A 72089-nucleotide genomic window follows, 5' to 3' on the forward strand; every position below is an offset into this window, starting at 1 on the left:
GTAACAATAAAAATGTACAATGAAGTGCATTAAATACACACAGAAGATTGTATTACTACAAACCTGTCCTTTTCCAGAAGTTTTTCAGCAACTCAAACAAAAATTCCTTATTCATTTGAACTTCTCATTCATCCCTCTCTATGCTCCAGTTATCTCTATTCTCCTTTCTGTCTCCAAGAATTTTCCTACTCTATATTTTAATGCAATAAAAACATTTTTCCCAAAATATGCTCACTCATCATTGAATGACCAGAAGCAGGAAACAAGTAAAGTAATTGGGACCTTAACAAAAAGTAGTGAATCTGTCTCCCCAGCTGCACCCAGAAGGTGCAGAATCTTGGCTGTTGACTGTTCCACAGATCGAGCACAGAGCTCCCTGTGAGCACTGCCTTTATGCTTTTCCTATTTGTATCATTATTAGTATTGGTTACATAATTGAGATAAGGAACTTCACACCACTGGAAAAATGCATGTCATTTATAAATCAAATTATACAAATTGAGAGGGAGCTAGTCTATTTTAACTAAAAGCTATTGCTTGCCAAGGCTATATGCAAAAAGCTTTCTCTTGTGTGTGCATTTTTTTAAAGCTTAATCAAGATTTATGTGGTGTTGAAGATTGCTACCAGGTTGAGATTTCCTTTTTCCTGGACTCGGGAAGAATTGCCAATGATTATTTAACTCTGCACCTATAGACCACAAAGACCATTTCAAGCAGCACTGGCACTAATTGGACAACATTTGGGGCAGCACTATTTTTCATGCATGCTTCACAATTTTAGTTATACTCTCCCTGTGTCAAGTCCTAAATTTAATATTTTAATTTATTTACTGAGATAGTGAGAGGCATCTTTAAATATTTTTTGTTTTAGAATCATATTTCTGAAATCATTTACTTATTCACAAGGAAAAGTGCTCAGGTGTTAAGATCAATGGAGATTATTTGAACTAACTAAGGTATAAAGCTTCAAAAAAAAAAGGAAAAGAAAATGTTAATTCATTTTGAATAATTCAAGATCCAGTGATCTTTAAGTACTGGGGGGAAATTATCAGAGTAATAAAGCATGCTTCATTTGAATGGATTAAAGTTCAAATCACTGCAAGCAGCTAATTTTTTTCAGCCATCACCATGGAGACAAAAGGACAGCCAAGTGTAAGCACCTGACATCACAAGCAGGCCCAAACAGGCCCAGCAAAGAGAGCCAGGGCAGCGCTACAAAGACCAGAAGAAAAGAGGCCCAAGGAGGAGGGGCACAGGGGCTCATTGCTAAGAAGATGAGTCAGAAGTTCAGTTGGGAGGATTCAATGCAACGTGACGCGGGGCCAATGCAGAATCCTGGAAACCTGCAGTTGTTTATACTGACCTTTTCATACCTTTTAGCCAGAAATAGATGCAGAGTGAGATCAAGAGCTAAGGGGTCTGAGATCATGTGCTACTCAAGTGGCAGTTTCCACAGTTTATGTTCTTTGTGGCTTAGGTGTTTAGGCTTTAATTTTAGCTAATATTCTAAAGTTTGTATCTGCCTGTCTCACCTAATACTGCAGATCAATTCTTAGAGTAGCTGAAAACTCCAAAGAACTGCTTGAAATGATCAAGAGATTGATCCAGTCTCCACCAGACAGTAGGAAATGGTAAATATTGGGCAAAAAAATTTCTATTTTATTTGTTTTTTGGGGAGTTATACCTGGTGTTGCTCAGGGCTTACTCCTGGCTCTGTGTTCAGGGGTCATTTCTGGAGAGTCTCAGAGGACCACATCAAGTGTTGAGAACGGAATCACAATCCACTGCATGCAAGGCTCACACAAGGCTAGCTCCTCATCCTTTCTACTCATTCTTGATTCCCACACCAACTATTTTAGATTTTTTTTAATGTTTCTCTACGTAGACACACTTACTGGAGTTAATTTAAATTTTTTAAATTTACTCAAAACTTCGAACCTATCGAAAGGCATTTCATCTGTTCAGACAGCTACTCATTGTATACAGACTCAGAAACTCTGGGTTCAATTGTGAGCTTGTCAAGGCTTTTGTTAAGGTTTAGCAATCTGTTCTGTGTAGGAAAGTCCTGAAAGGTAGCAAGTTTTGATGTTTGTGGCGTAAACATTTTCACTGTGGCAGGTTTCCAGCTACCCATGTGTAGTGTGAAGTGAACTGACTTGAAAATTTTCTGAGGCTCTAACATTTGTCTCCTAAACCCAAAACAGGAAGCTCTAGCGTATCAGCTACAAAGTTCTAAGCTAACTCTTATACTGACTGAACTTAACTGGGCATTGACTCCCTCATCTGATGAAGAAATTAAGCTGGGTTTGAACTTTCATTGTTAAAAAAATGTCTGGTTTGGTTTACAATGATGGCTTACGAGAGGATTCTTAGGAGACACTTCTGGAAAATATTTGAAACATAAAAAGTTGTTAGGGTTGCATCTCCTCATGTCTACTTCAACTTTTCAGGGCAGTTCTGCCTCTATTAGAGGATTAGATTTTTTGTGTAAGGAACCGTTTTGAGTAGAAGCTTCTACTCCTACTGTAAAATCTCAGAACACTGCTAAAATAAATACTGATGTCAAACTGATGTGAGTTAAATACCATTGTACTTATGTCAAACTCAGTGCTACTTTCTATAGGGGAAATCTTAGCCAACTAAACATTGGCTAATATTTAGTCAAAGCTTAGTCAAGTACAATTTTTTCCACAACTTTTTAAATGAAAAGTATCTTAGGGATGATTTCTTCCATGGTTTTTAAGATATACCTGAAGGATACATCAGAAGATACCTGGATATGTGTGGCATTAATATGTGTTTACACTAAACAAGTTATAATCTACAAGCTCCTCTTATTACCTTCAACAGAGATATAACTGTTTTATCTGTTATAACTATTATAAATCAAATGGGTAATCTTTGTGAAAAGTTCTTCAAAATGGTTCATAAATTTAAAGTCATACAAGACTGTGTGTCCATACAAAATGGTCCACAAATTTAAGATTATACAAAACTGTAATGATTATTTGGTCTCCTATTGTGTTAGTTGTTTCCTGGAAGGTAACGATTTTTGGAGCTTTTTCTTTTTCTTCTGTTTTTATAATTTTCAGGAGTGTCATAGAAAGGAGGTAAAGTAATAGTGTAGGTTATAAAACTGAAAGAGCACATTCATTCAGTCATTTTTATAGTCTGTATGTGCTCTGAATCCATATCTAATTAGCCTCAATGTTTAGCCACAAACATTGCAGCTATGTTATTTATATGCATCAGGGATATATTGAGCCAGAAACTCAGACTCCTGGTAAATACCGAGGAGAAGATAGATTTATCAAGTATATTTGTTTTGAAGGACTGTCGGAGAAGGTAGTATTTGAATATAACATAGCTGCTGTTACTCAAATACATCCCTAGACATCTCTACTATATGTGTCATATGACAAGAGAAATGAAGCATGGTTTTCCTAAATTAAATAAAAGATCTGGGGCATATTATTTATCTTAGTTCAGTCTACTACAACAAAAATAACATGAACTAAAGTTAGATGGGACCACCACAGATATGGGAGCAGTCATCCTGCTGTCTTTCCTAGAAGGAATTATAAATGAAGGTAGATGCGTTTGTTAGCACGAGTCGCTCTCTGGAAAGTCTCCCAAATTCATGAAAGTCTTTTAATTGTGGGTGTATTATAAAGCAAGGGTGGGGGTGGGGTCAAAAGGTCAACATTTAATTGATCTTATCTGAATTTGCAGAGTGGAAAATTTAGAATTATATGTGTTTTTCTTTTCCTTTCTTTTTTTTTTTTTTAGCTTTTTGGGTCACACTCGGTGATGCTTAGGGGTTCCTCCTGGCTCTGCATTCAGGAGTTAATCCTGGCGGTGCTTGGGGGACCATATGGGATGCCATGGATCATACCCGGGTCGACCTCATGCAAGGTAAACACCCTACCCACTGTACTATTGCTCCGGCTATATGTGTTTTTCTGAAATGAATTAAAAAAAAAAAACAAGGTCACCATAGTTGATTTGTGAACTTGATCACTTGATCACTTGACTTCCCGTTAATCATCGATTTGCTCAAGTGGGCGCCAGTAACGTCTCCATTTGTCCCTGCTAGTGTAGCGTGCTAGTGTAGCTCAATGGCGTCTGTTCGCTCTAGGAACACAAAGAGCCTCAAACCGATCATTCATGATCTTGATCAAGAAGTCTGACCATCTGGTAGGTGGACGGCCACACGGTCTTTTGACATCCCGTGGAATCCAGTCTGTAACAGCTCTAGTCCAGCGGTCGTCTTTAAATCTCATTACGTGACCAGCCCATCTGATTTTCGACACCTTGGCAAACGAGACAGTGTCCCTGATTCTTGATCGTCAACGGATGTCAGAACTCCGGATTCTCTCTCTCATTTGAGTGAAACGTGATATTCCAAGCATAGCTCTTTCTATTCTTCTTTGGGAGACCTGAATAGCGTTCTCATCTTGTTTGTGTAGGACCCAGGTCTCTGAGGCACATGTTAATGCAGGAAGAACAGTGGAATCAAAGATGTGCCCAGAGCCAGAGGTTCTTCGACCTCTTAGCTATTTCTTCGACGTTCTTGAAGGTGTTCCAAGCCGCTCTCTTCCTCCTGCGCAGCTTGGGTGCCAGGTCATTTGTCATGTTGACCTCTCGACCTAGGTACACATAGCTGTTGCATTTGGAGATAGTCGTTCCATTGAGAGCGAATGGGGCGTCAGGAACGAGGCTGTTTCTCATAAACATTGTCTTCGTAAGATTCAGCTCTAGTCCTACCTTTCCACACTCTCGGTCAAAGTCGGCCAGCATTTGTGCTGCTTGGCTGATGTTTGGTGTTATTAAAACAATGTCTTCAGCAAAGCGGAGGTGGTGTAGTTGCCGACCATCTATCTTCACTCCCATTCCTTCCCATTCCAGTCGAGCAAGCCGGATTCCGCAAAGGATTCAGCACCATCGACCATATCCACACAATAACCAAGCTCATTGAGGTTTCTCGGGAGTTCAAGATGCTACTCTGTTTAACGTTCATTGATTTAAAGAAGGCCTTTGATTCTGTTGAGACGGAAGCGGTCATTGAAGCCCTAGCCAATCAGGGTTCAAGCCCAATACATCAGGATCCTCCGTGAGCTGTATTGCGGATTCACTACCAGGATCTCACCATTCTACAAAGAAGTGATCGTTGATGTCAAGAGAGGGGTGCGGCAGGGTGATACCATTTCACTGAAACTCTTCAGTGCCACCCTCGAGAACATCATGCGATTTGTGAACATGTTTTAATAACACCATTGCTTTGTGGAATATTGGTCAGCTTTATCTATTCCTTCTTTTCAGCATCAATACCCCACGTTCCTTTAAGAACCACCACATTCTGTGAGAGTATGAAAATTCAGGCAATTTGAACATATATCCTCTACTTTTCCCTCACCCAGTCACCAATTGACTACAGTGATTAGTCAATGCTCCGCAACCACATAATTGTAGGATTTCTGCTGGTCCAGCTAGAAAAGTGTTCTTTTTCCAATGAGGATGCAAGGGGAATACAATGTAAGTTGGAGTTTTGGTAATTCTATGTGGCAGTGAAAGCTTGCTGACTTTCCAAAAAGGCAACACATAGTAAAGTACATTTGAGTGATAGGCTGCATTCAGATAACACTGATGCTTGGATTCAACCACACTTGGAATCAACTTTAGTTTTACATTCTTCAATAACATAAATTAATACAATCTTTTTGTTTAATTGAGCTACTTTTAAAAGTTGAGGTGAAGTTCATACATATGAATTTTCTTAATGGTAGATTCAGATAAGTTTTGGTAAAGGGAACACTTTACCATCTTAGTCAAGATTTATGTCTCTCAACAAAAGGGAATGCCCTGCCACAGAGGCAGGGTGTGATGGGGGGATGGGTGTGGGAGGGATACTGGGATCCATGGTGGTGGAAAATGGGCACTGGTGGAGGGATGGGTATTTGATCATTGTATAATCGAAACCCAAGCACAAAAACGTGTAAGTCTGCAACTGTAGCTCATGGTGTTTCACTAATAAAAATAAATAAAAAAACAAGATTTATGTCTCTCTAAAAATGTCTTCTAGCTATTCCTACCCTTATGCCCATGGTTGAAAGTTCTGATCTTTATATTTGACTGATTTTGAACTAATTATTAATGGACATACACAGAAAATACCTTTTGTGTTTGCCTTTTTGTTGTTTGACATTATGCCTTTGAAATCCATCCATGCTGAGCAGTAGCTCATTTCATAGATACCAGTTTTATGTTAAAAGGATAAACCATAGTTAAGACAGTTTATTCTTTTTATTATTTTTTTTTATTTTGGGGTCATACCTGGCAATGCTCAGGGATTACTCCTGGCTCTGCACTCAGGAGTTACCCCTGCCGATGCTTGGGGGACCCTATGGGATGCTGGGAATCGAACCTGGATCAGCAAATGCCCTACCCACTGTACTATCGCTCCAGCCCCAACAATTTACACTTATGTTGATGAATACTTAAGTTATTTTCTTAATATGAGTCACTTGATCACTTGATCACTTGACATCCCATTACTTATCGATTTGCTCAAGCCAGTGCCAGTAACGTCTTCATTCATCTCTGTCGTGTGCTAGTGTGGCCCAATGGCGTTTGCTTATTCCAGGAATACGAAGAGCCTCAAACCATTCGTTCAGGGTCTTGACGAAGAAACCTGACCATCTTGCAGGTAGGCAGCCACGTGATCTTTCGACGTCCTGTGGAATCCAGTCAGTAACAGCTCTAGTCCAGTGGTCGTCTCTCAATCTCATTACGTGACCAGCCCATCTGATTTTCGACACCTTGGCAAACGAGACAGCGTCCCTGATTCTTGATCATCGATGGATGTCGGAACTCCGGATTCTTTCTCTCATTTGAGTGAAACGTGATATTCCAAGCATAGCTCTTTCTATTCTTCTTTGGGAGACCTGAATAGCGTTCTCATCCTGTTTGCGTAGGGCCCAGGTCTCTGAGGCATATGTTAATGCAGGAAGAACAGTGGAATCAAAGAGATGTGCCCAGAGCCGGAGGTTCTTCGTCCTCTTAGCTATTTCTTCGACGTTCTTGAAGGTGTTCCAAGCCGCTCTCTTCCTCCTGCGCAGCTCGGGTGCCAGGTCATTTGTCATGTTGACTTCTCGACCTAGGTACACAAAACTGCTGCATTTGGAGATGTTCATTCCGTTCCATTGAAAGCCAAAGGAACGTCAGGAATGAGTTCGTTTCTCGTAAACATTGAATTCGTGAAATTTAACTGCAGTCTGACATTTCCACACTCACGGTCGGCCAGCATTTGTGCCTCTTGGTTAATGTTTGGTGTTATTAGAATGATGTCATCAGCAAAGCGGAGGTGGTATAGATGCCGACTGTCTATCTTCACACCCATTCCTTCCCATTCCAATCGTCGCATAACATTCTCGAGGGTGGCACTGAAGAGTTTCAGTGACATTGTATCACTCTGCCTAAACCCCTCTCTTGACGTCAATGATCACTTCCTTGTAGAATGAGGAGATTCTGGTGGTGAATCTGTAATACAACTCACAGTGGATGCTGATGTATTTGAGTTTGAATGCCCAGTTTGGCCAGGGCTTTGATGACCGCTTCGGTCTCAACAGAATCAAAGGCCTTAAACACTTACTTAATAAGAGTAAGACTGACATATACACTGCTGGTTCAGTATTTTTAAATGCATACTTTGGTTTATTTTAAATAAAATCCTTTTTATTTCTCCTGCAACAATAACATTTTACTGTATCGTGTTACAAATGTGTTTTATTTTGTAAGAAGTACCATCTGAATCGTTACAAGGATGTTCCTTAGATATCTCAAACACAGTTCCCAAACTACTTATTGCTGTCCTTTACTACAACTTAAACTTTCCCTCTTCGATCACCCTTACACACAGTCAGTCACCCAATCTTGTATCACAGGTTAGTACATAACTGTCTTCTTTCTCTCCTTAGTACGGTGGCAGTAAAACAAAGAATACTAATTTTCATGTTTAAAATTTTGAGTCATTCTGGGTCACAGTAATAATACAGTGTAATACAGAGTAATAATGCAGTGGGTAAGGCATTTACCTTGCGTGCGGCCAACTTGCATGAGGCCAACTTGGATTCGCATATGGTCCTCTGAGTATCACCAGGAGTAATTCCTGAGTACAGAGTCAGAATAACAACTGAGCATCGCTGGACACAACCCTCAAATAAACAGAAACAAAATAAAATGAAAAAATGAAAAACAACCAAAATATTTTAGTCATTGTAAAAAATCATGTACATAACAAAGAATAGCACTGTACCACTGTCCTCCTGCTGTTCATAGATTTGCCTGAGCGGGCACCAGTAACATCTCCATTGTGAGACTTGTTGTTACTGTTTTTGGCATATTGAATACTCTATGGGGAGCTTTCCAGGCTTTGCTGTGCAGGATACTCTCAGTAGCTTGCCAGGCTCTCCAAGAGGGGCAGAGGAATCGAACCCGGGTTGGTCGTCTACAAGGCAAACACCCTACCTGCTGTGCTATCGCTCAAGCCCATAATAAAGAATCACTGTATCGCTGTCATCCCGTTGTTCGTCGATTTACTCAAGTGGGACCAGTAATGTCTCTATTCCTCCCATCCCTGAGATTTTAGCAGCCTCTTATTACTTGTATTTTCCCATTGATTCGAGGCTCTTTCAGGGTCAGGAGAATGAGACCTGTTGTTGTTACTGTATTTGTCATATCAAATATGCCGCAGGGAGCTTGTCAGGCTCTGCCTGTGTGGATGGGATACTCTTGGTAGCTTGTTGGGCTCTCTGAGAGGCATTTATTTATACACTTTTCTTTATGATTTGCTGCCTACTGTCTGAACCCCATCAGATATGGTGTAGTAATTGTGGAAAATGGGTAGGAAGTGTCTTATAATGTGTTCACAGCTGTGAGGTCCAGAAAGCAGCCTGGAGTGTGGCGATGGTAGTGGAGGTTGGCTGCCGGGGCTCGGTCCCTTGGGGTGGGGAAGGCTCTCACCCACCCCACTGCCTGGCGTGGAGTCCCATAATAAAGAAAATGCATATATAATCAAGACATGCATATATCAATATATATTACATATACAATATAAAGCATTTTATAAGACTTACTCTTCCTGTTTATAGTATACTGTAGGAAAACATTGGTTTGACCTTTCTGCCTTGCCACAAGGACCTTAGATTTACTCTGTTACTCCCATCACAGTGCTCCCATTCCTCTGTGTTTACTTGTAACTTCTTTCTTTGTTCTCTGCTTCCCCAACCGATCAATCACCTTTATCTCCTAATCAGACTGTGTTAACTTGTAAATATTGCTTTTCTCTTCTCCTTAAGTCCTTGGCATAGTTCACTCAGAGCAATGTCCTTTTTATGTAGACTCAGGAAGACAGTTAATGCTATGCTTTTGAAACTTGGACGTTAACTGACTCCAAATGATACTCACTTTTGGGCATCTGTTATCTGGACTTAAGCCTCAGTTACCCTTACTTCCTAGCAACTTAAAAGCAGGGTCCTGATGAGGGACTGGATGGACCCGGGGCAAAGCTATGAGCTACCCTGGCATTGAAATGGGCCAGGCCAAAGTGCCATAATACTTAACTGTAAGTTAAGAATGGACAAATTCTATCATGATCCAAAAAGTCACAGCTGGATTAGGACCCTGCTAGGGTTAGGAAAGATTAATATGGCTTGTGCACTGTAGTCTGAGATCTACAGAGAGATGTCCCCAGGAGAGCCATCCTACAAGCTTAATGTATCTCTTCCTGTATTCATAAAAAATAACTAATATTAAGAAGTAATTAAGAATTAGAATTACGATGTTTACTGTATCACTGTATCACTGTCATCCTGCTGTTCATCGACTTCCTCGAGCAGGCACCAGTAACGTCTCCTTCATCCTAGCACTGAAATTTTAGAAAGTGCCACTTTCGAGGTTCTTTCAGGGTCAGGAGAATGAGACACATCATTGTTATTGGTTTCTGGCATATTGAATATGCCACGGGGAGTTTGCCAGACTCTGCCGTGTGGGCAGGATACTCTTGGTAGCCTGCCAGGTTCTCCAGAGTAAGAACTAGATAATAAGATGTCGAGCGGCCGCTAATGTGGCCGCGCACTTCCGGGAGCTGGGTTTTATAGTCTCTGGGTCTTGGCCATTGATGGGATTACACGGCGCTGGGGGCAGTTGGTGGGTGTAACGCCTACATAGTGGAAGATGGGGGATCTGGGTGGAGGAGTCCCCAGTCCCAATCTGAGCAGGCTTGGTGATGTACGCCCTGGGTCCTGCACACCTGGGTTCCTCTGCTGGTTCCTTCATGCGTGAGGCTAGTCTGAACATGTGGAGAGTGGTCTTAAGCATGGCTGTGGCTGGAGCCGGAGGTCTTCAGCAGAATTAAGATGTTAAGTTAATTGACTAAGGAGAGGAGAAACACTAAGTGGTATTTTGCCCAAGTAGAAGAAGGGCTTTCATTTGTTGATTGTGCTATCAGATGGGGTGTGGTGGCTACCCCCATTGTGGGGAGTTGGATAAAGACTAGAGAGAGACCAAGACAGCGAGTTGGAGCACTGAGGGACGAGCGAGGGAGAAAGGAGGAGACAGAATGAGGGACTTGGTGAGATTGTCACAGGCTCGTGAGGAGAATGGAATAAACGGCACTGATCACCAACCGGCCTGGCTCTTGTTTCCTCCTTCGTCCACCCATGGCCTCGGCCATCCTGAGTGGGGAAGTGGCTCGAGACCACTGAACCAGGCCGTGAGAGAGCCAGGGAATTTCTAGTTGCCTCATAATTACACAATATACTATGTTATTTTCTGTTCTATATTCACTTTTTACTTGTTTATTTTCCCTTAAAGTTTAAAAAATTAATTGTAATTAAAAACACTGTGGTTTATAAAGTTGTTTATTGTACAGTTGTTTCAAGCATTTAGGGTTCCAACACCGTCTGTCTGACTTTCTCTCCACCAATTTCCCCAGTTTCCCTCCCAATCCTAACCTACTCCCCTAGGCACACAACAAATTTACTTTATATTGCAATGAAATGTGGAGTAGAATGATCAAGAAATAAATCTGTAAGAGCCAATTTGTGATTACTGTCTGATTTTGACCTATGTAACTTAGAAAATTAAAACCATTTAATACAATATAATAAATTTATATTATTCTCATTTGCATATAGTTTTATATTTATACTATTTGTACTATTCCAATTTACTATTTTTACTATTTATAATTTATACTATTCCTATTTACATGCATACATTTTTAACTCTGGAATCTAAAGTATATTACATTAAATTTTATTTTATATTTGGATCTCATTATAGTAATAATCATGTTTCACCTGTCATTAATAAAACTTTTAAAACAATTTTGTGTTAATATATTGTGTAGTTTACATGAAGTAGGTAAGAACTACATATGCAAATTTCCCCCCTAAACTTTATATAAACCCTGTAGTTTACAAAGTTGTTCATGATGATTTGTTACAGGCATTCATATTTCAAAACCAATCCCACCAGCCCCATCACCTTCCCTCCACTGTTGCCTCCAATTTTCCCACCCACTTCTTAACCTACCCCCATAGCAGGTCCTCAACAATTTATTTTATATTGCTTGTTATCAATATTTTGCTAACAATATTATTCAAAAATGTTTTCTTGGAAGAAAATTAGTGTAAACTGTTGTATTTCACCATGGAGATATTAAGTTATCGTATGAGAAATTACTAAGATGTTGTTACAGTTTAAGCCTTCTGTGTTATGTTTTGTTAATCAAGATTGGTTACCTTCTGTGTTATATCCCATCCAATCCAGTCTGCCACTACTGGTCCCATCTCCAAACTCTACAACACTGATAAACCAGTAGTAGTAGAGTTTGGAGACTTCATTCTAGGAAGTTCAGAATTTTTAATGGGGTCATACAACTGGAGTGAAATGTTTAACTGGGTGGCAGCTTTGAGGTGTGGGCATGACTTCTGGGACTTTGAGACGTTCAAGGAGGTGCGGGGAAGTAATCCACCTAGACTCTGAGGAAGTCTGGAGATTTCAGTCACAAAATTCACACATCTGAGTTTTCAGCAGGTTACTTTCTCAGTGAGGTTTGTCTGAGACAGTGAAATCTGGCTGGGGGCATGGCAGTGATTTTGGAATGTGGGAGCAAGTAGGCTGCTTGGGCTTTGGGCAGGCACTATATAGCCACGTTTTATTTAAAATTTTTATTATTATTATTATTATTTATTAGTGAAACACCACGAGGTACAGTTGTAGATTTACAAACTTTCATGCTTGGGTTTCAGTTATACAATGATCGAGTACCCATCCCTCCACCAGTGCCCATTCTCCACCAATGATCCCAGTAGCCCTCCCCCCCTCACTACATCTCCCCCACCCCACCTTTGTGGCAGGGCATTCCCTTTTGCTCTCTCTTTCCTTTTAGGGTGTTGTGGTTTGCAATAGAGGTATTGAGTGGCCATCGTGTTTGGGCTATACTCTACTTTCAGCACGCATCTTGCATCCAGGGCGAATCCTCCAAACATTCTTTACTTGGTGTTCCTTTCTCTATCTGAGCTTCCTTTCCCCCCAACATGTGCTGCCAACATCCAAGCCCTGGAGCAGAGCTCTGGTATTTATTTCAACTATCCTTGGGTGTTCGTCTCCCATATTTATAGCCACTTTTTAAAACGTGATCAAGAACTATAAATTTATTAGCCAAATCATCAATGAGTCACAACCAGAATTTTAAAAGCAGGTAGTTAAAAGTTCAGCTCCTAGAATGACAAGGGTTTAATTTCCACTGTATTTTTTAGCTATAATCTTAGACAGAGATAGTACTTAGCCTCTTTCAGCCTTAGGATTTATATGAAATAATAATGAAACATATTACACATTTGTAGGAAGGGTTTTTGGGGGGGGTGGGATTGGGGGATTTGTGCCACACCTGGCAGTGCTCAGGGTTTACTCTTGATTCTTTGATCAGGAATCACCCCTGGAGGTGTTCAAGAAAACATATGTGGTACGAGGAAGCAAACCTGGGCCACTTACTTGCAATGCAGATAACTTACCTGCTCTACTGTTTCTCCAGCCCCAACATGTAGTTAGGTTTAATATGAATTGAAGTATGGATTAAATAAATGGAAGTATAACTTCAGGGTCATTCTCAATTTTATTCAGACCTTCCTAATTTCTTACTTATGTTACTAATTCCTTTCTTTTCTCTTCTTTTTTTAAATATTTTTTGTTGAGTTATTGTAATTTACAAAGTTATTCATAGCACCCAACTTTACAATCAGCCATGATCAAATTCCATGTGCACAGTTTTCCTGACCTCAGATCTCAACCCCATCACGCCAGTATCAGAGATCACTCCTGCCTGGGCTCTGGTGCCATAGGGGGTGCCAAGGACCGAACCCAGATCAGTCACACTGCAAGGTAACCTCTGTCCTATCACTCTGGATCCACTAGTTCCTTTCTGAAGTTTTAAATGTTTAAACCAGTTACTCCCCAGCTGGAATGATCAAGGCAGGATGATAGTACCCTTGGGTGTAACTGGGAGGGGGTTCCTTTTGTTAGTTCACTTAAAATAGGTAGATTTCCTGGGGGGACACAGAAGAATACTTTTTTTGAAAAGAAGGTGGTCAGCTGATGATATCCTTTCTACTTCTAGTCTCTGGCTGAATGAAGCCACTGGTCTAAGTTTTCTAAAATACAAATGGAACTGGATCTAAACTTTGTGGCTTTGGGCATTAAATATTAGGTTTTTAATAAGGCATTTGAACATCTATGCTTTGTCTCCTCTCTAGCTACTCTCTCTAGTCACTCACTTTGCCTATGTACCTATACTATCCACGTCATATTTCCGCTCATCAAGTTTTGTAGTACAACGTCCCCTACTTTCCTAGTGCCTGAGTGTATCTTTTTATCTCCACTCATTTCCTTTTAGTGAGCTTTCAAATAACAGAAAGCCCAATCCAAGAGATACTACTTGTGAGAAACATATCTGGAATACCTGGATGAGTTAAAAGTCCCTTTTCTCAGTCCTATTAGCATCTAAGGTCTCCAAGTCCTATTAGCATCTAAGGTCTCTAAGTCCTATTAGCATCTAAGGTCCTCCCTTTGACAGTACTTGCAATCAAGGAAACTTATTTTCTTTGTTCCTTAGGGAATGAGCAGCTGAAAGATAAAGATTTCATTTTTCATCTTTTACTCAAGATTCAATTCCTCTGCCCCTCTCGGAGAGCCCGGCAAGCTACTGAGAGTATCTCGCCCACACGGCAAAGCCTGGCAAGCTACCCTTGTCCTATTCAATATGCCAAAAACAGTAACAAGTCTCACAATTTGTTGTGAGACGTTACTGGTTCCTGCTCGAGCAAATCGATGAACAACGGGAAGACAGTGCTACAGTACTACTCAAGATTAACAGGAATATGTATTTGATTAATGCAGTTTTATAAATCAGAAATTTCAAATCCAATTCCACACTTTTATTTTTCTGTTTTCACTCGACAACTAGAGTTGGCTATTTTATTACTGTAAAACTTCAAACTAGTAAAAGCACTTTATTTACCATGCATATTTGTTGTCAAAAAGTCAGTTACTGTTTTTAGCGGATTTTTAAAAAAAGTGGAGCCACTTTAAATGTGAAGCTAATGTAAATGTACATCATTTTCAAATGCAAATGAAGAATTGCTTGCTAAGAGAATTATAATGATACTCTCTTTCTCAGAACTAACAATGGGACTACAAGTTTATTTATGGTTTCCTTCCATGTAATTTCCACTGCTTTGGAGAGAACATTCAATCTTTTTCTTGTGGTAGTGGTGGTGGAAATTCTTATCCTAAGGTATTCAGGACTTCTTGTTGTGTGCTCAGGGGCCAGCCGTGCTGTGTTCAGGGAATCACATATGGTACCAAGAATCCAAACAGCATAAGCTTCCTACAAGGTTAAGTGTCATAAGCCATGTACTATCTCTCCAAACATAAAGCTTTTGATCTACCAGTCAATTTTGCTTAAGGATAGAATTGAGGAGTAGCAAACCAACCTCTGAGTCGCTCTTTTTATGCAAAATAAAAGTTCCTTAAAATAATAAAAACTATGCAAAAAAAAGTCATTTTCTCTTAATAAATCCCTAGCAAGCAATGTGTGGACTTTTTCTGAAATTGCTCACATCCCAGTTTGGTGTGTAAAATTTTAGTTTAGTTTCTATTAAATTCCTTCTCTCTCTCTCTCTCTCTCTCTCTCTCTCTCTCCTCTCTTATTTCCTAAATAGTTTTTTTTTTTTTGCTTCACAAAAATAAAACACCATTGTTGGCTAACCTTGGGTTATTCTTGACCCTCCCACAGGGACCTTAAGTTTATTGAGCTATTCCCACAACAGTGCCCCTGAGGCACACCCGATTCCAACAAGCACTAATAATCCTATATTGCTTTTCTCTTTCCTTTATGTCTTTTGCATGGTTTAGCAATGTTCTTTTTATATAGACACAGGGAGACAGTTGATGCTATGCTTTTGTAACATGGGAGTTAATTTTCTCTGAAATAATATTTACTCTTGGGCATCCATCCTTATTTACTTGACTTAAGCCTCAGTTGCCCTTAGTCCCTAGCTCTCCAAAAGCAGGGTACCGACAAAGAAACCGGATAGACCCAGGGCCAGCTGTAAGCTACTTGGCATCAAAAGGGGACAAGCTAAGCACCATAAGTAGAATAAGATAAGAGCATGGTCATGGAACAAACTCTCATGAGCCAAAAGGAAGTAACTGAATAAGGAGTCTGCTGGGGCTAGGACAGAGTAATCTGGCTTAAGGACTGTAGTCTGGGATATATAGCAGATGTCCCCAGGAAGAGCCAACCTTTAAGCTTAACATATGTCTTACTGTGTTCATTCAAAACGACTAGAAATATTATAAGAAGTAAATTTACTATGATTGTTTAAATGGATTACTAGCTGAGGAAAGGAGAAAGCAATACATCCTAGATAGAATCCTGCCCTTGAGTGGATCTCCTAGTAATCTGGAGTGCTGAACCTTCCGATGAGATTTTTGTCCTTGAGTTAATCTCCTAGAATTTACCCTGAAGGAGTGGCTTTACCTCTGTTGTATTGACAGTATTCAATCTCACCTATGTGTACCCCACCCTTCATGATTTCTATATAACTATGCACACATGAAGATACTGGCAGAGGGACAAAGTCATGTGGGTTCCGGGGCCGAGATCTCCAAGCCTACTCGGATTGGGGCCGAGCACCCTCCACCCAGGTCCTCCAAATTCCAGTAGGCGGAGGTCACACCCACCAACTGGCCCTCTGGCGCCGTATAATCCCATCAGCGGCCAAGACTCAGAGACTATAAAAACCAGCTCCCGGAACCTTATTATAACATCTTATTATAACATCTTATTGTCTCATTCCTACTTTGGACAAACTGGCAGGCTACCGAATGTAGCCTGCCCACATGGCAGAGTCTGGCAAACTCCCCGTGGCGTACCCAATATGCCAAATACTAGTAACAATGATGGGTCTCATTCTCCTAAAGAGCCTTGAATATAATCTCAGGGCTAGGATGAAGGAGGCGTTACTGGGGCCTGCTTGAGGCAATCGACGAATAACAGGATGATTTGTGATTTGTGATGTTGGAAGGGGAAAGAGGGAGAGAAGAAGTAGAGGACTTTGAGGTCTATGAGGAGACTAGGATGATGGAACTATGATGACTGGGACTATGACCAAAACTACCACTAGGATTGTGCTGTTAAGGCAAGAGATCAAACTACGCTGGGGAGGAGAGAGAGAGAAATAATCTGACTACCAACCAGCCTGGGGTCCTGTTTCTCTGTTCTCCAGTCCTTTGACTGGCTGTCACTGAGTCCACGCATGCCCCTGACTCTTCTTTGGCTTTTCTGTTGCTCACACACCATGAAGTTCAGAAGTCATTACAGAGTCATTAATTATAAAAACAAAAAAATTATTAATAAACAATCTCAGTGATTTTCTTTCTCCACTAACAAAATATCTTATAAATTTCAAGTGATCAGAAACATTTACCTGTTAGTTATCTGTTAACTAAACAGTCATAATTAAACGATATTATTGCAATGTGGAAAGTAGCAGTTGGATTTTGGGGTTTGTTGCTTTGGGGGGGACCCTTTCTGGAGGTGCTCAGGGGCCTGGTAAGTTGTTCAGGGGTTGTTCTAGTGGTGTAACACCTTTCTTTGTGAGTTTCACTAGTGGTTTGTTGATCTTATTCTTTCAAAGAACCAGCTCTTGGTTTCATTGATCATTTGTATTTTTTGTTTGTTTGTTTTGTTTTTGGATTCCAATTCATTAATTTCTACTCTAAGTTTTATTTCCATTCTTCTGCTTTCTTCTGGCCAGGGAGTTTCACTTGATGAATCTATGAATCTTAAAGAAGCTCCTTTTATAGTAATTTCTTTCTTTGATCTTGCTGCTTTCAACACTTTTCTTTGTCCCTGGCTTTTGTCATTTTGATTATGATGTGTGTTAGAGTGTTTTTATTTGGATCTCTTATGGCTAGACCCTGTGGGCCTCTTGAATCTGGGTGCATGCACCTCTCAACTCTGGGAATTTCTGAACAATAATTTTTTGACTAATGACAATTATACTGTTGTGCTTTCCAAGAAACGACTATTTATTTATATCTTAATTAAAATATAGTCGCGATAATTTCTGGTTTGTTTATAGTTGGAAAATCTGCTTGTTATTTTGCCATTACTATCATGAAATGTTTAACAAATAGTCCAAATTCTTTAGCTTTATTATAAGGAAAGAGGGAATAATTGGAGTGGCAAGCATTTCTAAGAAAATTGTAACTAATAATATGTGTATCATTGCATGAGGCAGAGGAAAGTTCTGTAAAATCTGAACATTCAGATAGTAATACACAAAATGTTGGGGTATTGGAAAATTAATCTAAATATAAGAATACTTAAGAAATTTTCAAAAGGCTTAATGATCATTAATATTACTTATTTCATAAATTTTAAAAATTAGAAATATTGCTCCTGTTAAATATAATTTCAAAAGGCAGACTCTAAATGAAGCCTTAAATTTTTCTTACTTTTTCCTTGAAATGTAGTATTCTCTGCAGTATATAGTGAAATGAAATGGAAAATGGTATGCTTTTAGAAAATTCTAATGCTATCAAAATATTCAAGCAGATGAAGGCTTATGAAATTCTCATCTCAAATTTTGGGGTAAACTTTTAAAATCAGTTTGACAACAAACTGGATTTTACTTATACAGGTGTGTAAATTCATGCCCCTCAATCCCCACAGTCAATACATCTATAGTCAAACTGTTATGCCAAGATGAAGAATGCATATAAACTACACAGTCAAGATTTTGAAAAACCGTTGCATGCAAACCATTCAATACTTCCTTGCTCTGTGTTAGCTGTTGGTTTTAAACCTTCACATTCAAAATTTCTCTCAAGCCTGAGTAATCTTCAGCATCTTCAGGTAGGTCATTTAAGCTCTCTACCTGTTTCCTTCGATATTAAGAATGACTTACAAGACTTGTCCAGAATCATAAAGCGGGAATGCAATATCGTCTGCGGAGCAAACTCAAAGGATCGAATAAACACCCCTTTCATCCTCAACTTGCGTGCTAGCAACCCCAACGACTCTAGGGAAACAGCATCTCTCCCTTTTCCAAAAATACAGCCCGTTTTTTATGTTTATAGCACTGCCCTTTAAGAGCAATCTGACGATGCCCTTATTTAAACCACGCAGTGGTAATTTTAAGGGAGTCAATAATAAGAAACAGCAAGCTTTTCAAGAAGAGCATTAGTGAAAAAACGTACAGAAAGCCATTTCAGCGCAATTTCAGAGATTGCTCGCCTTAATTTTTCACGAAGGGATGACTGCTCTCTTCCACCTTTTATTTGGCACATTCAGAAAATTACATTTAATCGCGATATTGTTGAGGTGGGCTAGTCTGCAACTGGAGTCAGACGTATTGACAGGACGAAAATGAAAGCTTTGAAATAGTGCAGAGTTGGAAAACGAGGTCAGGCAAGAAACGGAATTACCATAAATCATGTCTGAACATTGATTTGAACACATTTACATTCAAGAACCGTCTTCTGCACAGACTGGAGATTTAAAACAAAACAAAACAACAACAAAAAAAACCCACTACGCTCCAGACAGAGATCAATAACAGCTGAGCACTGATACACATTTTCAATAAACCCAAACTCAGAAGAATCTTTAACCTTCACTTAAGAGGATTTTCTTTGTACCGTCTCTGCTTTCTGCAGTGAATCTATGCTTTATGCACCGCAACATTATTTTGGAGGGGAAAATAACTCATACAACAGCTCCCACTAGGTACCCGAGACATACCCTAGGCATTTCCCTTGCAAAAAAATCAGGTGCAAACGTTCCAAACGTCAGTCGATCTACCACCCATTCTACAACCCGAAAACCCCACTGAAGCTAAACCCCACTGAGGCGCTGTATTCTGTGCAAAGCAATCGCAGGACCAAAACGGAGCGCTGGCTGCATCATTCCTTCCTAACTCAAAGCCAAACGATCTGCAAAGGACCATTCTCAGTCGGTGAGTTCCTAGAGCACCTCCGCTTCGCGAATATCAAAAGGTCGATTTTTAGAGCTCATTTCACTAGCCGTTCACCTCCTCTCCCCCGCCCCCACCCATCCCATCCCGTCCCAGTTCGGGGTCCCGCAATCTCAGCGCTCCCAAATTCCAAGGACCCATCGCTAACGAGCTCCGACTCGCTCGGCTCCGTACTCATTTCCATATTCCGTAGCTCCACCAATGCCTGTCCTCCTCCGTGACTGATCCGCCCGCCTTCCGGCTCCACTACAACCAATAGGAAGAGCCACCTGGTGATAAAGTCCAGCTCGCTCGGCTCCGTGTCAATTTCCATATTCCGTAGCTCCACCAATGCCCGTCTTCCTCCGTGACTGATCGGCCCGCCTTCCAGCTCCACTTCAACCAATAGCAAGAGCCACCTGGCGATAAAGTCCAGCTCGCTCGGCTCCGTGCCGATTTCCATATTCCGTGGCTCCACCAATGCGCGTCTTCCTCCGTGACTGATCGGCCCGCCTTCCAGCTCCACTTCAACCAATAGGAAGAGCCATCTGGCGATCGAGGCCCAGGGGGAGGGCAGAGGCAGGCGCCCATTGGCTGCCCGCGTCACGCGGTGCAGTCTGGGTCTCCGCCCCCCGTTACCTTGGAGCCGAGGTCGCCGCCGCGGCCAGCGCGCTGCTGTCCCCGCCGGGACCTCTGACCATGTCCACATTTCGCTCCTCGCCTTTTCAGCCTCCGCGGAAGCGATGATCCCCCTCGGTGACCTCCCGACGCCCGCCGTGGCCCCCGAGGCGAGTGGGGTGAGCGGAGGGGACGGCCCGGAGGATGCGAGACGCCGCCTTGGGGTGGGCGTGGAGGGAGGTGGGGCCGGGGACCCGCGGCCCTGGGGGGCTGTCACTGGCGTGGGGGTGGGGAGGGGGTCCCTCTGGGCCGAGCGGTTCCAGCGCAGAGTTTGGAGGACGGGCTGGCGACGGGGGGTCCCGGGAATCGGAGCTGGGCAGTGCGTGGGGCAGAAGGGCCGGGCGGGGAGGAGGGACAGAGGGTGGCCCACCGGGCGGCACCTGGACAGTCACAGTGGGGGGACTGGAGGCCGAGGGTGCCGGGTCGGGGTCGGGGTCGGGGTCCGGGGAGGAGAGAGAGGGAAGAGAGAGGGGGAGAGGGAGGAGAGGAGAGAGAAGAGAAGAAGGGAGAGAATAAAAGGAGGAAGAGAGACAATGAATGAATGAATTCCTGATGCTGCTGGCCCGAACTTGGGCGGCGGGGGGAAGACCTACTTGCGAGGGTCTCCGACACACAAGAGGACCCGTGCGCGCGTGTGCTGGGATGGGGAGGGGAGAGGAGGGGAGGAGAGGAGAGAGAAGAGAAGAGGAAAGAAGGGAGAGAATAAAAGGAGGAAGAGAGACAGTGAATGAATGAATTCCTGATGCTGCTGGCCCGAACTTGGGGGGCGGGGGTGGGGGCGGGGAAGACCTACTTGCGAGGGTCTCCGACACACAGTGTGCTGGGGGCGGGTGTCGGGGGCCCCGGCTGGAGGTGGCGACGAGGCTGCACCGTTGTCCCCGGGGTTTGGAGTGCGGGTTCCTCCGGGAGGTGATAGGACAGGGGTTAGGGCTGGTTTGTCCCCGGCTGGAATTCCGGACCCGTTGGGATGGAGGGAAAAGCAGAGGCCAGGTTAGAGGCAGCTGCTCTCACACCTGCTTTTCACCTGGGAGGGACGGTGCTGACTGCCAAGCTGATGATGAGGCCCAGAGGTAGCTCAAGAGGATGGAGCACTCGCTTGGCATGTTGGAGCCAGGGGTTTAACCCTGAGCACACCTCTGCCAGGCTAGCGCCCTCAAATCCTAATTAAAAAGCTGATTATTTTGCCTTAAATTTAACTTCGGCTTTTTTTTTTCTTCTTTTGGAGTCACACCTGGAGATGCACAGGGGTTACTCCTGGCTCTGCACTCAGGAATGACTCCTGGCGGTGCTCAGGGGACCATATGGGATGCTGGGACTCGAACCCGGGTCGGCCGCGTGCAAGGCAAACGCCCTACCTGCTATGCGATTGCCCCAGCCCCTAACTTTGGCATTTTATTGTGATCGGATCAAGAGTCTAAGAAATCATACTTAAAGTCTAGTTTGATTTCAAACAACAACGATAGGCGTTTTGGAAATAAATTTAACCGGCTAACGGGATGCTTAAGAATGTTCTGTGATATGTAAGTCGAGGAGAGGGAAAAAAACCTTTCTTGGTTTTACTGTTTTCGTTTATTTATATTTGCTTTCTTTTGGGTTGGGGCAGGGGATGGGTGGGGGGCAACACACCTGGCTGTGCTTACTCTTGACTCTACACTCAGATTATTCTTGGCACCCATATGAGTGTCAGGGATTGAACCCAGGTCAGCCTGTGCAAGTGCCCTGGCCTGGTTTTACATTTTATTTATTTTCCCCACCTTTTTAGAAGAGAGACTGTTTTAATGCACCCGTATTATTTTCATCTTTATATTCTATCCAGTTATTTAATTTGTGTGTGTGTGTGTGTGTGTGTGTGTGTGTGTGTGTGTAGATATTTCATGTTTAGTTTCTTTTAATTGGACTCATCTAGTCTTGCATGAGCAATTCTGATGGCAACAGGGGTAGCCAAGCTGCTATGCACCGTTGTAAGAAAGGGCTGAATACAGGGAAATGGCAGGAAATCAACAGTACTTTCGCATTATTGAAACTCTAGAACCTGGGGATCTGGAAGATGATTCAATACTATTCAGGACTTTTTTTTTTTTTTTTTAGAGATTCACAATGCAGGTTTTCCTCCTCTGAGTTTGTGCTGATAATTCCTTAGAGCACGCCCCCCCCCCCCCCCACCTTTAAGTACTGACAATAGCCAAAATTACCTTTTACCCTTCTAAGGAAATAAAGCAATTTGTAAACAAAAACCTGAAGGTAAAACTAAAGACTAAGGTAAGCCTAGTTGATACCTTGTAAAACAAGAGAATCTTAGACTAAAAGACCTTAAATCTTTAAATGGATGATGTTTAGTGTTCTCAAAGAAATGAAAATATAGCACCTAAATAAAGCAAGAATATGATTATTTTAAAAGCCAGTAGACAGATTTATTAAACTGCACAGATTTATAAAAATGATGATTTAGATGTTAAGTTGAGTAAATCTTGAAAATAGAAAATGACAAAGCAGGTCAGTTGTTTAGACAGTAGAAATTTCAAAAAGATAAAAACAGTTATCAGACAAGAGCATTCCTAATGCTTAAAGATAAAGTTTGCAGTTAAATGAAGAGGAAGACAAAAGGGGAAAAGAATCAGTGAAAAAAGATCCCTACCTGGGCTCAATGTGAAATTTCAGTATAAAATTTTTAGGGAGAAAATCCTAAGAGCTCCTGGAGAGAGACAAAAAGTGGGTAATCTATTATGAGAATTAGCTGAAGTACATTTCTAACATATAGATTTATACAACCACAGAATATTTTTTGTTGTTCATTACTGTTACATAGTGAAAGCTAATAAAATAAATGATGACTAATAGAATAATTGACATGTTTCAAATAGCTCTGTGGGTTTGAAGAGCAGTGTCTCCAAAGTTCTGAAAGAAAATGACAATCTATAGTTCAGAACCTATGGAAACTACCATGCAAGGACAAAATAAGGAATATTCTTAAGCATTAAAGTGCTCAGGACATTTCTGTCTGGAAAATTATATGTGACTGTAAACCTTTTTATAATCCCATAGTCCCATATAGGCCCAGAGATCCTTTTTAAAGAATTTTTTTTAAGAATACGGACCAGTAAAATGTGTCAAAGTAAAAAAAATTATATTAAGATTAATTTCAGAACAACAGCAAAGCAATCAATCTATAAAGTAATGGATTAATTTAGCATATAAAATCATTGGTCCCCAAGGAGGGGACCTCTTTAAGAGGAAGAATGGAATGAATTTCAGGCTATAGAAAAAAGAGAAACTGCCAGAAAATAACAGTAAGGATATTTCCCCCTTTGTATAGGGACTTTTAGTTTACATTATCACCCATAGTGTTCTTTTTCTCCACACTCTGGCACTTTGTTTCTTCTTTTTGATATAAACCATTCTCAAAGGTATTGAGATTATGTTGTAGTTTTGATTTGTATTTTCCTAACATTTTTTCATGTGTCTTTTTGCTATCTCTGTGTCTTTTTTTGAGAAGTGGTTATTTGGATACCCACATTCGATTGTACTTTTGTTGTGAGTTGTATGACTTCTCTCTCTATATATATTAGATATTCACCCCTTGGATGTATGCATTGCAATTATCTTCTCATATTTAGAAAGTTGCCTTTTTAACAATGGTTTCTTTCACGGTGCCTTTAAATTATTTTTTGTGCGGCCCCATTTACTTTTGATTTAAAACGTTTTTTTTTTTTTTACTCTTCCCTTTCCCCTTCTCTTCCCTTCCTTGTTTTCAGTGTTGTAACGACGGTTTGTGGTTGCTGGCATACATGGCCTTAGCGCTCATCAAAGTTTGTACTCCTGTAGCTTGCACCGTGTTTTTTTTTTTTGGATTTTCACTCTTTAGTGTGGTACACACTTTAGTTGTGCCACACACAAGAAATAACAAAGGAACAACTAAAAAATAAATTCTTAGGCAAAAAATGGTTACCAGAGTTGGAAAAGGAGTTGGAGAAGGTTTGATGCATAAAGAAAATCAATCGTATTGTGGTAGAAACTTGTAATGGTGATTATAATGCCGCCAGATTGTAACGCCATGTGTTGGAAACCTGTACAACTTTTAAAACCAATATTCTTCAGCCTTTTTATAGCTGCCAATGCTGTCTGCCCTGCATACCGATCCACGGACTGTCAATTAATTACCAAGAGGGAGAATCAGTAGTTTGGAACCTTTCTACACCTGCAGACTGGCACTGGTCCTTTGACCAGTAGTTGAAGAGAACAGTTTTAACTAATGTTTTACATTAGTTTTAAACTAATGTTACTACAATAATAAAAAAAGAGCTTTAAAGGCAGTTAGGAATTCTAATAGGAAAAAAGCTTCCAAAGTACGTGTAGTTGTATGTTGCGACCCTTCTAAATGAGGAATGAGGTAAACCCTCATCTTTAATGATTTGAAATTGTTAATCAAGAAGTAGTATAAAGCGTAAAAATGTAAGTCATGGACACAGTTTTTCCAGGGAACAGGAGGTGGAGAATGGGGCAATAATTGCTCCCCCCTTCACTCATTTTTAACTATCTGCATATATTTGGGATGTAGACTTGTTGAATCCATTCTGAGATTCACAGAAGAATTGCAGGTAATTTTGTTGTTTGAATTCTTACTTTCCATCAAATGTTGTAAAGAGTTACTTTTGATATGCGCACATAAAAAGAAACAATACTTACTAAACCTTATCTTAAATTTTGATTGGGCTAAAAATAGAAGGTTCTTCACAAGGAATATTACTAATAATTTACTGAGCATTTTATAAGAAGTGTCAGTATAATTGTTGATATTTACTGGGTGTTTATGTGTGAGCATTATTGAATTATGGTTCACAGTTTTCTAAGGTATTATATCATTTCCATTTTATAGATAAACTTATAATGAGATTTTAATTCAAATTGAGAAATTTGGTGACTTTTCCAATTTCTATGGCTAACAAGTGGTAGAATCAACATGATTATTCTAATCCGTATTTTTTGTTGTTGTTAAATGTATATTTTCTTTCATGATGATAGAGTGAAAGATTCAGACTGGTTCTTAATTTTTTTGGTGATGTCGATCAAATTCAGGCCTCACATATACAAGGCAAGTGCTCTTATCACTGAGCTACATCCCTGCCCCTTGTTTTATGAGTTTTTAAGTATTGGTGCTTGTTCTGCTGATTTCAGGAACCACTAGCTACTTGTAAGAGACTAAGAATGCTAGGTATTAATTCAGCAGAAGTAAAAACAAATGTTATAACATCCATTTCACATGTGGCATTTTTATTCCAAATGTTTAAAGAAATCATTCTAATTATAAAATAATTCAATTTCATTTCACTAGTGAAGACAAATAAATATATTGAGAGAATCATCTAAAATTTATTTTGGCGCACATAAATTATTTTGCTATACACATATCCCAAGTTTATTATTTTTTTCTTTTTCTTTTTTTCTCTTTTTTTCTTTTGCTGTGTTAAAGGTTGTTTTATGAGGAATATTTTAGATACGTAAATAGATACTAGACTGATGAACTTTAAAGTCTCCAGCATTCAGTTTACACAGCTATTAACTCAGTACCAATTTTATTTCTGCTTATTTTTGTTTTTATATTGGTTCACACCCAGAAGTGCTCAGGACTTCCTCCTGGCTCTGTTCTCAGGGATCACTCCTGGTGGGGCTGTTGTACTGTCATTTCAGCCCCCAAAAAGATTTTTTAAAATGGGAATAATATAGAAATAATAAAACATTTACCTTCAAGTGTGTGTCATTAAAAAATTGACATATATATGCAGTGTGTGTGTTTATATATAATATAAATAATACGTTATTTATATATATAAACTCACCACAATACGTTTACTTCTTTAACTCTACTGGAGGGAGTATATAGATAAGAGTCCTTATTCCTTTAATATCTTCATAGCACTAAACTAAATTGTGTGGATGTTAATTGTCTGTTTATTGCCTAAGTTGCCCACACCATCTTGATGTTTGGGTTGATTGGTTGAGACTTTCACCACTTCCGTAGTGCTGTAATAAATGCTAGTAGTATTGCCTTTTGTGTCTTTTCCCCTGTGTTGTTATAACATTCGTTTCACATGTGGCATTCTAATTATAAAAGTAATTAAATTTCATTTCACTAGTGAATACAAATAAAGATATTGAGAGAGTCCTCTAAAATTTGTTGTGACGCACCTGAACTATTTTGCTATACACATGTCCCTTTGCAATCTCTTTTTAATTTTTATGGTCAGCTAGGAAGAATGCTTCTATTTGTAGTATTTTTGCAATGAATGGACGTTGAGCTCATAATGTATCAGTTTGAACTTTTTCTTGGACTATAATGGACAATTTAGTCTTATCATAGTCTTCCTTATGTAACAGGACATACAAAGCAACCTTTTACTACCGGTATTGCAAACCATAATGCCCAAGAGGAGGGAGGGCTGGAAAGAGAGGGGGTGAGGGAAGGAGGGAGGGAGAGAGGAAGGAGAGAGAGCAGAGGGAGGATGAGGGAGAGGGACAGGGAGAGTGTGGGGGGGAGCAAGAGAGGAGGGGAGAGGAGAGAGGCAGGCTTGGGGGGTTGTAGGAGGGAAGCTGGGGAGATTGGTGGTGGGAAATGTTCTCTGGCCAAGGGACCTGTGTTGGAACATTGTATGGATGAAAGTCAATTATGAACAACTTTGTAGCTGTGGAACTCATGGTGATTCAGATCCTCCCCCCACCCCCACCCCCCAGTGATTCCTGGTGAACGCTTATGATGACTGCAGGACATTATGCAGTATTTATTTTTACAGTTCTCTGCAACAGAATTTGGTTACTTCCTTTAAAACTTACTGCATTTGGGGCTGGAGAGAGAGTACAGTGCAGTGCGTAGGGTGCCTGACAACCTGCATCCTATCCCTGACAACCAATGATAGCCCAGCGGCACCAGGAGTGATCTTTGAGTGCAGACAAGATTAAGCCCTGAATACTCCTGGGTGTGGTCCAAAAAAAACACCCCAAAATTACTGCATTAAACATTCATGAATACATTTTTATTTTAATCTTTAGGAATCACTTTCTTGGCATCAGGGTTTGGATCACAGGTTAAAAGCATAACTTAAGTTTTGACAAACTTGCAGGCTATCGAATCATAGGTTAAAAGCATAACTTAAGTTTGGACAAACTTGCAGGCTATCGAATGTAGCCTGCCCACAGGGCAGAGTCTGGCAAACTCCCCGTGGCCTACCAAATATGCCAAATACCAGTAACAATGATGGGTCTCATTCTCCTAAAGAGCCGTGAATATAATCTCAGGGCTAGGATGAAAGAGACGTTACTGGGGCCTGCTCGAGGCAATCGACGAATAACAGGATGATGAAATGAAAATGAAATTCTTATTGCGACATCTTATTATGATATCTTATTATTCCTACTTTGGACACACTGGCAGGCTACCGAATGTAACCTGCCCACACGGCAGAGTCTAGCAAACTCCCCGTGGCGTACCCAATATGCCAAATACCAGTAACAATGATGGGTCTCATTCTCCTAAAGAGCCTTGAATATAGCACTTTCTTAAAAATCTCAGGGACAGGATGAAGGAGACGTTACTGGGGCCTGCTCGAGGCAATCGACGAATGACAGGGTGGTCGTGATTCGTGATTCGTGAAGTTTTGATACATTTTGCCATCTTTTGTTCCCAAAGCTATGTGTTTTTTCTTGGTAGGGATTTTGGCAACCGTGATCATTATTTTAGAAGACTTTTGATGCTTCGACAAATTTAAAAATGGTATTTGAGGTTAAATTTTTTGTTTGGTTTTGAGGTTCAGAAGCCCCTTCTGCTGAGTGCTTTGGTGGGGATCAGAGGACCTCATGGAGCTGGGGACTGAACCCCGGCCTCCCACATGAAAAGCATGCGTTCCAGCTCACTGAACTATTTCTAGCCCCGGTGACAATGATTTTTTCAGGCCTATTATTTTTTGTTGTTATCTTTAAGTCATATGTTTTTCTCATTTAAATTTTAGCTTTTAGTTTTCTTAGGTTGGGTGTTATAAGCTTGGGTATAGTATAGTAACCATTTTTCTGTCATGTGTGCCCTATTTTCTAATTTTGTTAATCATTTTTGCATATTTTATATAGTATATTTTTCATTTTTCTTACTAGTATGGCTTGTTCTTTACTACCACTTCCTCTTCTCCCTCAAACACCAAACCAAAAAAATAAAAGCTTCGTAGTTTGATTATCATTCATCATTAAAAATCAGCATTTACAAATCTTAAGACTTGAGCTAAATTCAGTCAACAGTTATTCAGAAAAATTTCATGTTAGGTATTTTAATGTTACCTCTTTAGATCCTGGTAGTCTGCATATTTTTCCTCAAGCTACAATAAATATATGTGCCTATATCTATATATTATATCTGTATAATATATAGATAAACTAATTATGTATTATAATTAAGTTTTATTTTACTTATAATATTTTTTAATTGTAATTAACTGTAGAAATCTATTTCACAACTATATGATGAGTTTCCCTCCCCCCTTTTTTAATTGTAGGGGGAAAAGTATCTTCTGGTTGCTAATGTGAATTGTGAACTACTGATACATAGAAAAAAAGAAATTCCACAGAATTTTATCATAAAGATCTGAAGTCTGTAAAGAGTGTTCTTCAGGTTTCTCATAATTTTCCTGAAGAAGAGAATCTGATATTATATGACTAGAGACCATTTTTTATAACAATGGGGGAAACAGCAAGAAATTCAGATTCTGATCAAGACTGTAAGTCAGATAAACATCAGGACTATTACTATTCATCTGAATTCGAATCTACTCTGCCAAAGTCTTCTGACCAGTCATCACTGGTCAATTGCTTTTCACCTGCAAGTATTAAAAGACATATTTCACGTAAACAAGTGCTTGTTCCCCAAGGTAAGCATTTAAAGAGTCCAGTAGATCTACGATGTTGAAAGAAAACTTGTATGAATGAAGCTGACCTATTACTGTAAATATTATATTTTTGTAAATGGGCTGAGTTACATTCTTAATAAGATAATTTTTTAATAATTTTTTTGTATAAATGTTACTTGTGATATATATGCTATTATTTGTTTTTCTAAGTCTACTTCGGAAAAGAAAACTCTATGGCTTTTTTTTGGGTTATTTTTGCTTTTTTGGGGGGGGGTTTGAGGTACTATACAGAAAAAAAATCAGAAAACATTTGTATATTATCTTCAACTTTTTAAAAGTAAAAACATCGATATTAAGTCGTTAAGTAACATAACATGGAATTACTATCCTTAGGAATGCTTACTACAAAGGTTTAAGTTAAAACTAAAAATGCAGTTTGGAACTTGGAACTGTCAATCTGTTTCTCTGAAACTGCTAAAATGGAAATAAAATTAATCATTAGAATTTTTTTCTTGTGAAACATTATATAGTATCTCAACTTCTATATTCATACATATTTGACTAGATAATGTTCCAAAAATTTCTCCAACTTAATAATTCCTTGGTCAAGAAAGACCAGTGTACTTACTTAGTCACGAAATCTGTATTGTCTACAAGTACACCATAGAAAAGTAAGTCAAGATCATTGAGATAATTGCAGTATGTGTCAAATGCATCATGGTTATAGCAGTAGCTTTCTAGTTTAGATTGTAAGGCAGATTGTGGCAGAATTGGGAGGTGGAAAGTGAAATAGTCCAGGTCACAAACCTCTTCAAATCCTATGCTTGGACATTGATTGTCTTTTTCAATGATTAGATCAGTCATTGAAAAGATTTGAACAAGTGATAATTCAGTTTGCTTTTCTAAATGTTTACTTTGCACAATAATATTTTAAAATCCACAGGAACATACATTCCTTATGAAAGCAGCCCTTTCAAGACCCCCTGATATGATTTCACAGAAATGACAACTCTTATGTCAAATTGTCTCTCCTCCTCTCTCCTTTCTCTTTCTCTCCTTCCCCTCCCCTTCCCTTTCTTTAAAAATCAAATCTTATTTACTGTGGACTTTTGATTTTGTGGTAGAGATCATAATATGATTTTGTGGTTGAGAGCAAATCTCTAAGAACAACAGACCTTGGCCTTGAACCTTAGAAAATCCCTTTTCATTTCCAGAAATAATTTATACACCTAGGAATTAGTGATGCTAATGCTTGATTTTCCCTTTTCCCTCTGAAGTTGTTTAGGTGACTAACCACTTAATGAGCCAGAACTTTTTAAGTTTTCCCTTTTTTGAGAAGATAATTGAACAAACAAACAAAAAAAAACTCTGAAAGACAGTTCCAGCTTCAGCCAGAATTTTTTGCCTTTTTGTACTGTTTTTTTTTTTGTTTTGCATTTCTCTTAAATTAGAATTTGCTAATTTGTCTGCCTTAGACCAACCAACAGGATAAAATCAATCCTGCTAAACTCAGATACAACTACTCAGTCTTTAAAATTGCACCTTGAAAGTGTGGTTCTCCCACTGCTCAAGGGCACCAACCTATTGAGAGATAAGGTGACCAGAAGAGACCTACCTTTTTCAGCAAGGGGACTCATGATCTAGAGAACTCAATTGCCTGTAAGGTGACAGGAAGCAGTTACATAGACAGGCGGGAGCAGAGAAGCAGAAAGGGAGGACAGTTTGTGGACTGTTGGGTGCCAGGGCGGTCAATACATTTCTTCTCTTGTCTGGTTCTCTGACGCATGGTCCTGTGGACTTAGAAATCTAAAGAAAGAATTCTAATTTAGAGTTTTGCTTACATTTTATCTTCTTTGTATAGGCCCTTTGGGGGAAGAACGCAATAAAGAAAACATCCTTTACATTCTCAGTAGTCCAATCCTGCAGGAGTTTGCTGTTTTTAATTTTGCATAGAATTCCCAATTTCTTTTGAGTCATTTTCACAATCACCAGTGTGACAAAACTTAAGAATAAATGTGGCTAAAACAGGATCTTGAATTTGCAGATATGAATTTGCTTTTCTAACTTTCAACATATTTTTAAAATGAAAGTTAGTATCAGAAGTTCTATGTATAGTGATAATATAGTTTCCATATATTTATATATTGCATGTTATACTTTTTATTTATTTGTAGTCTAAGCATTTGAGGTATTGGCAGATGCATTATTTTTTATTTTTTATTGTTTTGGTTGGGGTCCCACACCCAGTAGTGCTTAGGGCTTATGTTTTGAGTTTAGGTTAAGCATATTTTTAGTGATCAATTTATAGTAATACTAAGAGAATATTCTAAGCTTTTAGGATGATAAAAATTGATTGTTAGAGCCCTCTATTGAAACAAAATATTAAACTCCTTTTAACATAGATTTAAACTTTTTAAATAAAATGTTTCAATTTGTATAAAATCTTATTTACTAAATAGTTTTATACAGAAAAATCAGATTTGAAATGACTAGTAGTTATCTTTGTAATCACATTTACGTGTAGTTTCCATCATTCTAGGACATGACTGCATATTTTATAATAGCAAAGAGCTACCAGTATCTTAGTTATCTTAGAATGTTTTAAAAAAGAAATTGAAATTACGAATATTATAAATTAAAATAGGATCAGTGATGTTACAATATGTATGCCATACATATAATTTTATATTTGATAAAGGCATTAAAAAGAAGATAGATTGGGAATGGTATGAAATATAATTTCTTTTAAAATATGAAATTATTTTTTCTATAATTGCTTAATTCCACATACCCAAGATATTATTGCAGGGTAGCACTTCTTCACTATCCTTCCATGGTTCATCGATTTGCTCGAGCAGGCACCAGTAACGTCTCCATTGTGTTATTATTGTTTTTGGCATATTGAATATGTCACAGGGAACTTGCCATGCAGCCGGGATACTCAGTAGCTTGCCGGGTTCTCTGAGGGGTACGGAGGAATCAAATCCAGGTTAGCTGCGTGCAAGGCAAACACCCTACCGCTGTGCTATCTCTCCAGTCCAATTTTTGCAGTGTAGTCAATATAAAATGAGTGTGAAATATTCTGCATACTTTAAAAGATTATTTAAAAGCCGGAGTGCATTTCAGTTATGGCATACTTTAATTTAGACACCAAAACTGCAGATTTCTTAGTAGCCGTCTATGGGTAGGTGTGGGCTCTGCTAGGTGGCAAGGAACCAAAATTGCCACGCAGGTGTCTCTTCATTTACTTTTATTAGCACTTCCTTTTCTGTATTTAAACATTTATAGAACTGGACCTTGAATCAGTCCATAACCAGTAAATACACTTTGAAAGACACAATCTTTTAAGTGAAACTTCATTATGTTCAATTACAAATATGTTTTCTTATTTTAATTTGTGGCTGATGAGATCAATAGGTGAAAGTTGCATTTTCTAGTTTTTCCATTTTAAAAAAATTCAGGAATGCATTTCCTTCTTGAGAAAGTAGTCATCTGGGAGATTTAAAGTTTATTTTTCTCAATTGTGGCAGATTTCCAGATGCCTCTCTTAAAGTTCAGCTTCAATGTATATTGTGACTTAAGTTCAAGGAACTTTTAGAGAAAACTCAATTTTTAGTAAATGTTTATTGAAACATTTAGTAAATTTTTGAATCTTGAATATTGTAAATTAACATGTGTAGTGTGTACATTTTAATATATAGATATTATATGGCTTTTTTTTAAGAGGTAGAGTTCTAAAATATCTTGTTCTCAAATTAGATCAACTCACTTAGTGTTGCTTGGGTGACCATATATCTCAGGGGTTGAACTTCGGGGCTCCCACATGCCAAGCATGTATTCCAACCTTCAGAACCATCTCCCTAGCCCTGTCAAATGTTTTGTGGTTGTTTAAATATCAGACAAAATGTTCTGAGAAAACTCTCAGTATCATATCTATACTGCTAAAGTGGTTTTTATTTTTTATTAGTGATAAATGGCATATAATTTTTTTTACTGACAAATATTTATGAAAAATTTTGTGTTTTACATGCATACTTTACCACAACAACCTAGTTGTCTTTTCATGGGTTGTATATTCTCTGTATGAAGGATTGACTGGAAACATTTAGTTGAGTTACTCAAGGAGTTATTAAGTAACCCGTTTGAGACCTAAACCCAGATTTATCATCATATAATACATTGTCATCTGTTTTTTTTTTCAAATAGAGTTGTAGATTTGAGAAAAATATACATTTCTAAGTTTCAAATCGTGATACTTAGTATCTCGTACAAATGAACTTGAATAGTACAATGTTTTGTCTAGTGTTTATTGGGCACCATGTTCATGCTAGTGACATCCATGTTTGAATTTTGGCCTGCTGTCTCACATGTAGTTAAAAATAGTAAAGACTTACACGACAATATTTTATTTTATTTTTTTGCTTTTTGGGTCACACCCGGCAATGCTCAGGGGTTACTCCTGACTTTGCACTCAGGAATCACTCCTGACGGTGCTCAGGGGACCATATGGGATGCTGGGAATCGAACCTGGGTCGGGGGCGTGCAAGGCAAACGCCCTACCCGCTGTGCTATTGCTCCAGCCCTCCACAACGATATTTTAAAGCAGATAATTCCCTATTTAGCTCTTGAGACATAAATTTTAATCAGGATAATCTTGATCTTTCCCAGTCCCTTCCCAATAGAAACCTATTAAGGGCCACAGAGATAGTTCAGTAGTCTGAAGATCATGCTTTGCATGTATGTGCCCTACGTTTTATCCCTGGCATCTACATGGTTCCTTGAACACCACAGAGTGTGACGCCAAACCAACAACCAACCAACCAAACATATTACGAGCTTCAAACAAAAATAGATATTTTTCTAAATATTAAAAAAAATTTTGGGGTGGACCATGTTCAATAGGGTTCAAGGCCTACTTATGGCTCTGTGTTCAGAGATCACTCCTGCTAGGCTTGAGGGATTGAACTTGGGTCATACGCATGCAAGGCCTTACCTCGTATGCTATCTTTCTGGCCGATTCAAAATGTTAAAGGAACCAAATTTTACTAATTGACTTGAGTTAGGATGACTATTTAATACTATTTTGGTAAACATTTTTTTTTCAGTTTTCATCTAGGCACCAAGATTTACAATACTATTAACGATAGAGTTCTAAGTAGATGGTGTTTCAGTTTCAAGGGACAACTTTCATTTTACGTTATTACTCTTTTTTTTTTTTTCAGCCCCTAGGAAACCAAAACCTAAGGATGTACTCAACAGAAAGGGAGTTCGTGCGGGATTTCATTCCCAGAACCTCAGTAAAGAGCAACTTGAGAAAGATAACGATCTGGTTACCAAACGGATTCTTTCTGCAAGACTGCTAAAAATCAATGACTTGCAGAATGAAATAACTGAACTTCATATCCAGTTAGATGAGCTTACCAAAGAAAACAAGGCTTTGAAAAGGCTTCAGTATAGGCACGAGAAAGCCCTGAGTAAGTTTGAAGATACAGAAAACCAAGTGTCACAACTTCTGGCTTGCCATAACAATGAGATCACAGCACTCAAAGAACGCTTAAGAAAATCCCAAGAAAAAGAACGCGCAGCTGAGAAAAGGGTAAAAGAAACAGAGGATGAGCTACTCAGGACAAAATACTCCTTACAAAAACTGAAAAGAATATCCGAAGCTAGGCAATTACCTGAACGAGATGATTTGGCAAAGAAACTATTTTCAGCAGAGTTAAAATTAGATGACACAGAGAGAAAAATAAAGGTAAAGTTTCTTTAACTTTTGATTTTGCAGTTTTTCATCAGTTTTAATTGGTATCTAATATGCTTTGTTGAGACTGCTTATTGAAATACTTGCTTGGAAATGAAGTTTTGAATGTAATTTCATGAACAAGAGATTAGGAAAAATTTAATATGAGTAAAATGATAAAAGACTACATACCTGAAAGAACCACATATTAATATACATGTTCAATTCCATGTATCCTAGTCATTTTGCAGAAATTTATTATTGGATTGGATTTCTTTTCTAATATTGAAAATGATACTAAATGAAATTTATTATTGGATTGGATTTCTATTCTAATATTGAAAATGATATATACAAAACTGACACTTAGCCATTGTGTAAGAAATGCCACATGAACAATATTTTCTTATTTCTTTGCGCTTTGTGAAAGGTTTTTTTTTTTTTTTTTTTGCTTTTTTGGATCACACCCAGACATTGCACAGGGGTTACTTCTGGCTCTGCACTCAGGAATCACTCCTGGCGGTGCTCGGGGAACCATATGGGATGCTGGGAATCAAACTCAGGTCGGCCGTGTGCAAGGCAAACGCCCTACCCGCTGTGCTATCACTCCAGCCCCCAGTGAAAGGTATTTTTAAGGATAGGGTGCAACCCTGCTTTCCAAAATAAAATCTACTATGAGAGGTAGGTAGAAGAATGTTGAGAATACTAATCTGAAAGTACAACAGATATTAAAAACATTTTTTTCCTGAAATGAGAGAGGAAGAGTAATACAACATAATTTCACCTGTAATTACACAAGGTGCGATATAGTATGATAGTCAAATAGAATCTGAGCCAGAAGTTAAGGGGTTTTTTTATCTGACAGGTTGTCTGAAAAGCAATATGGGGTAAATGCATGAGCATAATGCCCACTGTGAAAGTTCTCTTTCAAGGGTAATTCAGAACTATAAATAAGCTTTCTGTGCTATATTGATTAGGTGTTTTTCAGTGCAGTTCAGAGGGTCCCTGATGATATGTAGCTAACCTGGTGGTGGTTCATTGCTAGGGTTACTCTATCAGTGCTTGGGGGTCCTGCAGGGCCACACGTGGCAGTGCTGGGGAGATTCTGTGCTGCTGGGGTGGGGTTGACAGGGTGGGTGGTGGTGGGTGAACCTGGATTGGGTCACACTGGGCATTGCTCAGGGATTACGTTTGACCCCATCCTCAGGGATTAACAATTTCGTATGCTGCCTATGGACTGTATGTCTTCTCAGGAAAGTGTCTGTTCATATTCTCTCTCCATTTTTGGATGGGATCATTTTTGTTGTTATTGCTAAGCTTTATGAGTGCTTTATATATATTGGATATTAGTCTTTTATCTGATATATAGTATATAAATATTTTCTCTCATTCAGTTTGATTTTTTTAAATTCAATTTATTTAGAGAATATTTATGAGTTGAGTGCTCTGTAAATGTGTATTAAGTTCTTATCTAAATCGCCATTTTAGAGAAGAAAAAATACTAGATTTTTAGATCAAAAATTTTAGATAAAACTGTTTTCTTGTTTATTTTTTGTCTGGATGATCCATATATCTGTGTCCATGGCTGTTATTGGGGTGTTGAAATCTCTTACTGTTATTGTGGTATTGTCAGTGTCTTCCTTTTAGTCTGTTAATGTTTGCTGTATAATTCTGTTGTGTTTGTGTTGGGTGCATACACGTTGCTAATTGTTATATCTTCCACTATGTAAAGCTTTTTTTTTGTCTCTTCTGTCTTTTCTGGCTGAATCTATTTTATATGAGAAGCATAGCTCTTCCTGCCTTTCAAAATTTTTCACTGGCTTGAAGAGTATTTTTTCCTCTCATTTTAAGCCTCATCTGGCCATTATAACTGAGTCTCTTTATAAGAAGTAAATGGTTGGTTTTGTTTTTTAATCCATTCCACCACTATAGACCTTTTGGTTAATGAGTTAAATTGCACAAGCCTGTGTATGTGTGTGTGTGTGTGTGTGTGTGTGTGTGTGAGAGAGAGAGAGAGAGAGAGAGAGAGAGAGAGAGAGAGAGAGAGAGAGAGAGAGACTGTTTAACTGTTTTTGTTTAAGAGTTGCTTTAAACATTTATCATTAGTTTCCTGGTTATGTTTATTGATTTGTTTTGTTTAAGTAAGAATTGCTTTTAACGTTCTTGTAAAAGACATGAACCCCTCGCCTTTTGTCTGTGAAAGCGTTTCTGTCTCATACCTGAGAGTTTTGCCAGACAGAATATTCTTGGCTGTCTTTTTTTTTTTTTTTGAGTATTTTAAACAACATGCTACTCTACTGGTTTCTACAGTTGTGAGTCTGCTGATGACCTGATGGGAGTACTTTTATTAGTCACCTGCTCTTTGGGAGGGTGTGAGGGAGTCTTCTAAGCGTTGCTTTTGGGGTCTCCACTCTTGGTGGTTCTGTCAACTGAGCCAGATGATAGTTCTATGCAGGGTCTAAGGATGTATTGCTGCTTGGGCCTTGAGGTGCGGGTGATGACCGGGGTTGCCTAGATGGTCCTCTCGGACCATGGGATGCTAGGGATAGAAGTGAGGTAGGACACATGCAGGGCATAAATTTCTTTATTATGGTCCTTCTGCTCCCTGTCTTTTTTTTAGTATCTTAAACTATAAATAATTTCACTTCTGTGTTTTAATATAGGTATCTTTGCATTTAGATAATCAAGTGTTCTATTAGCTTCCTAGACTTATATATGAAACTCCTCCTGTGTTTTTTTCACCAATGGCACACCAATTAAGATCACTGTTATCCCTTTTAATGCATTTTGTGATGGTTTTTGATGTGTATTCAGTGATTCAGCCTCACCAGCACGCTGTGAGGTTATCATTATTATTATCATTATCACGCTCTGATAATGTTAGTTTATAAAAACACTTAATTTTCTTGGTGAAGCTAGCCTCCAAATTTACCATGTTTAGAGGATTTATTGTCATTTAATTCATAGATATCAAACATGTTCAAGGTTTTATCTTTCTGATAAATTTTTCTTTTTATCATTCAGTAATAATTTGGGAGCTTCTGGGGCCACAGCTAGCAACATTCAGGGCTTAACTCCTGACTTTGTGCTCAGGGATCACTTCTGGTGGTATTCTGGGGACCATATGCTACATATGGAACCAGGGATGACTATGTGCAGGACAGGCATTTTAACCCCAATGCTCTCTCCAGCCCCAAGCAGTAACTTTGTACTTCTTCTTAAAATTGTTTTTATCTTAAAGGCTATTCCATCGGCACTAGTTTTCTTTCTGTTAGTATTTTTCCCTAATTTTTCTTCTTTTACAGTCATTTCACGTGTGTATTGATGTTTCATCTGTGCTTGTGCAAATGGTTGGCATATTTTCCCCAGGGGCCAAGGAGATAGCTGAAGTGGAGTGCACATGGCTGCTATCCTAGGATCCTGCATCTGACCCCCCAGTACTGAGTTTCCTTCCTTCCAGAACACCTGAGGCTCCCTAGGGGCCCCACTGACATCCAGTGGGGATGACCAAAAATGAAAGAAAACCAAAAAATTAATCCGATGTAAGAATATAGGGCTACACCAGGTAGAGCTGGGGAGAGTTCACACCAATAAGTATCTAGTGGTCACTCGGAGCCATGCACACGAAGGCTTGTATACTGTGCCTTTGAGCTGGGTTTCTAACCCACATAAATACTTTTGAAGAATATGGCCCCCATCCATTTTCATTTGATAGGTTGCTCTCCTAAAACATCAGAGAAAATTGTATTTCTCTGTTATTTTATTGTTGTTAGACTGAGGTTTTTGCATTTTTGAAAGAAATCTGAATTAGGTGACAGTTCCTTGAAATACAACATCTGGGGCCGAAGAGATACATTGGGTAAGGTGCATGCCTTGCATGAGGTCAATCCAATTCAATCCTGGCATTTCATGTGATTCCTTGAGCCTGCCAAGAGTGACCAGTGAGTACAGAGCCTGGAGTAAACCCTGAGCACCACCAGATATGCACCCCCACCCCCATCCCCAAGACCAGAAAAAAAAGTTGTCATGTGTGTTGGCCCAGAATGTTCATTTGTTGATTGTTGCTGTTTACTGTTAATTTTGATCACTTGGCCAAAATGTTACTCAATTTGTCCACTGTGTATGCTCACTATATAATAATTGTTTTTTTCTTTTCAGGAAAACCAATAAGCAGTTTATGGTAATCGTTTAAACAATATGTAAATATTGTCTTCCTCATCAGAACTGAATATATTTTTCTGATACTGGAAATAAAAATTGGCCAATCTTTTCTGAACCCATTTTTATCATGATCTTTATTTTTGTTTTGTTTTTATTGGGCCACACCTGACAATGCTCAGGGATTACTTCTGGCTCTGCACTCAGGAACTACTCCGAGCAGTGTTCAGGGGACCATATGGGATGCCAGGGGTTGAACCTGGGTCAGCCTTATGCAAGGCAAGCGCCTTACCCACTGTACTATCAATGTATTGCCCCTTTTTTCTGACTCTCTTTTCTTGCATCAGTTCTGGAAAACTCCTAGCATTTTTTTAAATGTTTTGGTTCTCTCTCTGTTCCCCCCACCACACCATCCCTCTTCTCTCTCTCATTTTTGAGTCACACCTGGCTGTGCTCATGGCTTACTTCTGGCTCTGAGCTCAGGGATCACTCACTTCATGGTGGGGCACAGGGGGCCATCTGGGGTGCTTGGAGATCAAAGGCAGGTTGATTGTTTGCAAGTAACGTTCATATCTACTGTACTCTCTCACGGGTCCTGTTTTGAGTTTTATTATTGCTTTTTCTCTCTTTTGTGATGACTACCTTTTAAATTCCTATTACACTAAATAAAAACAGTTCATAAAGTATATGGAATGCATAGTAAGCATAAAAATTATTGCAGTGTTTCCAGAAGGCATTTGGCAATGCTTCTAAAAAAAAATCTTAAGTTGTACAAATTATCGGTTAACCTAGGAGCTTCACTTACCACTTAACCGGAGAATATAATAAAAGATAAGGGTGAAGTTATATCGACATAGAAAAATTAGAATAACCCTTATTTTGATCAGTTGAATTTGGTTAAAATTATGATAATCTCGACATAGAAAAATTAGAATAACCCTTATTTTGATCAGTTGAATTTGGTTAAAATTATGATAATCTAGCAAATAATACTATTCTGTTAAACATTGTCCACTTGATCTGCTCATCATGGAAATTAACACTATCCTCCCTGCCTCTCAGCAGATTTGTGGAATTTAGAGGTAGTTCTTTGCAGTTCAGAGGAAAGTGAAAGTGATCTCCACCTGAAGAATCGCTTTCTTTGTCAGAGAAAGAAATCAAGGACAAATCAGTGTGGATAATAGTAGAGATATTTATTAAAGAAATAATACATAGCCTAGATTGGGTGTGGGCACTGTCAAGGGAGATCACACGCTGGGCCCTGAGACATGGGTTTTTAAAGAGCTGGTAGGAGGTTGAGCCTGAGTCCCCGATTGGGATGATGTTAAAATTATGCATCTAAGGACCAAATGCTTGTTCGTTCATTGAGTGTAATACTAGCACTTAATTATGCAGCTAGGGGCATGCAAGTTAATATGTGTTTTATGCTTAATGAGGAGGAAAATAAAATAGGATAAGGATCCTGTCTACCAAGCATGTCCCAGAAGCTAGCTAGAACTGGTTCTCTAAATTCTCTTGGTCAGGAAGTTTGTAACCACAGGCTGTCTGAATTGGACTCTCAAGGCTTATTTGTTGTTCTTTATCCACATGAGATAGGGTCATCCCCCAGACTCCTTTTCAGTACCTTTTTTTGTAGTTTTCCCACACCGCCTCTCTACAATGACAGACTTAAACCCTTCTTGTTTTTATTCTTTGTGAGTTTATGTTTAACATTACTTGAAATATAATATGTAAAAGTTTTTATGCCATACAAAAATTAGGAGGAATCTTGACAGCAAAAATTTTATTTATTTTATCTTATTTGGGTTTGGGGCCCTACCTGGTAATGCTCAAAGGCTTACTTCTGGCTCTGAGCTCAGAGATTACTCCTGGCAGTGCTCGCGGGACCATCTGTGTTGCTGGGGATCAAGCCCAGGTCAACTGTGTGCAAGGCAAACACCCTACCCACTGTCCTGTCACTCCAGCCTTGACCATTATTTTAAAAGAAAATGTTTGTAACTCAAATTCATAAATTACATGTTTGAAGTCCATGAAAAATGACTATTTTTTACTTAGAAATGAAATAATCTATTGTAAATAAGTGCTGTGTAAACAATAAGTGCTATATAATTTTGGGCATCTTAGTATCACTTTGCCATCAATGATTCCCAAAATCCAGTGTTCCTCATAATGTCTTTCGAAGACTTTGCTTCCAAATTCATTGTCTATGTATGCTTCAGACAAATGTTCAATCATCATATTTACAGATTATTATGTAAAAGGAAGATAAATAATGTGCTTGTTGCCTTATTAAGTGGTTGGTAAATCTGTTTCTTAGTTTATATTCCCAGACTCTAAGTCTCATCTGATTTGTATTTCCTGCACAGCACCAAAACATTGTTCTGATGCCATGTACATTGTTTTGCTGAGTTATTTTTTAAATTCTATATGTGTTTTGTACATATTGTAGGAACTGACAAAAAATCTTGAGTTAAGTAATAGTAGTTTCCAACGACAATTGCTTGCTGAAAGGAAAAAAGCATGTGAAGTTCATGATGAAAATAAAATCCTTCAAAGGGAGTTGCAACAGCTACATACCAAGTTAAAGGTATGCACTTTAGTGTAAATTGCATTGCTTTTCCCTGTTTGTATGAAATAAAAATGTAATTTAAAAGTTACTATTTGTATTTGTAAGTTAGTATAGTATAATTTATGAAATTCTAATACTATATATTTCAAAAAGACAGTATAATCACTATAAAAAAACACTGTCCTCCTGCTGTTCATCGATTTGCGCGAGCGGGCCCAGTAATGTCTCCATTGTGAGACTTGTTGCTACTGTGTCTGGCATATCGAATACGTCACGGGGAGCTTGCCAGGCTCTGCTGTGCGGGCGAGATACTCTTGGTAGCTTGCCAGGCTCTCAGAGAAGGGCAGAGGAATCGAACCGCAAGGCAAACGCCCTACGGAATCACTGTAAAATGTATCAAAAAGAAATGCTGAAAATACTAATAGGAATGGTATGACGATAATAACCTATAAAATTCTGAATGAAAAGTATGGGAAATAGAGCCTTTTAGTGCTGCATTGTTGAGGACTTCCCAGCAGCAGTGCTCAGACTTGGTTTATCCTGGCAGTGCTGGGGCACCTTGAGCCTTCTGGTCCTTCTCTATGCAGAGCTGGCACACAATGTTTTTATCTATCTCACTAGTCCTTCCCTAGACTCGTTTTTGAAATTGTTTCAGTTCTTTTCATTTTAGAGTAAAGAGGAAGCACTTAAGTTATGTGATTTTGTTAAAGTAGGTCTATTTTTCTTTTTTTTTCTGTTTTGGAGCCATTCCATACCACTGTTGCTCAGGGGCTACTCTTTGCTCAGTACTCAGGGGTTGCTTCCAGCCGCGTTCAGGTGACCAGATGAGCTGGGGACTGAATGTGGCCCTCTTCCTGCATGCAAACCAGGTGCTCCAGCTCATCAATGTATATCCCAAACCAATGTAGATATTCTTAATTCTACTCAGAGGTCCCTAATAGGTTGAAATTTTGTGCAGAACTGAGTACATTATCTTGCAGAGAGTTTTTATTTTGTAATTTAGGTTCTCCAAGAAAGCATAAGCTCTTAAAAATGGTCAAGAAAAATTGTATTTAAAAGAATGGTTTAATTTTTAACTCAGTTGACAATTCAGCACCTATACTTAAAAGTTAATTAGCTAAATTCCTTTTCTCTGACTAACCTGAAAGACCATTGAACTCAGTGTTAGCTCTATTGTAGTATTTGTTAAAAGTGAATTTTACAATTATTTGCCCTTTTGCTTTTCTTGATTGTCAGCACATATTGAACTTTTAAGAAATGAATTGTTTTAGCCTAACTTTAGTCTCCTAAAGGCAACATTTCTGTATTTACAAAGAGAAGCTAATCCAGGTCTAGGTCTATTTCAGTATGATAAGGAAAATTCCATCCACCAAGGTGAAAGGTTTTGCTTGTTTTAAACATTATTAATTATATTGCATTTGTTTTCAGGAAAAGGAGAGAGAACTGGATATAAGGAATATCTATTCTAATCGTTTACCAAAGTCCTCTCCGAAGAAAGAAAAAGAAATTCTATCAAGAAAAAATGGTATAGTAACTATAATTGTTAAAAAATATTAATTTGTTATTACTAATCACTAATAAAATTAATGTGAATTAGGAGAAACGCCAGGGGTAAAGAACTTTTAAGATATAAATGTTCTTGAACACTGGTGGAGGTGTGTGGTGCTAGTTTTGTATGCATGAAACTCGACCATTAGCAGTTTTGTAAATCAGTGTCTCAAATAAAAAAAGAAAAAAATGATGAAAATGAGCATTAATTTCCTTATAGTTAATTTTCAGATCCTTTTACATTTTTTAACTTGTCTTCAAACTATATTTTAGACAATTTAAAAAAAAACCTTTCTTTCGTAATTTAAGTGTTTATTATTTATTTATTTTGGGGGACTCCCATAGGCAATTATTGGCCAGCTGTATTGGCCAGTTTGTGCAAAGGCAGGAGGATGAGGTGCTGCCTGGGCCTGATACTCAGCCACCCTGGCAGTGCTGGGGGCCTCCAGGGTCCTGCTCAACAGTTCACAGAACTGTGGTGCCAGAACTGATACAAGCGGTGATCCAGAGTTCCTATTCAGAGACAGTACCAGACTAGTTCTTATGACTCGACTGACGCCTGGCAGCCAGATACCTGGGAGAATTTCTTAAATGCTTGCAAGATCCGTCTTGTGACTAGTGCTCAGACCTGTGCACCTTGATGATAGTGGGATTCGTGGTCACCAGTGCCCCATAGCTGCTACAGCACCAAGGTCTAGCTGGCCTGGGCAGTCGCCCAGTGTTCACCACTGCCGGTGTCTGGCAGCTGACTTGGACTGTGACTGAAGATTGTGATCGTGTTTACCCTTTATATGCTACTCGACAGGCTGATCTTTGCAGTTCAGGGGGAGTTTTGCATTTGCTAGCACCCATTTGGGGGTGGATCCTCCAAATAACGGTTTCAAGGGGCAATGCTTCACCCCTGGGATGTCTGCTCACTGTTGCAGCTTCTGGCATGGCAGCTCCCAATTGCTTTGTCAGGAACGACCGCTCCCAGCTATAACCTGGGAACAGTGTGCCCTGTCTGTGTATTGCCAGTTTTCACTCTTTCCGACACGATGGGCATAGGCACAAAGCTGAACTTTTTTAGATTTTTTTTTTTATGCATGGTGTCCTCCACTTTAGGTTGGAGATTGTCTAATGCACTCATTTCCAGAGTCACTGCCACTGTCACTGTCCTCCCGTTGTTCATCGATTTGCTCAAGCAGGCCCGGTAACATCTCCATTGTGACAATTGTTACTGTGTTTGGCGGAGTATTTCCTTTAACTCTGAGTTCACTGCAACTGTAAGGCTGCTAGACGGTGCAGCATGTATGACCAAAGACTTGGGCCTCTCTGGGTAATGCAAGACTGTGAGCCTGTTAGGGAGTAATTGGCTGGGACCCAGCTGGGATGTCTTAACCTCCAGAATTGCTGCTCCACTCTCAGCCACATGCAGTCACACATACCCCCCTTCCCCCAGCCCCGCTTCCCCCCATCTGTTGAGTTTAGTAAGTTCTGAGACATGGTGACTCTTGAGTCCCACTGTAAGCTGAAGTCTGGGAAATGCGTACGTGCTCAGCCCTGTAACTCGTGTCTCCCTCCTAGGGTTGGTTTTCCTGGCCTTGTCAGGAGTGGCAGCCCTCTGTGGTATGCTTGCCCAGGACCCTGGTCTCTTTTCAGTTTGGTGAGTGCCAGTATAAAGCTGGTGTTCTGGGCCAGAGTGATAGTACAGCGGGGAGAGTGTGTGCCTTGCAAGCGGCCGACCTGGGTTCAATCCCCAGCATCCCATATGGTCCCCTAAGTACCACCGGGAGTAATTCCCGAGTGAAGAGCCAGGAGGAACCCCTGAGCATTGCTGGGTGTGACCCCAAGAGCAAAAAAAACAAAAACCCAAAACAGACCTGCTGTCCTGTGAGCCTTTGGTATTCGGCGCCCTCATCTCCCACATTGGTGTTTTCTGTCTTGTACTGGCTTGTGAGACTTCTTGGTCCCTTTTCTTTCAGTCCCAGCTTGTCCCTTCCCCTTACACAAGCGGTGTGCTCTTCGGTCTGGACTTACCTGTGGCTCTGCCTTCTGTGGAACTGAGTTTCCCTCAGATGCAGGCTCTTCACTGAATTTTCTCAGGGAGAGCCCTCACCTGGTGTTGTGTTCTGTTCAGTTTTATTTGTTTTTTATGTTGCGGCCACAGGAGTTCTCACAGAACTGTTCCTGCACATCCATCTTGGACCTCCCCTCCTTTATTTAATTTTTTAAACTTTTATGAAAATATGTAAACATACCCTAAACAAGAGAGGACATGTATCACCTACTCTTAAAAAATTACACATTTTATCTAATGTTATCCATCTTTTAAACCTTCTTTTCCAAAGTGTCTCATTAGCAAATCCCTGATGCTCACTCTAAAATATTTTATTATTGTAATGAGTCTTAATTTGAAAATTATAATTTTCATTATATAATTTTTATGATAATTGAATTGTAAACATTCTGAACACAAACTTTGTTTAAAGCTAAGAAGATGTGGGCCAGAGAGGAAAACACAGCAGGTAGGGTGCGTGCCTTACATGAGACTGATCCAGATTTGATCCCTGCCACCTGATTAGTCACTTGAGTCCCACCAGTAGTGACCCCTGACTGGAGAGCCAGAAGTATGCCCGGTATGGCAAACCCACCACCCCAATAAAGTGAAGAAGATTTACCCATGAGTATTGTCCTCAAAATATATTATTTGCTGGTAAATCTAGGCCAGAACTAGAAACAGTGAGAAATTGGGAAGATGAGCAAAACTTGTATCATCTCGTTTAGATGGTGAATTTATTATGGATTTATCCCATAGATATTAGGTAGGTACTGTTCAATATGATTAGAAACATTCTTTTATAATTTTTATGGTAGCTGCATGCCAGGTTGATTTTATGACCGAATGTACAAAAGGAGTACAAACCAGTGAAGACTTCAAAATGGAAGAAGTTTTTGTACTGCCACAGACAGTTACATGTAATGAACATAGATCACAAGATCCTGAGCATCTTAAATGGGTGAGTTTAGCCATTTGATTGATTGGGTATAAGACTTGTTTTAAAGTTATTCTAAAAACATCATGGTATCAAACATTTTAAAAGTTCAGCAATGGAATTAGTACTCTAGCTTGTCTAAGGAAGAACTAGCATTTTTAAAAGAAAGGGATAACGTTTGTGGATTTACTAAGTTCATATTTTATATTTCAGATGCTTCAGAAAGGCAAATTGTATCTATAAACAGGAGATAGATGAGAAGAAAAAATTCATCAGTATCTTTTATGTGTCTAGGTAGCTTCTAAGACTCCTCACTTTTTATGTTTACTCATAAATGAAATAGTTTAAAATTGGTTAGAATTGGACTGTTTTTAACTTTTAAATCTGAACTAGAGAAGAATATTTTGCATTATAAATAAATCCCAACCAACGTAATTTTAGTGCTGTCTGACTTTGTGCCATTCAAATCAGAGTGGAATTCTGAGAGTCTTATGATTGACTTTTTAAGTTTTTTTTTTTTCTTTTTTGGGTCATACCCGGCGATGCACAGGGGTTACTCCTGTCTCATGCACTCAGGAATTTCTCCTGGAGGTGCTCAGGGGGACCTTATGGGATGCTGGGGATTGAACCCCGATCAGCTGATGCAAGGCAAACTCCCTACCTGCTGTGCTATTGCTCCAGCCCCTGATCAACTTGTATTTAAAAAAACATATTCAGTACTGGAAGATCTTTTTCTCTAAGGGAATTTATCTTTGGTGTTTACCATTTAAACTGTAAGGGGAAAAAAAAGCAACAACAAAAACCCAAAAGAAATATATAACCTACACAATATACTAGTAATCTAGCATATATAATGTTAACCTTTGTGTCTTTTCCGTTTTCAAGTGATCCTGAGAATCTTTTGCATGTGTGTGATGTAAGAAAGAAAGAATGAACTGATATGGTTCCTGTGTGTATTCTAGTTTTTAATTTTTATTCCATTTAGACAAGTTAGCAAAGTGAGTCTCTTCTTATATTTGCACTGTAATTGAGACTAGTCCATGTTGATTTGTCTTTTGGAAAATCAAAATGTAGAGAACAGCATTTTTTTGACTTTTTGGGACACGCCTGGCAATGCTCAGGGGTTACTCCTGATTCTGCGCTCAGGAATTACTCCTGGCAGTACGCAGGGGACCATATGGGATGCTGGGGATTGAATCCAGGCCGGCTGCTTGCAAGGCAAATGTCCTAACCACTGTACTATAAGTCTGTATCCAAGAACAGCATTCTTAAGTACCCAAGTACCCAAGAACAGCATTCTGAAGAGGCTAAAAAGTTGGTTTTAATTATTTTACCTTTAAGGAGAAGGAACAGCAACCTGATAGAGTGAAAAGAATGTAACACTGGACTTAGCACATCTTTTTAATTACATAGTGACTTCTTGGAATCTCAGTTTCTTAATCTATAAAATTGGAGCTGAGGGGATGTTCTCTTTCAGAGTTTTGTAGTAATAATTAGGAAGAAGGTCTCCTGTCAGTGGTAGCTATATTAAACTACATGGTAAGTTGCTATTGGGAAGAGTTCTGACTAACAATGACTTAAGCAGATACATACCTCTTTCTTTTGTAATAGACTGAAAATCAGTGAAGAGTTCATTATATTATCAATTTGCATAGTTTATCAATAGGCACAGTTTTACTTAGTGAATTTTTTTTTTTTTTTTGGATAGTAGTCTGGGCTGGAGCGATAGCACAGTGGGTAGGGCGTTTGCCTTACAAGCGGCCAACATGGCCAACCCGAGTTCGATTCCTCCGCCCCTCTCGGAGAGCCCGGCAAGCTACTGAGAGTATTTGATATGCCAGACACAGTAACAACAAAAGTCTCCAATGGAGACGTTACTGGGCCCGCTCGAGCAAATCGACGATCAACGGGAGGGCCTTTACCTTACCTTTAGTCTTTTAAGAGGTTCCTGGAGGCCGTTCCTGGAACGACCTGGACTCATGCTATTTTGGTCCGGTGGTATTGGAGAACCAAAGTCACCCCAGCAGGTCAGGGTAGTGGAGGATGGACACCATGCAGTGACATAGATCCAACCATGGTAAAGTGCATGCAGTGCTCTCCTCATCCCCTTGCAGTTTCCCTGGCCCCAAGGCAGAGCTTTTTGGTAGTTGTCCTCTTCTCTTCTTGCTCCGTCATTTTTAGAGAGGATCATCCTCCCTGTCATTGGAACTGGCTCCCCATACTGTGAGATCATGGTCATCATGCTTTTGATTTTAGAAATTTGGGCAGAAGTTGTACCCAAGTACCCAAGAACAGCATTCTGAAGAGGCTAGGTCTAGTTAATGGGGATGCTAGCAAATTCAGTGTCTAGTTGAACATCCCACTTTCCTTCAAAAACTTGGTTTTTTTATAACAGAAAGGAAAAAAGAGGGGAATGACTAAGAAGAGGGGTGTGAACAGTTCTCTGTATCACAGGTGTACTAATAAAAGGTATTTGATTTTTAGTAAGAAAAGTCATGCATTTTTGAGAGGAATCATAAAAAACAAGGAATATTGACTTGACTTCTACTGTGGCGACATGTTCTATACATTCTTCTTTAAAATTTTAACTAAAGCACAAAGAGCCCTGTGTATTTTGAAGCTTCTTTCAAAGAATAGTTACTTGTGACTTCACAGCTTTATTAGCTGAAAATCTGATTTCATGTTCAACCCTAAATGGTAGTCTTGCTTAATGGGAGATACAATATTTAAATACAATAATTTCCTCTCTTTCTGCATGTGAACTTGCATCTGCGAAAAAGAATCTGGTATGTCAAGAGACTGATGAATATGACAGAGCAGGGGTTGGAAACGCAGTGATGGAGAGAGAAGAACATCTCATTAGAGGTCAGGAACATCATACGAAGCAGAACTTTGTGAAGCAAGAGAATGGTAAGAAAGTTGGCTTCAGCAAGTACTGAGTTGGCAACCTCATATTTCATCTAGCTGAACTTTGAACTGGTTGTCCAGAAAAAGAAATGTTGGTACATTTGGTAGTAGTGGTCTCTCATAACTCCCAGACATTTAAATGAAGTTAGGAAAGAAAAAAAAATGAAGGCAATTGGTTGCTTTTTTGTGTTAGAGAAAATTCAGATGAGGTAGAAGAAAATGGTTCTTTATGTATTTTCTGAAGCGTGACAAAGAGGTAAGTGAAGAACTTCATTAGCTTGACTTTGAAACAAGTCTCTAGAAAAACTCAGCTATCAAAAAAAGCAGTGACTTGGGAGGTTCTGAACGTATCCTTAGGTTTTTTTTTTAGTTTAAATATGTAGAGTGAATTATAACTGTAAAATAAACAAAACTCGTTTTTGAGTTTAGAATCTTAGAAATAAATTCATTTCCATTTAGATATAGGTGAGAGGTAACTCAGACTGATCCTTTGAATGTATTTTATTGATTATATTATAGCTTCCTAAATGGAAATCTTTTTTTTTCTTAAAAGTAGTGGAACAATGACCTAATTGTTGTTTAAATTTGCATATGTTTGTTTGTGTTTGTGTGTCTTCTTAAACAATACAACAGTTGAAATTGAAGCTTTATTTATATCACAGTTGGTGAATACACAGAGATAGATGTTACATTGCTAACTATTGAACAGAATATTAGAAATTCTGGTTAGTTGTACAAGGAAAAGAGACTAGCAGACCATCACATCACTTGTCCTTTTTTGACTCAATTTTTTCCTCTTTAAAGTCTAGGTAGTTATATATGATTATTATCGAGAATGTGTCTCATTTACTGACATTACAAGATTTGTAATGTTCTTACTTATATTTTAATTTTCACAATATTTAGTATTAAATGTTTTTCATTTGGATATAATTACAAAATTACAGCAAAGTAGGCAATAATAACTAACAAATTATTAAAGTATGTTGTAAACCTCATTTTTATATCCTAAAATATTTTCATGTGTATTATTCCAAAACAAAATTATTTTCTTGCATCATTCCAGTATAGCTATAATATAGCACATTTTATATCTTTATTATGTCCTTATTAGTCTTTTAATTAGCACAGAGCAAATGATAAATGTCATTGTCTTTTATACATTTTTCTCCCTCTAGGATACTTTCTTCAGTCTCCTTTAATCTGAAACAGCTTCTCATTAAAAAAATATTTTGTGAGTTAATATTTTTAACAAATACCCAATTTTTAAAAAACAGAATTATTAAAGGTTTGTTAGATTTTCTCAGTTATAGTCAGAGTAATACCTCTCTAGTCAATAATACATTTGTGGGGTCCAGGAGACAGCTTAGGAATCAAGACCCAAAATTCAGTTCCTAGCACAAAATGGTCTCTTGAGTTCCACTGGATGTAGCCCTGGTGACCCTCAGCATTGCTGGGCCTAGCTCAGTTGACTGAGTGTTGTCAGAAATGGCCCCTGGGCTCAGGGCTGGAGCGATAGCACAGCGGGTAGGGCATTTGCCTTGCACATTGCTGACCCGGGTTCGATTCCCAGCATCCCATATGGTCCCCCAGCACCGCAGGAGTAATTCCTCAATGCAGAGGCAGGAGTAACCCCTGTGTGTTGCCGGGGTGTGACCCAAAAAGCAAAAAAAAAAGACACATGGGCTTCTGATCATGCTTAGAAGAGCTCATCACACACACACACACACACACACACACACACACACACACACACACACAAAGTGATAAGTGATAATATTCAGACTATGACATCCTCTAGAGACCAAGGTGGAGTAAATGATGTCTTTACCCCATCTATCCTGTTATCCTCCAAGCAGTGTGCAGCAGTACAATTTTACGTATAAAAATAAGGAACCTTTCCCACCCCAGTAGCACTGTAGCACTGTCCTACCATTGTTCATCAGTGTGCTCGAGTGGGCACCAGTAACGTCTCCATTGTGAGACTTGTTGTGACTGTTTTTGGCATATCGGAAACACAGGGAGCTTGCCAGGCTCTGCCATGTGGGCGGTATACTGTCGGGAGCTTGCCGGGATCTCTGATCTGAGAGGAACGGAGGAATCGAACCCGGTCAGCCTCATGCAAGGCAAACGCCCTACCCGCTGTGCTATTGCTCCAGCTGTTTTATTTACACCCCTATATTTAAAAAATATTTAGAAATTTTGAGGAAGGAGAGGAGGGGAGAAGGGAGAGGTGAGGGGAGAGGAGAGAGAAGAGAGGAAGAGAGTGAGCTTGATACTCAAGATAGCATGCAGGCTTCTTCTCCTAAGGTGGAGAGAGCTGTAGTACAAATCCCAGTGTTGAAATATGAAAGCACATATCTCAAGAAGGGAGTTGGGATATGCAGGCAGTATTTGCGTGTGGGCACCATATGGCAACAACATGTGTGTCACCCAATTTTTATTTAATGAACTCCCAGGATATGAAGTATAAAAAATGAAACTACGATGTGCCTTTGATTTATAAACCAGATATTGACTATTGTATTTAAAGGTTTTCCTATGTAGAAATATTAACGTATGTTTAATTTTACAATCTGACTTTATGCAGACTGGGAAAGAGAAAAATCTGTTAAAAACCACAGAGAAAACACACTTTTATTGGAAAGAGGAGAAAAGGCAGCATTGGAAGCTGTAAGATGCCAAACAGATATGTACTACATTCAAAATACTGAAGAGGAAGAGGAAGAAAGACAGAAGAGAAAAATCCTAATTGCTAAGCTAAATGAAATTGATCGAGAGCGCCAAGATATCCAGGATCCCAGCTGCGCTCCTCTGCCACTGCTACCTGATTTAAAATCAAAATTGGACTCCTCAGAAAGTACTCCCACTAAATACACGTCTTCTGAATCTGAGAGATTTTTTAATGGGCGTCATATGCAAGGCATCCGTCTTTTAACTGCCCAAGATGATCAGGATGCAGGAAATATTACAAGGCAAGCCTCTCCAACTGAGTTTTCATTTGGCAGTTATGTGCCTTCATTTGCAAAAACATCAGAGAAGCCAAGTCCAGTTAGCCAGAAGAATAGCCTTTCGGAATTCCAAAAAGACACTACAGAGAAACTTAGTCAAGATGATGTAGATCTGATGTCAAGAAGAGAGAGGAAAGCGAATCTGATGGAACAACTGTTTGGAACCAGCAGCAGCAGCACGGTTTCATCAAAAAATGGTGAACCACATCATCAAAGCAAAGAGGACTTTGACCCTCTAAATTTTCTCCCAGCAGATAAAAGCAGTAAGGGGAGAGACCGCGATGAAGATGACTTTTTCTTCAACGAAGGAAGAAGATTTACTCCAAGTAGACATAGGTTAACCCATGAAAACCATAAACCTGCGGTAAAAGTCGTTGATTCTGTAGAAGATGAAATTGAAGAAGTAATACTGAGATGACTGATTAAGTATAAATATTTTTCCAATTGTACAGATTAAAATATTTTAATATGATATTTTTATAAACATTTAGACTTACAAACATTTGAGTTTTAATACTAAAAGTTCCTATAAGGAATTATTTTAATAAATATATTAAAATATAAAGTAGATCATATTTACTAGATTGCCAAGAGTGAAGGATGTGTTTTTGAATGAAACTGAAATTAGAAATATATCTTACTTGGTTTATGCTTATTTATTATGCTTCTTTATTTATTTTTGATCATATTCTTCCTAATCTAAATACAGGTTTCCTGCTAATTGCTGAGTGGTAATTAAGATAAATTGTGTTGGATGTGTAATGGAGAACCAGTACTTTTTAGATACCTTATTCTGGGTGGTGGTGGTTGGGGTTGGGGAAGGTCCTTTCTTAAATGGCCCAGCTCTTTGAAATGAAAGCAGTGACAACATTTGAATTTCTCATTTCTTTGGAAGTAGCCACAGTTAAATGTTCCTCATTTAAAATCCCATTTACAGTCTTCGTAATCACTTACCTACCACTAACATACTAGGTTGCTGGCACATGAGGTTGAATTCAGTCGACATTTGTCTGTTTGCATAAGCAGATCAACTGTTGTGCCTCCGACAGGGTTGGGTAGACTTCTCTCCTTTATTCTCTTTCTGTCGTAGTGACTGGGTGCAGGATTTCTTACCAAGTACAAGAAATAGAGTAAATTTCTTCCATATAGATTTTTAGATGATTATATTTACAGAGTAAAGCAATCTGGAAATTTTAACATATACTTTTTTTTTTATATATATAATGTAGGAGTACTGCTATTTATCCAGCCATCGATTAAGCTGATTGATTTGGGCATGAACTCCACATTACTTTTTTTATTCAGAATGTTAATTTTTATTTTATTATTTTATTATTATTCTTTTCCCCCTCTTTTTACTGATTCACTGTGAGATACAGTCACAAAGCTGTCATGTTTGAGCTTTAGTCATGCAGTCATCAAACACCCATCCCTTCACCATTGCACATTTTCCACCACCAAAATCCCCAGTAATCCTCCAACCCCACACCGCCATTCCAGCCCTTCCCCTACCTGTGTGGCAGACGGTTCCCCCCATACTCTCTCTCTACTTCGTTTACATTCAATATTTTGACACCAGTCCCCCACCGCTTAAACCTGCCGAAAAGGCAATGCCAGACAATTTGTTTTGTATCGCTTGTTATGGGTAGAATATAATGTCCAGGAAATTCTGTGGATTCTCTTCCGGGGGCTTTAGTTTATAGATAGTCTCTGGGTCTTGGCCGTTGATGAGATCACATGGGTGCGGGCACAGTTTGTGGGTGTGACTGCCAAGCTACTGGAAAACTGGGGACCTGGGGACAGAAGGTCCAGTCCCGATCCAAGCGGGCTTGGCGATCTCAGTCACAGGTTCCCACATACCTGGGTTTTCCTGCCAGTCCGCTCTTGGGTGAGGTTCATCCTGTGTTGGGTGAGGCTCATCCCCTTTGGGTGAGGCTCATCTGAGTGTGTGGAGAGTGGCCTTGAGCATGGCAGCAGTTGGGTTCTGCAGGTTTTTGGCTGCCAGGGTTCTGTTTGGGACGGAAAGGGAAACTCAGTCCGTCCCCCTCGAGGTGCCCCAGTGAAGATAGCCTGGTGCAGGGTCAGGACATTCTGTGGTGCTCTCCCAGGAGCTTTAGTTTATGGTCTCTGGGTCTTGGCCATTTATGAGATTACATGGCGTGGGGGCAGTTTGTGGGTGCGACTGCCAAGCTACTAGAAAACTGGGGACCTGGGAGGAGGAGGCCCAGTCCAGATCTCAGTCACGGGTTCCCACTTACTGCTGTGCCACCAACCCTAACTGCGTCTTTTGATCTCTTTCGAGATTTTTGGGTCTCTGAAAATAAGGCCAATAAATGAGCTTGTATAGCTGAGCCGGAGGTGGTTTCCAGGTGTGACTCCCACATACCTAACTTTTGACCCTTTACTTTCTTGGTAAACTTGGCCCCAAGTTTTTGGGTCTGGCCAAAGTCACAGCAGCAATTTTGGGGCGTCTGGAAATCTGAAGGCACCATCAGGCTGCTGATGCACTTGCCCGGCAGGTATAGGTTGACCTGCTGGCAGTACCATACTCCCTTAATATATGTTTAAGATGTAAACTTACCATCAAAGAGTATAATATCCTATTTAACTTGTAGAATTAACTTTAAAGCATTGTTGCAAAAAGTGTTTCACAGATGGGGTGTTTGCCAGGCTGGGTAGGGTAGGTGAATTTTTGTTGAAATGCATTGCAATTTGCTGTTTGTAGCTCACTTTGGCTGCACGGGAGTTAATGATTATGTGAGATTAGTCTTTTAGAAGTAGTGGTACACCACCAGTCATGGAAACTAAACACGTAGAATGAAGAATGGTTGAAATAGCAAGTCAGAGGGAGAATGAAGAGATGTAGATTGGCACTTACTCTAAAATGAGCTGTTGTTTCAAGAATTTACAACACAAAATGTTGTGTTTACAACACCAAATGTTCATGGTATTTTTTTTATGCTAAGCATACATATCATTGAGGGGGATAAATTTTTTTTACTATTTCACTTGGCTTCTTATAAAGGCTTATTATTGAATATCATTTCAAAGATATTTGAAAAACTTATGTGGTTAGGTGGCTAGTTAAAATATATACCACCTATAATCTAAATTGTATTCCTATCATTTATTGGGAGCAGAATCTCCCTAAAGATCTAAAACTAAATGTTTTAAAGAAATTTTATGTCTGATACAAACAAGCATTTAGTATGTTGCACATCATTCTAATGTATGGGAAATAATATTATTGAAATGTAGTTCCTACTACAATAAAATTTTATGCAATGTTAATTTTGTTCATAGCTGCTAATTTTTCTGCTAAAAGAATTCTAATTTTAGGTATAAAAAATCTAGTGGAGTTTTATGTTTCGGTTATTTAAATTAATATCTTTGCTTTTTTCTATGAATATTTTATATATTTTGACCAGATGCCACAAGACATAATTATTAGAAGGTTAACTGAAGATTGACTTGTAAAGCTAGAAGCATTATTAAAGTTGGAGAGTAAATGTACAGAACAAGCTTTAGAGAATAAATCACTTTTTTTCTTAAATTGTAAAGTTAATTTTGTTTTTTTTTGTACTAGAACTTTTATTAATAAAGATCAAAATCAAAATTTTGCCTCTTTATTTGAATGATATCTAAGGTCACAAACTACATGGAAAAACAGCCTGCACGGATTAATTTGTATTTCATTCTTCCCTTTTTTCATTCTAGAATTTTTAGTTGAAATAAACGAATATTCTAAAACTAGATTAGATTGGATCTTACATTACCAGATTATTTTAGTTTTTATTCATTCATTCTTAACATTTCTCTCAGTCACATGATCTTGATCATATTAATACTGTGGGAGCTGAGGGGCCAGGCAGTAGCACCGTGAGTAGGGTGCTTGCCTTGCTGCCGCTGACTGGGATTCTATCCCCAGCACCCTATGTGGTCTCCCGAGCTCACCCAAATACACCTTAAAGAGATTCTTTTAGGAGATAGGTGGAATGACATATGGAGAGATTAAATGATATAAACTCACTGCTAAAAAGAAAATGAAGTCTAGGAAATATAAAACTTTATGATTGTATAATGTAAAAACGTGGACCTCAGTTCCCACAATGCCTGGGTCCTTGGATAAGGTACAAAACCTCTCTACTTTCTCCTTTACAAATCGAAACTATTAATCATAACAATTTATGGTGGATGAATACCTTAAATGAGCTTGATACATGTAAAATATTTCCAAAAACTTAGTGTTATTAGAACCAACTTTCTGTTACAAATAATAGTATATATTTAATATTACTATATAAAATTACTATAAAATTATAAAATTACTATATAAAATCAGATACAGTACACTTTTTTTTTAATGGAGAGAACAGGAAGAAAAGTACGTTTTGTTAAATATCAGACAGGGCATTGACACTTTTTTTTCCTTTTTGGATTGCACCTGGCAATGTTAGGGGTTACTCCTGGCTCTGCACTGAGGAATCACTCCTGACAGTGCTCCGGGGACCATATGGGATGCTGGGAATCGAACCCAGGTCAGCCGCGTGCAAGACAAACACCCTACCTGCTGCTATAGCTCCAGCTGTGGCATTGGCACTTCTGTGGGCTTTAGCTCAGGTAATCTTCACAAATTTTTAACTAAAAGTTTATTCTTCTTTACAGTTGAGGCTAATAGATGTATTTTAATACATAAATAATAGATCACACTGGTAGGAAATTGCATTCGATAAATGTTAGTAAATCCAAAAATATAGTAGAAAACTTTTTAAAAAAATTTTTATTAGTTAGTCAGAATCTGGAAAAAACCTGAGTGCCCGAGAACAGATGACTGGTTAAAGAAACTTTGGTATATTCACACAATGGAGTACTATGTAGCTGTTAGAAAAGATGAAGTTATGAAATTTACATACAAGTGGTACTACATGGAAAGTATCATGTTAAGCGAAATGGGTCAGAAAGAGCGGGATAGACACAGAAAGCTTGCATTCATCTGGGGAACATAAAGCAACAAAAAGGGAGACAAACACGCAGGAATGGCTGAGATTAGTACCAGGAATTTTGCTCCATGACTTGAAGGCCAGCCACATGTGCTAGGTGAAAAGGAAGCTCAGATAGAGAAGAGAGCACCAAATAAAGGGTGTTGTGAAGACCCTCCCAGGGTGGGAGAGACATGCTAAAAGTAGTCTATAGACCAAACATGATTGCCACTCAATGCCTCTCTTGCAAAACACAGTACCCAAAAGAAGAGAGAGAGAACAAGGGGGAATGCCCTTCCACAGTGGCAGGGTGGGACCGGGGGGGCATGGGGGTAGAAGGATGCTGGGACCCGTGGTGGGGGAGGATGGGCACTGGTGGAGGGATGGGTACTTGATCATTGTATAACTGAAACCCAAGCACAAAAATTTATGTCTATAACTACCTCATGGTGTTTCACTAATAAAAATAAATAAATAAATATAATAATAATAAAATAATAATAAATAAATAAAAGAAAAAAATTTTATTAGTGAAACACCATGAGGTACAGTTGTAGACTTACAAATTTTCATTCTTGGGTTTCAGTTATACGATGATCGAATACCCATCCCTCCACTGGTGCCCATTTTCTGCCACCACAGGTCCAAGTATCCCTCCCACCCCCCATCCCACCCATTCCACCCTACCTCCATGGCAGGGCACCTTCCCTTTTTTTATATCTCTCCTTTTAAGTGCTGTGGTTTGTAAAAGAAACATTGAGTGGCAATCGTGTTTGGTCTATAGTCTACTCTCATCACGCATCTCCCATCCTGGGAGGAAAGAAAACATTTTTCATCGTTGAAAACATGACCAAAAAATTATGCTATTTTAAGCAAAATAGGAAATTATTTTTGTTTTAAATCAGGAAAGCTCAAGAAAGCATTTGAGGATTTAAATAATAGTATTTGTTCTATTTCTTAGTAGTCTCTCTGGGTCTCATTTCCAAATAAATTTGTCATTTTGTAGCAATATTGCAATTGGTAGCCTAAACCTTGTCACCCTTCAGCTGACACCTTAAGAAGAAAAACATTTCCTGTAAACTTGTCAAAGATTGGCTAGTTTGTATTATGTGCCCACCCAGAGTCTAGTTACATATACAGGAGACAGGTTGACTCCCAGCTTCTACCCCACTTATAGAATGATCAAGATTTCTGTGGAATGGACAGGAAGTTTTTCTTATTTAAAAAAATATGTACATGGGGACCTCTGCAGCCAGCCACGGCCATGCTGGGACCATTCTCCACACGTCCGGACGGGCTGCATGCGTGAAAGAACTGGCAGAGGAACCCAGGCATGCGGGTCCCGGGGCTGAGGTCTCTAAGCCTACTTGGATTGGGACTGGGCCTTCTCCACCCAGACTCCCCTCATCTTCCAGTAGGTAGGTGTCACACCCACCAGCTGCCACCAGTGCCCGGTTGGTTCCATCAATGGCCAAGATGCAAAGACTATCAAACTCAGCTCTTGGAAGCGCGCGGCCACAATTGCGGCCATGCGACATTTTATTTTTTCCTTTGGAGAACCTGGCAGGCACCAAAAGTATCCTGCCCGCACGGCAGAGTCTGGCAAACTTCCGTGTCGTACTCAATATGCCAAATACCAGTAACAATCATGGGCCTCATTCTCCTAATCCTGAAAGAGCATTGAAATGGCTCTTTTACAATCTCAGGGCTAGGAAGAAGGAGATGTTACTGGTGCCTGCTTGAGGAAATCGACGAACAACAGGATAATCGTGATCATGATAGTGATTATCTTCCAGTTTAAACTTAAAATTGATGGCTCTTATGTAGGATAAACAAAAAGACTCAGTGAATATGAAGTGACTACTTAAGGTATCTTATTCCTTGAAACAGCTAATTTTGTAATATGGTATGATGACAGCCACGGAATTCTGCTATTAAATTCATTGGTCATAAAATGTTGAACTATTTCAGCAGTACTTAATATGTGATATTGTGCAATACACGTAGACTGAAACTTAGAGACACATACATATTTTCTAATCTGAGTATTATTTTTGTAAAATATACATCCATGTACAGTTATATAGTCTCAGCCTAGAAAGCAGTTAGAAATAATCTTTGGTAGAAAGAAAACTGGCCTATGGGTTGAAAATTGGGTTGAAGTTCTCCAACCATCAATAACAATTTTGGTGAAATTTAACTTTTCTTGCATGTGAAATGTGCTGATCATTTCTTATAAACTTATTAGGAGGATTTATTTATATTATGCAGGGGCCACCAACAGGAAAACGGAGGGAGCTGGGACCACTCCTAGTGATGCCCAACTCTGTCTCAGGCCATTGCACGTGCTTGACTTGTGCCCTCCGGCTGAGTTACATATCGTTGAGAGAAGAAAATAAGCAAAATGGGAGGCATATGAGAAGAGGAAGGCGACACCCTCCTCTTTAATGCTAAATTTTAAATTTGGCATTTTATTTCTACATCAACATGGGAGGCTTCTTTTAAGCCTAATAAACTTGTCAACGTTGAAGTCTAGAAAATAAGTATTCTTTTGCCCAGTAATTGCCATTTTTAAAGCGACTCTTGTCTTTTCACTTTCCCCACACAGAGGTGAGAATTTTCCTCTTTAAGAGTAGTTACTGCCCAAAAGTAGAGAGAGAGTACAGGGACTATGGTCTGCCATGGAGGCAGGGGGAGGGTGGGAAAGGTGGGGTATACTGGGGATATTGGTGGTGGGGAATGTGCTCTGGTAGAGGGATCGGTGTTTGATCATTGTGTGATTGTAACCCAAACATGAAAGCTTGTAACTATCTCACGGTGATTCAAATAAATTTAAAAAAGAATCTAAAAAAAAGAGAGAGTATTTAGTGCTGCTTCAAGCAGTCCTTGGGAGACTCAAGTTTTACTTACCACGGTTTTGCTTCACCTGTTGTTGCCATGTAAAAAATCCTAAATGGTAATCGGGAACCCATCCAGTATTTCAAAACAATTGCAGATGAAGCCTCTTTGACAGGAGAGCTAGGGAATATTCTGAATAGCATGAATTAGGGAGACTGCCTTTCCACCCTCTTTAGCTAATTTAAGTAAAAATTTCAAGTTCTTGCCTAGTTGATGTTGATCTTATTTAAGCGTTGTCCACAGCAATAATGTCATAACAGATGCATTTTTACCCTGGTGAAAAGAACTTGAAATTATACATAGGCACTTGTGATTACCAGAAACTTCTGAGTATACCTGGAAACATAAAAATTATTTTCAAATTTCCCTAATATCTTAAGATTAGCTTTAATATTTGATTCATATAATAGCACTACTCTCTGGTATTTACTCTCCTAAACACTTACAGACTAGCACCTTCTGCATAAACTTATGTATTCTTTAAAATATTTTTCAGTAAAGAGATAAGTAGAACCCAATAATGTAGGCTAGTTTGTTATCACTTTAAACATTCTCACTGAGGTCCAGATTCAATAAATAAGGCCTAAAAGTTGGTTTATAATCAATGTGAACTCCTTAATACTAGGCAGGAGACATTTCCTGCCATGTCCATTGTCCATGTCCAATGTCCTTTTCTCTGAAAAATACCGAATTTTCCTTTTATAAAGAATGTTCTGTGTGCTTTGAACATGTCTCCCCTCTAGAGGTGCAGCAGTGGTCCCTGGAAATTTGTTAGAAATCCAGTTTTCAAGCTTGGCTCCAGACAGCCTCAGAGTGGGATAGTCTCTATTTAAGCAAACCCTTCTGGGGATCTTGATGTCTCTCAAGCTTTAGAACTGTCATTCTAAGGTAACACTAGTAGAGGTGTGTGTGGGGGGGAGGAGGTGAGGGGCTTCATTTATTTATAAACACATCATAACAAGAGCTTGCCAAATTCAAAGCTAGTACTTGGTATTTGTGGTCACAGTATACATGAGTACTTTGGACTCATCTTTGCCCCGGTCAAAGTACTCACTATCTTTTATGGCTGCAACAAGTTATGTCAAGAGATTTGAACTTGGCAGGAAGAAGAATATTATTGGAACTAGCAATACCCAACATATTAGGAAGTTCATGCATCATTCTTATATGCTATAATCCCTAAGCTTCCAGAGATATCTTTTAAGTATTGCATGGAATTCTCTGAAGAAAATACAATCATTGTTTGGTTTTCTAAAAAAAAATAATGGAATAACAGTTGTGCAATAGTGTTAATATTTATGCATTTGGTGTACAAAATTCCTACACTGCCAACTGCCACTATGACACAGTGCAAAGATTCCCCACCCTGTTGTTACGTCAGGTTTAGTTGCTCATTCCTCACCTCACTCATCCCACACACCTCTGTAACCTCATTTTTATTTCTATTGTCCTCTTTCCCTTTGTTTATCTATCCTAGATGAGTTAAGACATCTGCCATTTGTCCTTCTGACTTACTTCACTTAACGATACCCTCTAGCTCCATGAAGGTTGTAGCAAAATACAAGATTTCGTCTTCATGGTGACTACTATTCCATTACGTACAAATACGACACTCATCCCTTCATGTGATTGAAGTCTGGTTTGTTTTCAGATTTTGGCTGTTGTAAATAACACTGCAATGAATATAAGTAGGCACACATCTTTTCAAATTAATGTTTTTCTGTTCTTTGGATACATACTAAGGAGTGGAATTGCTGGGTCATAGGAAAGCTCTATTTTTAACTTTTGAAGAGTCTTCTGTTTTCTATAGAAATTGATGACAGTCCCACTCTAAATGAGGTGTTTTGTTGCTGTTGTTGTTGTTGTTGTTTTTCCCGTATTCCCACCAGCAGTGGTGATTTCTGGATTGTTTGATATATGTAATTATCACTTGTAAGAGGGGATTTGTCATTTTCATTTTGATTGGCATTTCCATGATAGTTATAAATGCTTTTACATATGACTGTTGAGCATCTGTGTATTTGCTTTGAGGAAATACCCATAAGCTTCTCTGCCCCCCTCCTATTTTTATGCATTTGTTTTGTTGAGTTTGGTGAGTGCTGTATTTGTCATGGATATTAGTGCGTTGTCAGATATACGATGTGAAAATATTTTTCTCCCATTTAAAATGACTTTTAATTTTAGCCATCATAATTTTTGCAACCCAGAAATGTTTTAGTTTGATGTAGTTTAATGTAGTTCCATTTTTTGATTTTTATTTTGTCATCTTTGCCAATGGCTTCAAACCATTGAATATATGTCTTCAGTCAATATCATGGTGAGTTCTTCCGATTTCTTCTGCATTTTATAGATTTGTGTCTAGTTTTGAGGATTTTGATCCATTTTAAAATAACTTTTGAGATGGCAGGAGGTAGGACTCTTTTTGTTTCTTTTTTTTTTTTGCATGTAGTTTCCCAGCCACCATTTGCTGACGAGGTTTTTCTTCTACCCTTGCTGCTCTTAGCTCCTTTGAATCTACTATTCATACAGGTAGAAGGTCTACCTTTAGAATCTCAATTCTATTCCATTGGTCTGAGAGTCTACTCTTACACCTCTACCACTCTGTTTAAAATACAATAGCTTTTATAAAGTCAGGGAATACAGTGCCTCATTTTTTTCTTTATAATTGTTTTGATTATATAAATTTTTATGTTTACATACAATTTTAATAGTATTGTTTTGAAAAATGGCATTAAATATTTGATAGGGATTTCATTGAATCTGTATAACGCTTTTTGAGTATCTGGTCATTATTAATTTAAGTTCTTGACATCCATGAACATGGGAATATTTTCCCTTTTGTGCCTTTATTTTAATAGCCACAGTCATCAAAGTATTCTTTCATATCCTTTGTTAAGTAAGTTGATTTTTAGGTATTTGATGCTTTTGGAGAGAACCAGCTCCCGGAAGAGAACAGTACAGTCTCCTGCCCCCGCGCCTGACTGTCCTTGCTCGCGGGGACCCCTTGGAGGGGAGCGGGTTGAGCTTTCCTCCCCGCCCTGACCAGGGCTCCAGCAGCCAAAGACCTTCAGGACCAGCCACCACCATGCTGAGACCACTCTCCGCACACATGAAGGTACTGGCAGAGGGACAAAGTCACGCGGGTTCCGGGGCCGAGATCTCCAAGCCTACTCGGATTTGGGCCGAGCATCCTCCACCCAGATCCTCCAAATTCCAGTAGGCGGGGGTCACACCCACCAACTGGCCCCCTGGCGCCGTGTAATCCCATCAACGGCCAAGACTCAGAGACTATAAAAACCAGCTCCCGGAAGTGCGTGGCCTCGCGACATCTTATTATGACATCTTATTATCTCATTCCTACTTTGGACAAACTGGCAGGGTACCGAATGTAGCCTGCCCCCACAGCAGAGTCTGGCAAACTCCCCGTGGCATACCCAATATGCCAAATACCAGTAACAATGATGGGTCTCATTCTCCTAAAGAGCCTTGAATATAATCTCAGGGCTAGGATGAAGGGGCCTGCTCGAGGCAATCAACGAATAACAGGATGATTTGTGATTCGTGTGATTTTGTGATGCTTTTGGACAAAGAGCAAATCATTAATACATATATATAAACTTCAATAATATATAACTTTCACTATTAGCTCATTGTATTTCACATAGAAGTACAACAGATTTGTGCTGATTTTGTGACTTTTCTTATCATGATACTCTCCATGTTGATTCACTTATATGCAAATTTAATGACTTCATCTTTTCTAACATCTGTATAGTATTCCACTGTGTAGATGTACCATAGTTTCTTTAACCAGTCATCTGTTCTCAGGCACTCGGATTTTTCCCAGATTCTAGCTATTGTAAATAGTGCTGCAATAAATATGCAAGTGCAGATGTCATTTCTACTGTATATTTTCATCTCTGGGATATAGTCTCAGAAGTGGTATTGCTGGGTTAAATGGGAGTTCAATTTCCAGTTTTTTGAGAAACGTTCATATTGTTTTCCAAAAAGGCTGAACCAATCAGCATTGTCACTAGCAATGAAGGAGAGTTCCCTTCTCCCCACATCCATGCCAACACCGATTGTTTTGCTCTTTTGGATGTGTGCCAGTCTCTGTGGTGTGAGATGATATCTCATTGTTGTTTTGATCTGCATCTCCCTGATGATTAGTGATAAAGAGCATTTTTTCATGTGCCTTTTGGCCATTCGGATTTCTTCTTTGAGAATGTTTCTGTTCATTTCATTGCCCCATTTTCTGATGGGGTTGGATGTTTTCTTCTTGTGGAGTTCAACCAGTATTTTGTATATCCTGGATATCAACCCCTTGTCAGATGTGTATTCGGTGAATATCCTTTCCCATTCTGTAGACTGTCTTTGTATTTTGGTCACTGTTTCTTTTGAGGTGCAGAAGCTTCTTAGTTTAAGATAGTCCCATTTATCTATCTCTGTTTTCACTTGCTCGGCCAGTGGCGTGGCATCTTTGAAGATACCATTAGCTTCAATGTCATGGAGGGTTTTGCCAACTTTGTCTTCAATGTGAGGTGCAGAAGCTTCTTAGTTTAAGATCGTCCCATTTGTTTATCTCTGTTTCCACTTGCTTGGTCAGTGGTGCTTCATCTTTGAAGATACCTTTCACTTCAATGTCATGGAGGGTTACCAATCTTTTCTTCAATGTACCTTAAGGATTCTGGTCTGATGTTGAGGTCTTTAATCCATTTTGATCTGACTTTTGTACATGGTATTAGGTAGAGGTCTGAGCCCATTTTTTTTTTGTATGTTGTTGTCCAATTTTGCCAGCACCATTTGTTAAAGAGGTTTTCCTTGCTCCACTTCACATTTCTTGCTCTCTTATCAAAGATTAGATGATCATATATTTGAGGGGGTGTGTAGGGACATTTAACCCTGTACCATTTGTCTGTGGCTCTGCCTTTGTTCCAATACCACGCTGTTTTAATTATTACTGCTTTGTAGTAGAGTTTGTTGGGACAGGTGATGCAGTAGCGGTTAGGCAAGAAAAAGCTATTAAGGGCATCCAGATAGGAACAGAAGAAATCAAGCTCTCACTATTTGCAGATGATATGATGCTATATTTATAGAACCCTAAAACCTCTACCAAGAAGCTCCTAGAAACAATAGACTTGTATAGTAAAGTTGCAGGCTATAAAATCAATACCAAAAAGTCCATGGCTTTCCTATACACAAATAATGTGAGAGAAGAGAGATGAAAAAAGCAATCCCTTTCATAACCATGCCTCAGGAAATAAAATACATCAGAATCAGCTTAACTGTTGAGGTAAAGACCTGAACAAAGAAAACTACAAAATGCTACTTCAAGAAATAAAAGAGAACATTGAGGAAATGGAAACACATCCCCTGCACATGGATTGGGAGAATTAATATAGTCTTGCTCACTTTTCATGTTTCCTCCTGCTTAGGTTTTGTAAGAGTGAAGTTTTAAGTATGTGTTGACCCCTCTGTTTTCTTAGTGTTAGAGTTCTGCACCTATAGACTCTGCACCATTTATTCTGCCCCCAGAATCACACACTTCAACTTTGAAATCTGCTGCAACTCCATGTTCTACAGTGGTGAATCTTCAGAGATGGTTACTGGGTCCTTGAGTGAATTTTCCCAGTTAACTACCAATGAAATTCTGTATTAAATCCAGACTACAGAACTCTTTGTTGTGGTGACACAGGAGGATTCTCAAATTGTCTCAGATTGTTCCCTCTACAGTTATCTGGGCACTGCCTCCCCTAAATGTGGTTTAAATTTGATTTTTTGGGAGGAGTGTGGTTTTGTTACAGAAACAAATTTCTTTTCCTTTCCTTTCTTTTCTTTTCTTTTCTTTTCTTTTCTTTTCTTTTCCTTTCCTTTCCTTTCCTTTCCTTTCCTTTCTTTTCTTTTCTCTTCTCTTCTCTTGCTTACTTGCTTGCTTGCTTTTTGGGTCACACCCAGCGATACTCAAGGGTACTCCTGGCTCTGCACTCAGGAATTACTCCTGGTGGTGCTTCGGGGACCATATGGGATGCTGGGGATCAAACCCAGGTTGGCCGTGTGCAAGGCAATTGCCCTACCCACTGTACTATCACTCTGGCCCAGAAACAAATTTCTCTTTAGAAAATTTATTTTGCAATTTTTATACATTTTATTTTCATAAAGTAGTTCACAATAGTTCATTACAGATAATATTCAAACACCCACCCAACCAGCAAGCATCTTCCAACCATAGTAAGATGGAAGTGTGTAAAGGTTGTTGATTTCATTCTGAGGCCCCTTAAGGCTGTATGTAAGAGAATACTATACAAGCAAATATGTTAAAACAAAACACATATGTGCTGCTTTAGGTACATCAGTGGGCTAGAGTGTAAGAGGTCACACGGATTTGTGGCCATGCACTCCAGGAAAACTGTTGCTCTCTTCTGGGAGGTTTGTTTTATAGCCTCTGGATTTTGGCCGTTGATGAGATTATATGGAGCTAGGGACAGTTTGTAGGTGTGACTGTCAAACTACTGGAAAATGGGGAATCTGGGTGGAGGAGGCCCAGTCCTTGGCTTGGAGATCTCAGTCATGGGTCCTGCTTACCTGGGTTCCTCTGTTGGTTCCCTCATGAGTGAGGCTTGTCTGAGCCTTGAGTATGGCTGTGGCTGGGTTCTGGAGGTTTTTGACTGCTGAGGTTCTGCTTGGGGTGGGGAGGGGAACTCTACCCGACTCCCCTCCAAGGGGGCTCCGGTGAAGGCAACCTGGATCAGGGGCCGGAAGTTTTGCCCAGAATCAAATTTCTTAAACAAATTTCAGAAGTCCAACTTTTTCAATTTGATAATGCGTGTGTGTGTGTAGTGTGTAGTTTATGGTCCACGCAAATATTTTCTGTGCTTGAGGTTTATAAAACATCGAAATTGTCTAAAAATAGCCAATATATAAAGATTTGTTAAATAAAAGATAAATTAGAACTATGTACTCACATTTCTCACATTCAGCATCTGTGAAGACAGATGTATGTAACCAAGAATTCACTGTAGATCCATAGGAAGTATTTATTTACATACAAAATAAGACATGCTTCCACGACTCTGATTTTGTTTGCTATACAAAGTCTCCATCTGTCTTTCTCTAGTTTCCTGGATTTATGCATCCAATATGAGTGTGTGTGTGTGGGGGGGGAAGTCACTTTATCTAGGACGGAACTCTTTCCATGTAATCTGTTATAAACAGATATAGATATAAATAGATTGGGGCCAAGTATCCAGCCATATAATATAGTGGTGGTGATGATGGGGGGAATGTAGGTAAAGGAAATGATAAAATTGTTTAGTTTTGCAAATATATATCAAGAGAAGCATTTTTCCAGGACCCAGTTTCCATGAAATGTATTGCTGCCAGAAAATGTACATACATTTTGGCAATTGAAAATATAGTGTAATTGAAAGCTATATGTATATGTGTATGTAGTATAGTTGTGATTAGCCTAATGTAATTTTGATTCTAGAACTAACAATTTATTGGCATAATTAATATATTGATTCTGACACCAACACTACAATAATAACTTAGCTAGTCCTACAGGATTTAGTTGCCAATTTCATTGCTACTCTTACTCATACACATATTACAGAATGAAAATTTCTCATTTAGTTTGAAATTATTTTCTTATGTTCTTCCATTGATAGTTATTTTAATCTTTTTTGAAAAACAAAAAAAATAATGTTTTACGTATCATTTACATTAACTACAAAGTTAGTTGAGACCAGCCATATAATTGACTTGTGTGTGTTGTCAGATGGATCTTTTCCTTTGCTGAGAGGTTGCTAGGAGACTCTCTTAAAGATATTCTCTTGAGGGACCAGAGAGATAGTACAGCCGGTAGGGCACTTGTCTTGCACGTGGCCAACTGGAGTTCAATCTCTGGCATCCCACATGGTCCTCCAAGCTTTGCCAGGACTAATTCCTGAGTACAGAGCCAGAAGTAAACCCTAAGCACTGCTCCCCCCCCACCAAACAAAAACACAAACAAATTACATTCTCTTTATTAACTGCAAAATCTATTATCGAGAGTGACAGAGTCTGAAGTAAGGACTATGAGAACATTCTTGGGAGATAATAAGACAAGTAGTTCCATTTTAAGCACATTGAGTTTGTTGTGAGATGTCCATATGGATATGTTCAGTGAATATATGCTGGATAAGGAAAATATATTCTGGAGATACTGATTTTAGACTCAATCACTGGAACCAAGGCATAATATTATTCAGTGGGTAAAAAGCATGAATTAAAATATTGCTATAATAGCAAAGATATGATCATGACAAAGTTTCCCTAAAACCTGTTTCTTACTTTCAGTTCTAAGTTTCATAATTGCCAACGTCTAAAGTTTATGAATTTTCCTGACTTTTCTCTTTTTGTTCTTTCCTAAAAGTTTTCAAGTTCCCCCCAAATCCTTTAATAGCTTTTAAATTAAAAAATAGAAAAAATGGGACTGAAAAGATAGTATTACTGGTAGGGTGCTTATCATGCAAGAGGCTAGCTAACCCTGGTTTTCTTCTTTTTTTAAAATTAACTATTTTATTTTATTTTTTAATTGAATCACTGGAGATAGACCACTACAAAGCTATTCATGATTGGGTTTCAGTCATACAATGTTCCAACACCCATCCCTTGACCAGTGGACATTTCCCACCATCATTGTCCCCACTTTTCCTCCCCCCCTCCAACCCATTTCTTCCATTTCTTTCCTCAAATAAAGTATTTCGTTGGTGACTTTCAATCTAATTGATCTATCAAGAGGTGACAGAGTTGAAGTCTCCAACTACTGTTGTGTTACTATCAATATCTTTCTTCAAGCCTATTAGCAGTTGTTTCAGGTATTTTGCTGATCTCTCATTAGGTGCACATACATTTAGGATTGTGAGTTCTTCCTGATGTACAGATCCCTTTATCATTAAGAAATAACCTTCACTGTCCCTTTAGCCATCTTCAGACTGAAGTCTATGTGGTTTCATACTCATATGGTCACCCCAGCTTTTCTTGCGAGATTTGTTTGCTTGTAGAATTGTTTTCAGCCTTGACTTTGAGTTTGTGTTTGCTCTGACTCTTCAGGGGTGTTTCTTGAAGACAGCAGAGTTTTGGGTTCAATATTCTGATCCATCCTGCCACTCTATGTCTCTTAATTGGTGCATATAGCCCACTGACTTAATTTTTTTTTATTGAGTCACTGTGAGATACAGTTACAAAGCTTTCATGATTGAGTTTCAGTCATACAATGATCGAACACCCATCCCTCCACCAGTGTAGCTTTCCGACCATCAATGTCCCCAGTAACCCTCCTGCCACCCCCATTCAACCCAAGCCCTGCCTCTATGGCAGGAAGTTTCCTTCTTACTCCCTCTCTATTTGGAAGCCCATTGACATTGAGAGAGATTACTGGTATGGGGTTTTGTCCCATCTTTCTGCAGGTGTTTGGTGTATTTGAGGGGCTTGTCTTGTCTTAATATAACCCGTTTATTTCTTCTGGTAACAATGGTTTTGAATCTATGAAGTTCCTGCGTTATTGTTTGTCTGTGAAGATTTGAAGGAACTTCAAATCTGAATGAGGGTCTGGCTGGGTTACGTGTTCTTGGTGAGGCATTCATTTCATTGAGTTTTTTTCACTATCCCAAACACGGTCTTGGACCTGGAGGGTTTCATCTTTTATGTCTGCTGTAAATCTTAAGGATGCTCCTTTGTAAGTAATTTCCTTCTTTGATCTTGCTGCTTTCAATATTCTATATCTCTGGTTTTTGTCATTCCTATTAGGCTATGTCTTGGAGTATTTTTATTTGGATTTTTTTTAGTTGGTACCCTTTGGGCCTCCTGGATTTGGGTACATGTACTCTTCAGCCCTGGGAACATCTGAGCAATGATAGCTTTGATGGTTGCTTCTTCACTGGGGGTTTCTTCCTGCTCCTCTGGTCCTCCAGTGATTCTTATGTTCTTCCTTTTGGTTTCATCCCAATTTTCTCTTGTTATCTGTTGGTTTATTTTGAGAGATCTTTTCCATCTTCTGCTGTAGTTTGGAGATTCTCTGCACCTCATCTTACTGTTCACTGATTCTGTCTTCATCAGTTTTACTCGGCTGCTGAGCCCTTCCAGTGAATTTTTTCATTTCACCTACCAGGTATCTTCAGATCTGTCGTTTCTGTCTGTATCTTTTGTTTGTATTTCCCTCATTTCATCTCTTGTATCCTCTTGTATTTTATTGGTAATGTGTTTATTGTTCCAGTGTGTTCCATTGAGCTCCTTATATACCCTTAATATCTCCATTCTAAATTCCTTGTCAGAGAAGTTTTCTGGTTGGATCCTCTGGGCTAGCACCTTCACCCTCTAAGACTGGTGGTTTTCTGTGTTGCTTTAATATTGTGACCTCGGCAGTTTGGATTCTTGTGCTCACTGTTGCTTTTGTGTTTGGACGGGGAATGTTAATTGGAGTAGGGACAGATGGATTATTGGCCTAATGTGGTTGGGGTGATCCGGCTGCTTTGGCTAGAGTTCCATATAAGAGGCTAATTGTGTTCTTATGGGATATGGTCGGAGATATGAGTGCTGAGAAAACCATGTTCACTGATTCTCTAGCCTATAACTTCAAATATTAGGTCCTTGCAGGCTTACTTCACTAGTTTAAAGCTGCCTTCAGCTTGGGGCCTGCCATTCAAAAGTTTCTGCACTGCATCTCAATGGAAAAATTTTGAGATTTCAGTTTCAAGACAAAACCAGGAAAAAAATAGATAGCCCTAGATACCAATAATATGTATAAAAATTGAAACTAATAATACTTCTTATTATCACCTTGTGTTACTAATTACAACTGTATCTACTGAAGTGTGACTTTTAACCTGGATTATGCCCGAAGCTAAAAAAATGCTTTGCTGACTCTGACTCTTATAGCAACTTGGCAGCCTTACAATTATCAATAATATCTAGCCGCATATATATTTTAATATTTAAATCAATAAACAAAAAAATAGATGTTAGAAAATGTATTTCCCTATATAATTCTACTCATTCTATATAATTCTACCCACCACCTGGCCCCCTGGCGCCGTGTAATCCCATCAGCGGCCAAGACTCAGAGACTATAAAATCCAGCTCCCGGATGAGACCAGTGCAGTCTCCTGCCCCTGCGCCTGGCTGTTCCTCTCCGGGGTCCCTTGGAGGGGAGCGGGTTGAGCTTTCCTCCCCGCCCCAACCAGGGCTCCGGCAGCCGAAGACCTCCAGGACCAGCCACCACCATGCCGAGACCACTCTCTGCACACATGAAGGTACTGGCAGAAGGACAAAGCCACGCGGGCTTCGGGGCCGAGATCTCCAAGCCTACTCGGATTGGAGTTGAGCATCCTCCACCCAGATCCTCCAAATTCCAGTAGGCGGGGGTCACACCCACCACCTGGCCCCCTGGCGCCGTGTAATCCCATCAGCGGCCAAGACTCAGAGACTATAAAATCCAGCTCCCAGAACCGTGTGGCCGCATTCGCGGCCGCGCGACATCTTATCAGGACATCTTTTTATGACACCTTATTATCTCATTCCTACTTTGGACAAACTTGCAGGCTAGCGAATGTAGCCTGCCCACAGGGCAGAGTCTGGCAAACACCCCTTAGCGTACCAAATATGTCAAATACCAGTAACAATGATGGGTCTCATTCTCCTAAAGAGCCTTGAATATAATCTCAGGGCTAGGATGAAAGAGACGTTACTGGGGCCTGCTCGAGGCAATCGACGAATAACAGGATGATGAATGAACGAATTCTACTCCGGCTCCAAGAGATATTTTCTTGTTTTAATATTAATTATGCCTCTCATCTCACAAAGTTATTATAAGGCACAGATGAGATATTATATTTGTTTGTGCAAGGTAAACTATTGTGCAAACTATAGGTACATGTGACAGTTCCCTATCTAACTTGTGATCTCTATTATGTGATGAAACTGGATATAAAAATCTAAAGGAAAAGTTTAAAATGTACATAGTGTTCTGTATAGCTTTGGCAACAGAAGAAATATTTTTAACATAATTCTCAACTATCTAATGACAACAGTAATAACTGCTACAGCAGTTTCTATCTCAAATTAACATCATCCGTACATGCTTTTTATGTCTCTAAGGCAGCTATTCGTCTCCAAGATTTACC

At 39.2% G+C, this 72089-nt stretch overlaps 1 protein-coding gene across 1 annotated transcript; it reads left to right on the top strand.

The window, feature by feature from the left end:
- The first annotated feature begins 28857 nt into the window (after window positions 1-28857).
- On the top strand, window positions 28858-52724 carry LCA5 (lebercilin LCA5). Its single transcript, XM_056109816.1, has 7 exons — window positions 28858-29167; window positions 34369-34898; window positions 41491-41628; window positions 43039-43135; window positions 46015-46157; window positions 48914-49043; window positions 51631-52724. Exons 1-7 carry the CDS (start codon window positions 28978-28980, stop codon window positions 52467-52469), a joined length of 2067 nt encoding a protein of 688 aa, XP_055965791.1. The 5' UTR covers window positions 28858-28977; the 3' UTR covers window positions 52470-52724.
- The last annotated feature ends 19365 nt before the right edge of the window (window positions 52725-72089 follow it).

Source organism: Sorex fumeus, unplaced genomic scaffold (genome assembly GCF_029834395.1).
Source record: "Sorex fumeus unplaced genomic scaffold, SorFum_2.1 ptg000008l, whole genome shotgun sequence".
In the NCBI taxonomy this organism is placed as follows: Eukaryota; Metazoa; Chordata; class Mammalia; order Eulipotyphla; family Soricidae; genus Sorex; species Sorex fumeus.

Coding starts and splice junctions, on each gene's coding strand:
- LCA5 (XM_056109816.1), top strand. CDS start 28,978: ATGGGGGAAACAGCAAGAAATTCAGATTCTGATCAAGACTGTAAGTCA. Junction 29,168..34,368: donor ACAAGTGCTTGTTCCCCAAG/GTAAGCATTTAA, acceptor TTTTTTTTTCAG/CCCCTAGGAAACCAAAACCT. Junction 43,136..46,014: donor AATTCTATCAAGAAAAAATG/GTATAGTAACTA, acceptor TTTTTATGGTAG/CTGCATGCCAGGTTGATTTT.